The sequence below is a fragment of the Colossoma macropomum genome, unplaced genomic scaffold (genome assembly GCF_904425465.1).
Source record: "Colossoma macropomum unplaced genomic scaffold, Colossoma_macropomum, whole genome shotgun sequence".
NCBI classification, from domain to species: Eukaryota; Metazoa; Chordata; class Actinopteri; order Characiformes; family Serrasalmidae; genus Colossoma; species Colossoma macropomum.
Genome location: NW_023494794.1, coordinates 23,034,021 through 23,087,642, shown reverse-complemented (window position 1 = coordinate 23,087,642; position 53,622 = coordinate 23,034,021). Strand labels below are relative to the sequence as shown.

Sequence of the window (53,622 nt, the reverse complement as noted above, 5' to 3'; positions counted from 1 at the left end):
AATAAAGTGGCCAGTGTGTGACAATATGCTAATTATTTGTTAATAGAAAATTTCTCTGATAAAATATAAATATTGTAAATCAAAAGCTCTAATCCATGGTAATTTATTCCTGATGCCTGAAAATAACAGAAAGAATCATCTACACTGCATCAGTTTGCATGGAATTAAAAAAAATCAGTATTTAATTCCTGCTCTGAGCTCTATGCAGTGACGTGCTGTGAATGGACACCTAGCTTTATTTTTTTGCAAATGCAGTTGATTGTTTTTCTTGTCGGTTTGCAGTGGTTTACCATATTAAAGACTGATTAGGCTTATTTAGACGAAAAAAGCGTCACACACGTAAATATTAGTGATAGTATTAGTGACATCACTAGTTTGGGAATAAAACCAAAGGCCACACCCATTTTCTCCCCTTGTGATATCAGCACTCAAGCCTTTTCCGCTTTTGGGCCAAATACAGTTTCAATATGTGCTTTTAATGATATTTTAGAAGAGAAAACTGTCAGAATCATTTTTAAAATATACTCTTATACATTAGCACATTAGCACAGAGCTGATCACTAAACCTGAACTTCAGCCACACTGATAAAACGCAGGGGTGAAAAATGCTCTCAGGATTGTCCACTTCAGCCTGTCTGCTGCAGATCCTCTGTGAATGGAATGATAGAGAGGAGGTGAAGTGAAGCGGATGGACAGATGAGTGGCCCCTGGGGGCTTCAGGGCAGACTGTTTCAGAAGGAGAAAGAAGGGAAACTCAGCTGGACGGCAGCACAAATGATACTGCTTCTGTCTCCAACATCGGGCCAATGAAAAGATGGCCTAAACACTTGCATCAGACAGGACATTAGAGATTCATGCTTTGCATGTTCTAACTCCCAGCTTACAACTCAGTGGTCGTTTTATTAGAAACACCTACTTTGTGCTTCCACTCACTGGCCACTTTATCAGAAACACCTACCTTGTGCTTCCACTCACTGGCCACTTTATTGGAAACACCTACCTTGTACTTCCACTCACTGGCCACTGTATTAGAAACATCAACATTGTGCTTCCACTCACTGGCCGCTTTTTCGGAAACACCTACCTTGTGCTTCCACTCACTGGCCACTTTATCAGAAACACCTACCTTGTGCTTCCACTCACTGGCCACTTTATTAGAAACATCAACATTGTGCTTCCACTCACTGGCCGCTTTATCGGAAACACCTACCTTGTACTTCCACTCACTGGCCACTTTATTAGAAACATCAACATTGTGCTTCCACTCACTGGCCACTTTATCGGAAACACCTACCTTGTGCTTCCACTCACTGGCCACTTTATTAGAAACATCTACCTTGTACTTCCACTCACTGGCCACTTTATTAGAAACATCAACCTTGTGCTTCCACTCACTGGCCACTTTTTCGGAAACACCTACCTTGTGCTTCCACTCACTGGCCACTTTATTAGAAACATCTACCTTGTGCTTCCACTCACTGGCCACTTTATTAGAAACATCTACCTTGTGCTTCCGCGCACTGGCCACTTTATTAGAAACACCTACCTTGTGCTTCCACTCACTGGCCACTTTATTAGAAACATCTACCTTGTGCTTCCACTCACTGGCCACTTTATTAGAAACATCTACCTTGTGCTTCCACGCACTGGCCACTTTGTTAGAAACATCAACATTGTACTTCCACTCACTGGCCACTTTATCGGAAACACCTACCTTGTACTTCCACTCACTGGCCACTTTATTGGAAACATCTACCTTGTGCTTCCATGCACTGGCCAATTTATTAGAAACACCTCCCTTGCTCATCCATTCACTGGTCACTTTATTAGAAACACCTACCTTGTGCTTCCACTCACTGGCCACTTTATTAGAAACATCAACCTTGTGCTTCCACTCACTGGCCGCTTTATTAGAAACACCTACCTTGTGCTTCCACTCACTGGCCACTTTATTAGAAACACACCTACACTGCAGCAAAGTGGAATTAGAAGAGGGATGTTTCTGATAAAGTTGTTAGACAAGCTGACTTTGTGTTCGTTTTCAGCCACAGTTTGGAATGTTTTTGTCTGGACCATAAAGCACGCATGTAAACATCTGCTGAGGCTGTTCCAGAGTGTGCTTTAGCCTGAGAGGCTGCAGCTGAACTTTGGCGCCACCTAGTGGAACACTCAGGCTAACACATCTAAATGCAGGGTAAGGAACAAAGCACTGTGAAGGCTTGATCTTCTTTATTAAAAGCTTTTTTCTGTCAAAAACTCGCGATGAACTGTAGTCCACTGTTCAGCTTCTTTGTTTGATGTGTCTGTCTCCTTTTCTTAGCGAGGTTCTTCTTGACAGCTACACATCCTTTCAGAGCCATAGCGCTGAGTCGTCTTCTCACAGCGGAAGGATGGACAGAAACACCTGTGGATGTTTTCAGATCTGAAGCAGCTTGATTTTCTCCTCTCTCTCAAAGATGAAAGCTTTAAGTGCTGTTTATTTGATGGGGACAATACCAGGTCTTCCAGGTGGTTGTTGGTATCATCTACTCATCTCAGTTCCAAAAAGCTGGGACAGTATGTGAAATGCTAATAAAAGCAGAAAGCAGTGAAATGGTGAATTCTACTTGACCTGTATTCAAAAATGTACCAAAATCTGATATTTGATGTTTTAGCTTATGACCTTTCTTTCTTTCTTTCTTTCTTTATTTCTTTAATAAATATGTGTTCATTCCATATTTGATGCCTGCCTTAAACTTTATGTGTGCCACATTTGCAATGGGAGACAGGTGGGTCAGTCTAGCACCAACACTCTCTGATTACACAGCCATGCAAAATGTGGCTTTGCATTATCATGTCGAAATAAGGAGTGAGGTCATCTAGAAGGAATCTAAAAGCACATGTTGCTCCGGAATGTACAAATATTCTTCAATGTTAACGGTGCCTTCACAAATGAGCAAGTTACCCAATATTTATCCCCCATAACAGGACAGATGCTGGATTTTGAACTTTATGCTGGTAACACTCTAGAGCTGCATCGCAATTCAGGGGCTGCATCCTTCGAAGGCTCCATTTGGGTTTAAACTGAGTCGAATAGCTAAAGATACAAATGTTAAAAAAAGCCAATGTTGTCTGAAGCAAAACTTAGGCTAACGTTTCGTTTCATTTTGGGAAACAAGCAGCAGGCGGAGAGAAGAGAACTTTAAAATCAAAGTTTTTGACTCCGTCTTTAAAGAACTTTAAAATAACTTGACAGGAGCAGCGTTTCATGACGCACCTGTAAGAGCGGGAACAGCTGTGCTGTGACGCAAACAGGAAATCCGTCGTAGAAGTAGACTGTCTTATTTCAGTTCAGGCTTCACGTGTCTACACAGCCTTCGAAGGACACGGTCTACGAAGGATGCAGCCCTTGAATTGGGACACAGCTTAGATGGTCCTTTTCGTCTTTGGCCCAGAGAACACAAGGTCCATTATTTCCCAAAACAGTCTGAATGTTGACTCTTTAGACCACAGTACATGTTTCCACTCTGCGTCAGTTCATTTCACATGAGTTGGAGCCCACAGCAACAGGCAGCGTTTCTGGATGTTGTTGATGTATGACTGCCACTGTGTATAGTACAGTCTTAGCTCGTGTTTGTGGAAGCAGTGACGGACGGCGTTTACTGACAACAGTTTGCTAAAGTTTTCCTAAGCCCATGAGGTGATATCCTTTACAGAAACATGCCGGTTTTAATGCAGTTTTTAATTCCCTGAATCTGAAGAGATTATGCCCCACAGTCCAAAAACATGCAGTCAGGCCAATTGGACGTGCTGAATTGCCCCTAGGTGTGAGTGTGTGTGTGTGTGAATGTGTCTGTCTGTCTGTCCGTCTGCCCTGTGATGGACTGGCGACCTGTCCAGGGTGTATCCTGCCTTCCGCCCAATGACAGCTGGGATAGGCTCCAGCACCCCACCGCAACCCAGAAGGATAAGCGGTTTAGATGATGTGTGTGAAGAGATTATGCACTGTAGAGAGTGAAATACCTAAAGTCCTTCCAAATGCTCATCGAGGAACGTTGTTTTTAATCTGTTGGATAATCCACTGACATATTTTCATTTCATTGCCTGCGTACTTGTACTCTGAGCAGTGACAATAAAATTGAATCTTAGTCTTAAATGTGGTTTGTATATAAATTTTCCAAATTAATACTTAAAGGGGAGTTCCACCAATTTTTCAAAATGTCTGCCTAATTTGATCTTTGAGATGTACCATTCAGAGTCATTCAGAGTGGATTAGTGTCAAATAGATGATTGTAGAGACTCAGATTTCTTTACAGTGATGGTTGCAATGTATCCAGCAAAAGTATAGCCATTTTATTTACTACCCAAAACCACCAGTGAACCTATGTGTGTTTTCAGAGTGTTTTATGTGTGATGTTGATGATGTAAAATAGCGGAAAATCTGAAAAAATATATTTTCTTTAGGAACTATTTTGCCTCACAGGCCCTGCATCCCTACTGAAAAAACCTTCCTGATGGTTTTGTAATGTGTTTTGGCTTTTTTTGAATGGGTTCATATCACAATGTAAAGGATCCTAATGGTTTAACAGGTGACTAATGGCTGACTCTAAATGCATTTAATGGTTTCCTAATGGGATTTAAAGGTGTTCTACAAGAAACTAGTGGTCTCTGTAGGACACTAGTAAGCCAATTCCCATTAGAAAGCAAAATCTTTTGGTCCTTTTTCAGCAGGGATGTACCCCTACACCATGAACAGATTTTTAAAAATGCATTTTTAGGCTTAAATCTCATCTCAAAACCAACCATAATAAAAAAAAAAAAACATCTCAGGCAGTGGGCAGTGTATTTGTAACAAAGCTTTTAAAGGTGGACGTCTGGTTCCTATCACCACCACTGGGAACAACTCTGACCTGATAAGTTTCTCTAAAACATCGACTCACATCAGGCCTGTCCAGGGTGTATCCTGCCTTCCACCCAATGACTGCTGGGTTAGGCTACAACCTAATAAAATAATAATAATTATTATTATTATTATTATTATTAATACTTAAAGGGGAATTCCACCAAATTTTCAAAATTTCTGCCTAATTTGATCTTGAGATGTACACAGAGTCATTCAGAGTGGATTAGTGTGAAATAGTTGATTGTAGAGACTCAGATGTATTATAATTATAATAATAATAATAATTATTATTATTATTATTATTATTGTTGTTGTTGTTGTTATTAAACCCACTTCAGAGGTCATTTCACTCTTGTGTCTGTAATATTTGAACTCGGCTCTAGAGGTCGCTGTTTGACACACACGTCATATCCGACAGCAGGCCGTGTGGCAACGCAAGTAAACGGCAAAACAGATTTAAAAAAAACACAGAATCGGCCGGAGAATCTTCTTCCATCCTTTCAGATTTCACAAGCAGGTGGACAAATTTCGGAACATCTGACACGCACGAAAGGTAACCAGTCTAATCGGTGAGTTATTACGCCCGTTCGTGTGAAAAATCCGCTTTTATTTTTAATCTGAAGCTCCGCTGCCCCCCCTTCGGCTTCACCGTCGCTTTGTTCTGGCGCTGCAGCCATTTTTAATCTCCTCTTCTTTATGCACCTCAAAAACCGAGAGGCAGGAAAAATAACAGACCTCTTTCTAGTGCCTGGGCCTATTTTACACTTCTAACGTCCACATTATCGGCAGGTAGAACTGAACAACGTAAATCTATGTGTTTTTACCCGCGACTAAAGAAGGTCCCGTCCCGTTTTTTTGAATTCCTGCTAGCTGTGCTCAGCTTTAACGTTACAGGCTCGCGTTACTTGGTTAAAACCGACCGTTACTTGTTGTCATTTCACTTTTTAACTAACTTTAACATCCTCGTCTGTTATTTATTCTTTTCCAGGAGTCTTACTTGGATATAAATCGTGCTTAATTGCCTCAACAAATGGAAAAAATGGCCAAGCTTTGCTAAGGTTAGCGACGCGCTAGCCCTCTTGTCCGAATTCTCCCGTTCCTCCTTAAATGGTGCAGCAGTTGCATTCTGGTGCTTGAGGTGCCTGAACGTAACCGCTGCACCGTTTAAGGTGGAACGGGAAAATTCAAACAAGAAAGCTGGCGAATAGGAAACCAACTTCGGCTTCGTAGCGATGTTTACATATAATGCTAGTTAGCTTTTTAGCGACCGAACCGTGAAAATTGAGAGCAGACACACTTTCGCGGCGGATTCCCGTGAGTAAACACCTTAATGTGATGTTTTGCTGTGGAATTCGTGAATTATTTGCGAAATTTATCTTTATTATCGAGTAATATCGTTCAGATTTGAACGCTAGGGTTTAGCGTCGTAGCATTAGCATATCAGCTAACAACTATCCCGGTTTTCTGAGAGATTTCCCTAGAAATTCAGGCTGTTTAACCCTTTAAGACTTTTTTTCCAGGAGTGTTTTATAGATTGAGTTACGTTAAATGTTGATTTAATGTTCACTTCATGTTTTTTAAACACAAAATCGTCAAGTGTAGGCTTCTCAATTCGAGTCTCTTGTATTGGGGATGCACTGAAATAGGTGTTTTGGGCTGATATCAGTTATTTATATCCAATATTTTTCGTCAGACACGTTTAGAAAATGTATACTAAAAACAAATGCAGCTTTGGAATGACTTGATTCAAATGTGCCTTCGTTTTCACAAAGAAATGACTGGCTGTGTTTCGGTTTTTCAAGCCCAGTGTTGATGTAATATGTTTTATTTGCGTGGAAATGATACACATTTAAATTATGTAGATTCAAAACACTGTTTTTCAGTGTAGAAACAGACTAACGTAAGATCTGCTTGGATGATTGTGAAGAGAGATTTATTTGCATAGCGTGTAGTAAAATGCAGAAGTAGTGCATGTATCAGTGCATCCCTACACGAAGACGGTTCTTCGAGGGTTCTTTAGGAAATTGAATAGTTATGTTTATTTTAAATGGTTCTTTGCATTAGTAGAGAATGTGTTGCATGTTCTTCTATATGGGATCTTCTTGAAAATCATTCCATGTAGCACCAAAAGAGGTTCTGCTATTGTTAATGATGTCAAGCTTGATACAATAGTAGAACCCTTTTGGGTGCTATATAGAACAATGGAACCATATTTAATCAGTACGAAGCACCATTTAAGCATGAAATAAATAGAGCCGTTGCCTTTATTAAAGAACACTGGAAGAACCATCTGTTTTAAGGGGATAGGCTATAGATTTGATCTGTTACTGTGCAACTTTAGTATTATTATTATTTTTGGATGTTCTCATTATGACTGTGGTGCTCAGTGAGGGCAGTGACGTGATCCATCACAGCGAACATGTAGGTGTCTGAACACAGAAACCAAATCCATGTTCTCTAGTAAGAAGACCCCAACCAGCTCTCTGGGATGGGACCATGACTGTGGGGGGAAAGGGGCTCCACAACAGGGACATTTTAAAGGAAAGAGTTTTTAGTAAGATTTATACATCGAGTGTGTTGTTCGGTTGTAGCAGCGTCAATCTGTCCCTCACAGTTAGCTTCACAGATGGCGAGATCTTCGTGTTATTCAGCGTAGTGATGGATTATACCAGCAATACTTGCATAACAGTATATGTGTCGCAGCCTGATGGTGATTTTCAGTTTTATTTAATTAATTTATTTATTGTGTATTCTTATTTGATACACTTTACACAGTGGTAAGTTTCCTTTAATGACACCTGGTTTCTGGTTAACCTTTACTGTGCTCGTCATAATAGGAGAAGACAGTCCAATCGAAACAAGCAAAGCCAGGTTTGTAAGAGATTCCTTTAGCATAGAGTCACAGCACTCAAAGAAGGGGTTTATTGTTAATTTTAACTCTGATGCACTTGTGGACATCTGCTTCTCCAGCGATTCTTCTGAAATGAAGGGCATTAATAGTGAGTTTATCCCCCTTTGCTGCAGTAACAGCCTCTACTCTTCTGGGAAGGCTTTACTGTAGATTTTGGAACATTGCTGTGAGGATTCGGTTGAGCATTAGTGAGGTCAGGTACTGATATTGGATGATAAGGGGCCGGATTCACGAAATCTTGAAGAAAAAACTTGCAGAGGTTCTTAAGACAAACGCTAAGACGTTCATAAGAATGTTCTTAAATGCAGTTCTGTAAAAGAAACTTAAGTTCTCAAATATTCTCTTCAGAAAATCTTAATTAGTTTCTGTTGTTTTCTTATCGCAAAACCTTCTGTCTCCAAAATGGTAACTTTACAGGAGAAGGAAAAAACATACTTTACTTTTAATGTTAGTCAATGGAACCGGACATTTTTCCAAGTCATTTTGGGCTGTTTATTTTGGTTCCTTCATCATGAAATTTACACACAATTTAAAGAACAGTCACTTTCAGATTGTCAAAAACAGAAAAATGACAAAAATGGAGGTAAGAGGTTTTGTTCAGACAGCAGCGATATGGACTTTATGTTGCATTTTACAGCTTTCAGCAAACAACATGAGAGATTGTGAATTAGTTTTAACAGTTTTTTTAGTTTAGTTTAATCTGCTCAGAAAATGGAGGAAAAACGTCAAACAAAGCATTTAAAAAATTAGCAACCAAGAACTAGAGGTGATGGTGGAAAAACAGCCAACAGGAAACAAATCCTGTGATTGTGAGTTGATGGCGGAAAATAAGGGACGAGGAGCAGCAGAGGCAGCGTCCGATAATTGATTTAGGTCAACTCTTACAAACTAAGACAAGTTTAAGGCTGTTCTAAGCTTAAAAACACATTTAAGAACGTAATGTTTTCAAGAATAGCACTTGTTCTTATTATTATTCTTAAGAAAGGAGATAAGAAAAAACCTGAGAAGTTCTTAAGAAGTTGTTTGAAGAATAACAACTTTTTTCAAAAGAATGAAGTAAAAAAAAACACATTTAAGAAGGTTTTCTTTCTTAAGACACTTTCGTGAATCCGGCCCCAGTTCTGGATCGCTTAGACTGACTCAGACTCGTCCCAGAAGTTCAGGATTGAGCTCCATCACTCCAGAGAACACGGTTCCACTGCTCCACAGCCCAAAGCTGGGGGGCTTTATACCCCTCTAGTCCACGCTTGGCGTTGGGCATTGTGACCTTAAGCTCGTGCAGCTGCTCCAGAGCATCTCGTTTTATTAGCAGTAGGGTTTTACCTGTGCTGTTGTGTATGTGCTCTAGTGCTTGTTTTTTGTAGTGTCCCAGGTCTCTGCGCTACAGCAGGGTCTTGCAGTATATTGTGTTAGTCTTTATGACAGTTCTGTGTAATGGTTAGTTCTGGCCACACAGTCTGACTGAAAATTAAAGTTATCCCTTGTCCAGGGCTGCTCCGATATGTTGAACTGTGGGCCTATATACAATATTTTTCTTGTGCATATCTGCCGATACAGATACATAAGCAATAATAACATTATGGCGAAATGAAACATTTATGTATGTAGGATTACAAATGAAATGAATAAAATGCAGATATTTTTAACACAGTAACCCACTGTTGCCTAAAAACTGAACATCGGTTTGCAGTGAGTCTAATCTAATCATCTGTCCGACGCTGATATATTTTTAAACATGTATCTGCTACATGATTTCAGCAAATATCTGCTACACCATTTCATTCCCAGTTTTCTCATTGCATCACTATGGCAGAGGACTGTTTTGTGATAATGACTAAGAAACAATATGATGTAGCCCTGATCGTGAATGCTGGATTATTATCATTATTTTTCTTTCCGTCAGTGGACGGACCGATGTTTGTTTCTATTCTCTCTCTCTCTCTCTCTCTCTCTCTCTCTCTCTCTCTCTCTCTCTCTCTCTCTGTGTTAGAAAAGTCATTTGTGACTAATCTGAGCGCCGATTATGTAGTTGGGGTCCTTCTGAGCTCAGATTTTGAACTCCTGTAATTGCGCGCCACGCAGATTTCTGCACGAAATTATGTCGCTTTTATTAGACTGTTTGAAGTGCTGTGAGGCTGAAGAGGTTGTGACTCCTTTGTTCATTTAACTCTCTTTTCTGGTCTCATGAGGGCTGAACGACATGGAAGGGGAGAAGTCATATTGTGGTATTGATGATTCTTCCTGTAATTGGGAAGTCAAAAATTTAACCCTGATAAACTACCTGAGTGGAGATAATAAGAAGACCGGTATAAAAAAAGGGTTATTTAAAGGTTAAATTAGGGCAGTAGTTAAGTAATCAGGCTGTGTGATGTTAAAGGTGTAAAGATTTTATTGCAATATCAAAAAGTTAAAATTTGCTTCTATAAAAAGTAAAAGAAAAAAGGCCAGCGTCCTTCAGTGTCTTATGAGCATCTCTTGTTTACTGTGCTTCATAGAAATCACTATCAGGGATAAAAACTAGGCTTGTGGGTGCAGCCTGTTGGAGTAAAGTGGGTGGGGCTGATGATATGGACACACCCACCCTCAAATGATTGGGCTTTTTTATCCAAAGAACATACATTTTAGGGCTTTATTTTGTTAGAGGCTGATACGGCAGATGCTAATATGATTGTAAATTTTCCACAAAATTAAAAATTCAGGACGTGAGAATTGTAGGCCGACATCAGATATTTTTCATATACATGTCAGATGATGCTGGTAAATGTAGAAATTAGCATTACAGAGAAAAATAAGAGTTTTGCATGGTTACAAAATTCAGTAAAATGAATGTAACCCAGACATTTTAGTACAGTAACTCCGCATTGCCTACATATTCTGTTATTTCTGAGCATGATAACGTCATCAAACGTCTGTCTGAAACTGATATGATTCCAGTATTGTTGTGCATCCTTTTTAAAAATGACACCAATGCTGAAAATGCTACACCTCTACATGTGGGCAAAATACCATATTGTTATTATATTGCTTTGTTACATTATCTTGACAACAGCTTATCTGAATCATGTGAATGATTTCATTCAAAGCCAGAGACCATTTACGATTGGTCCGGAAACATTTGTTGATTAGTTAGAGGCTAATTTGCAAATTTCATACTTTTGCGACATCACCGCTGCTGATGTTGCGATAACAATTCTTAAACGATAAATTATGCAGCCCCAATATTTACAGTACATTCATGCTTTTTTTCACCCCTCTCCAGTAGCAGTGGATCTTAAAAATGGAAAAAATCATGCTACAGTAGCATAAGGATGTTTTTATGATTATAGTGAGCTAATGGAACAACCTGATTTTAGGATTAACTATTTGGGTACTGTACTATTGCTCAATAATAACATACAAAACAGTTGCGTAAGTCACAGGGAACAAAGTGTAAGATATTAAATGTTTGTATGATATTAAAATTGTTATTAGTCATCCTTCAAAGTTGTAATGGAAACAAAAGATAGAAATTTAGAATCATGGGTTTAAAAAGGCTCATCAGATCTGAGAAATATGTGGATGCGTTCTGATATTCTAATGAGCCCGCCGCATTGGACGACCGGCGGACAGATGAGCTAGTTTGATAGATCAGTTATGCTTTCCAGGTTGGCTTTCGTTTGGTTGTAAGCTTCCCCTCTAAGTTTCTCCCACTTGAACACGGAGAGACCCTGGAGGTGGAGGGGGCACAGTTTTGGTAAAGCTCTGTAAAGCTAGGTTGATGACAGTAAAATTGTCCCCATCATCCTTGTGATTGGTGAGGATTCGGCTTACGTCGGCTCTACCCAAGATTAGGGCCGCCCACATCAATAGAGGAGAAATTTGGCAAAATACATCAGCCGTTTAGTGGACATAAGGAAGTTATTCACAGGTTGTACTTTGTACATGTAAATCGCCAAATCTCCAAAATGAGAACTTTGCAAGAGAAAGAAGAAACATACTCTACTTTTAATGTAAGTTAATGGAAACCGACTTTTGTCCAAGTAATTTTGGGCCGTTTCTGTTGGTCTATTCGTCATGAAATTTACACACAATGTGAAGGACCACAGGAACGTTCAAATTATGTCAAAAAATTTAAAAACAACAAAAAAGGAGATATGAGGTTTTGCTCCAACAGCAGCGAATTGTAGTGGGACTTTTTTGTTAAATTAAGCAAACCTTTCGTTTTTTTTCATTTGTACATCATGCTCATATTTTCATTTGGGTTGCCAGGGCAGGTCCTTGACTCTGCGTTAGAGCTTGAAGCAGTTAAGAGCAGAAGAGAGTGGAGCTATATTTAACGATTTGCTCTTTTTATACTGGTTATTTTTCTGTGATGAAAAACTCTGAGTGACACTGAGCTGAACGTAGGACACGGTGGACCTCTCTGAGGCAGCCGAGGACTTTTCAGGGCTGTACTGAATGTGAATTCGAGCTCGTGCTGTTGGGTTTTGCCAGGAGGAAAATATTCAGCTCAAGCTGATCATGGATATTTGGGTTAAAGCCAGGCATGTAAAAGATTACCTCTGTTCTGATTTAAAAGATTTCAAACTGATTAAGAAAATAATGGTAATATTGAAGAGAAATTTATCAGTTTTTCAGAATTTCAAAATAATTAGTTTGAAATGTAAACAGAGTGATTCGGAGTGGTTTGGTGTGAAATGGTTGATTTTAGAGACTCGGATTCCTTTACAGTGGTGGTGATAGGAACCAGGGGGTTGCCATGACTACAACACAAATATAGACGTTTTATTTACTATCCAAAACCACCAGTGAACCTATGTATGTCACCCGAGTTTTAGATGGAACGTAAATGGTGGAAAACTTGAAAGGTTTTCTCTGGGGACTAATTTGCCTCACAGCACCCTGCATGTATCTCGCCACTATGAATGTGTTTTAAAAGTACGTTTAAGGTCAAATTTTTTTTTTTTTTTTTTTTAGGGGTATTACTCTGTAGACGTCTGGTTCCCGTCACCACCACTGTAAACAATTCTAATTCTAGCTGCTCTAGAATGCAATATGTCCCCTTCTGTGTCTGTACTGGGTATATTTATGCATTTGAGATGATGGAGGCTTGAGATGTATTTATTTATTTGTATCCACAGAAACAGAAGGTACAGAGGAAGAGGCGCAAAGAAAAATTTCCTTACTCGATGACATTACATCGCAATGTCCGATCGTTTGGGGCAAATAACCAAGTCCAAGGATGGGAAAAGCAAGTATTCCTCGCTCAGCCTATTTGACAAGTACAAGGGAAAGTCAATAGAAACTCAGAAAACCACAGGTAAGATTATAATAACTGACTTTTTACTTTAAGAAATGTTTTGTTTTAAAAAAAAAAATTCTATGATGTGCAACGCAAGTTGAGCTATGTGATGACATGATCTATAATGTCATGTCTATATTGTCATGTCATGGTGTTTTATGTGTGAGGACCACAGTCCTTAGTATTGTAGTATTATATAGTGATTTGAAAGGGCCCATATCATGGAAAACTATATTCTCCCTGCTATTTTGAAACGGCTTTCGCAGAGCAAATAAACATTGGTTCGTTTTGAAACATTAACATTGACTCCCCAGCCCATATAATCGAAAATAAGCTGCAAAAATATCTAGTGATGTCACTAAAACCATTTTCTTTACATATTTCAGTTTGTAGCATTTTATCTAAATGACCATGTAAAAATGAGTTTTAACTATTTTTATTTAATAGGCCTTCGCAAAGGCTACATGCACCTTGAGTGGGCTGGGAATTGTATTATCAGATTGCAAGAAAAATGTTGGATATGGACTTATTGTGTGTAATGGCAGTGATGCAGTGTTGTATGTATTCTAATCATGAAGTAAATGCATTTGTTTGTAATGTATCTAAGTGGGATAAAATATAAAAGCACTGTTAAAAGGCTTATTTTGTTAATTTATCCTCTTCCTTTCTTTCCCTCTCGATCAGTTGTTCCACGACATGGCTTGCAGAGTCTCGGTAAAGTGGCCACTGCCCGGCGCATGCCCCCACCCGCTCACCTGCCGAGCCTGAAATCCGAAAATAAAGGAAACGATCCAAACGTGATTATTGTGCCCAAAGACGGAACAGGATGGGCGAACAAGCAGGAACAATCCGATCAAAAGAGGTAGGGTAAAGCTGTGTGGACTAACTCGTTGCCTGGTGCTAAAATTCAAGCCGCAGCACAATCATTTGTGTGACTGTAGTGAGCATGATGGAAAAACGGCAGGAGATTTGGGCCCAAATGCTGTTGCTGTATGTATACTTGCAAAGAGTAATTAAATAATAAGGTCAAATAAATTCAGGGTCACTAAACTGGCCTACATCCCAACTTTCCAAGATTTCCAAGACTTATTAGTGTTCATTAAAGAGGAATTTTCAAAATGTCTGCATAATTTGGTAAGCAATCATTCAGAGTGGTTTGGTGATCAGAAACAGGGGTCGCCATGTCTACAACACAGAAACGGATGTCTAATGTTGATGGTGGTAAAATAGTGAAAAATCTAAAAGGTTTATTTGGGGACTATTTTGCTGTACAATGCCCTGCACGTATCTCTCCACTATGAGTGGATTTAAAAATTTTGTTGTACTCAAAGCTATCGTTAAGACGACGTGTCGGGCATCATGTATTTTCTGTGCGGGAGCTTTCAGAGGAGGACCTCTGGTTCCTATCACCACCACAGTGAACAATTCTGACTCAGTAAATTTCACACCAAACCACTCTGAATGAACATGTTTACATCTTAACCATTTAATTATGCAAATTTGAAATTAGGTGGAATTCTCCTTAGGGTTTTTTTGCTTTTTGGCCAAAAACCGATAGTGCTGCTTCAGTTCATGCTTAGGTCTATATTAGCCAAAGCTGTCTTTTAAAAAGCAGTTCCTTCTCTGAATAGAGATGTGGAGGGATATAGAGATATTTAAAGATGGAGTGAGTCTCCACAGAGCCGTGGGTTGTGTCCTGGGTGTGTGTTTCGGCCTTGGTTAGGAACTAAGGTGCGTCAGCAGGTGATTCTTTCCTTTCTCAAGACAAAGGAGAGAGGGGGAGTGCTAGTGAAAGGAAAGTGTGTGTGTTTACGTGAATGAGTGAAGAAGTGAGATGTTCTTTTCTGAAGGTCTGTCTGTGTGGGTGGAGAACATTATGCTGCTGTAACTCAGTAGGCGATGATTGGAGAGAGTTGGTGGAGGATGAATATTTGCTGTAAAAAGACTTGTTGTTTTAACTTGAAGTCAACCTGTCATCAAATTTTACCTGGCTAGTTCATGTCCTGGTAATATTAAGCACAGTTCTTTGTTTAAATGATTAAATAGAAGTTGAAATCTTCAGGTATGAGTTTTATAACCGTGTTGCCACAAATAAGCACAGATAATGTGATGTACTAACAGTGCCTACTACACTTTTAGTCCGTTTAGCTGAATGTATGTGTCGGGGATCTTTGTCACGTTTCAAATGCAAATGCAGCAGACCCTCCATCACCTCCCGCTGTCTAGTCCACGTCATCTGAAGCAGTCCGCTTTATTTTCGAGGCAGCAGGTGTGAAGGAACGGACGTTTTTTTTGGTGCTGGCATTAATGTAACATGGACACCGGAGCTCTTCTGTTTCCTCTTGTACCGCCTGTTCTTTAGTAAAGGCAGTGGTTCTATATAGAACACTCAGTGATCCACTTACATGCTTAAATGGTTCTTGGCATGGTGAGATGATTCCTCAGATTGACGGAGAACGTGTTGTATATGGTTCTCTATAGAACCTTTTTGAAAATGGTTGTATGTAACACCACAGAAGGTTCTGCTATTGTTAAGATGTCAAGCTTGTAACGTAGAAAGTAGAAAAACCCTTTTTGGTGCTTTGTTGAAAGGCTTCTGTTTAGAGCCATATACAGCACGTTTCTTCAATCTGAAGAACCATTTGGTCATGCAAGTGGTTCTATGAGTGTTCATGGTTCCATATAGAGCCGCTGTCTTTAGTAAAGAACTTCTGAAGAGCCATCTTTTTAAAGAGTGTACTGAAGCCTAAGTGACTGTCGTAATTTCGAAACTCCAGCTGTGTCTGATGGTAAAGGGGGGGGCAGATGTTTGTGATCGACATATAAAAAAAAAACAAAAAACTAACAACTTGAGAAATTTTGTAAAGCTAAATTTGCCTTCTTTTTTTTTAATTTCTGATCCACCTTAAATGGTACAGCAGCTACATTTGGATGTAAACATGGCCAAAGATTTTTGCTGATCCGGTTTGATATAATTCGATTACATAATAAGACTGAGGTGTTTATATTCTCACTCTACTCAGCAGCCTGATGGAAAGTCTGTTTACATGCTCACTACAAGTAATCCAATTCAAAATTACATGCATGTGTAGAGAACCACTTAGTGTAGACGTTACCATGACAGTGAGCATCTCCTGAGTCCAATCAGAGTGAAACCAGCAGCAGTGTGTTTGTGAGTTTTCAGCTGGCGCACTTGTTTTTAATTACTTCAAAACGATTTTTACAATGGTCAAATTCAGGAAAACGTACTTCACATGTACTGATTAAAAGAAGGACGAGAGGAAGACGTCGTGTTCTGAGACACATAAGCTGGACACCTGTCCCACCGCCGTCTTTTAGAGATTAAACTTCGTCTCATCTGCAGACCAGTTTCTGCTCCCACCATGTGGAACGTTATAAACTTGCGCTAATGCGAACGCTAACGCACATGCGCAGAACGTACTTAAATTTTCCGATTAGGAATCTAATCAGGTACAGGTGTTTACTTGGTTATTCTTCTTCTATTTAACAGATTATTTATATGACTGCCCACCTCATTTAATTAAATAGAAATTGTATTTGAATTGTCTCAATCGGACTAGTCTATTCTGATTGAGGTATTTACATGGACGAATTCTATTCTGGTTGAGCTATTAGTCTAATTATTAACGCGTTATCAGGCGGCTTGTAAACGTGGCTATTGAGGCGCCTGTACAGGTGGATTGAAGGTGGAACAAAGTTTGAGCTAAAAGCTGCCAAATAAGAAGCCAGCAATTCATATTTGAGTCAACATTTAAGTGTTTTTGCCAGGCCTGTGCAGCTAGTGTTAGAAAGCAATATTGACAGGTTTATTGATGCATCGTTCAGTTTTGTTTTTACTGTTTGGCAAAATAAAAAATATTTCAGATTTGCTCTGTTTGTCGAAAATGGTTGTATAAAATTGAAGACATCTTGTAGTAATACAGAAATGTTAACATAAAAAAAGGGTTAACTTAAGCTTCTAAAATAGATATACCGAAACATTCAGAAGTTTTAGTTACTTAAAACATGGCTAGAATGGAAATCAACGGGCAGCTAATCCAGCACCAAAACAAATACACTTATTTGAGCAAATTATCAAATAAGTGTATTTTATTTTATTTTATTTTATTAACAAATCATGCATAGTAAAGTGGGTGATGCAGCAAAAAATAATTTCACAGTACTTGGATATATTCACCAGATGTGATGTCATAACATCTAATTTTCTGAGATTTGGCAAGTCGGAAAAGAAGCTAAAAAGCAGTCAGCAGTGCCACGTTTAAAAATACCTTCAAAAACTATGAATATAACAATGTCGTCCACAGTGTGCTCAGAACATTTGTCACGATAAGTATATAGTCATGTTTCCCAGTCCTAATGCAAACCTGTTTCAAAGAATATTTTGAAGGAAAAATGTTATTTCCCTGTTTTGATGTCATCATTTTTAAAGGAGCTCTTGGTTAAAATGATGAGTCAGCGCGTTTTGTCTCCTTGTGTGATCAGCGCAGCAGACAGGCTAAACACGTCTTTCTTTACTCTTTTCTTTTTCAGTTCCATTGCATCGACAGCACAGCTGCAGGAGTCGCAGCCACAGCTGCCTTTGCAGAAATCTGTCTCCAATCTTCAGAAGCCAACACCGGCAGCCAGCCAGGAGGTAAGAAGGAGCATGTGACATTTCAGTATACGGGCCGTTTTTATGGCTTTTTAACTGTGTATTATTAAAAAAAAAAAAAGTGTAGACAGCAAATTAATTTATGTATATAATGTAGTGAGACAGAAAAAGAGAGCTTTGCAACTTGTGGTATAAAGTATCAAAACAACTTGATTGCATAAATTTAGGTATTTTTTTGTCCCAAGTGTAATTTACTGTAAAAGTAATTAAATATGACTTACAGTATTTGTTTATGTACTTTGTTGGCACAAAACCTTGTGTCCATTAGGCTTTTGAAAATATCAGCTGCTCTTTATTTTGTGATGAAATTTCCTGATGAGTACACCAACAGAAATGCTCCACATTTCAAACGTTATTACTAGTTTCTGTTTGAAGTTAGAACTTTTGTCCTTTTCCTGTAAAGTTACAATTTTGGAGATACAGGGTTTTGTTGCAGCAGCACTCATACCTTATTTTGGCTATAAATAAAACTTGAAGCCTACATTCACTTTTGTTAGGAGTGTAAATACACTGTGATGCAGCAGTCTGAAAGTGCTGAGTCATTCTGCATCAATTTTGGCGAAGATAATTGATTATTATGGTAATCACATGGGGGCGGGGGGGTGACCAAATGTCTAAAAAGCTTGGTTTGTTGTTTTTATTGTTATTAGTGTAAATAGTTCCTTCCATTAAGTTTGTTAAATCAGTTCTAAAAAGTTCTTAATTATGCCAAAATAAATTAAATTGTGGTGGAGTGACATTTCATGATGCAGTTTGTACTAACACAGTTTATGTCAGCAATAAATGTTGCATTTGTACCTGTAGTATTCATTCTTTTCTTTTTTTTTTTCTTTGTTTTTAAACTATTACAGAGCACAAGCACAGGTGGACCAAAGCAATGGGCACAACTAAATGGAAAGGCAGTAGATCAAGATGGTAACATTTTTTTATCCTGTTCACGTTTTTTTTCATTATCCTGTTCACAACACGTACATCAGATATAGAAAAACTGCACACAAACCCAAAGGTCATTGTCATGTTCGGTTGTGATGACCTATGCTGTGTGTGCGTAAAGCAAAACGTCAGAACCTTGTCGCCTTTTATAGGCTGCGTCTGTGCCAATAGAAGTGAATTCAAGGTCCTACATTCAGCGCAGTTCGTTCTGCACTGGAGTCCCTGAGAGTTGTTTTTATTAGGTGTCTGCTGTGTTGATAAGTTGAAAAGCAGTAGTTAGGAGAGAACGTTCTAGAGACGAACGCGACACCTCCTCCAAATTTGGCTTTGTTTTGGATTTAATTATAACGAGAGCGTCATTAGTGGTGATAGAAACCAGGGGTCGCTGTGTGTACGACACTAATCTAAAACCACCAGTGAGCCTACTCGTGTCTTGAGGTTTTATGAGGAATATTAGTAGGCAGTAAACTCTTCAAATGACTGGTTCCATTTGCTGCCACTGTAAATAATTCTGAGTCTAGAACTCTGTATGTAGATTAAATAATCTTAGTCAGTCTTTATATAGTTTGTCATACATAAAAATGCAACCCATTATACAGTGAAACAGCATATGGCAAAAAAAAAATGAATACAATGAGAGCTTAATAGAAGTGGAAAGCTAGTCATACAAAAAAAGTTGAAATACAGATATATACATATTAAAAAGAACGGGTGCTTAGAAAATGCTAAACTAATACTTGTAATAGATGCCTGATGAGTACTAATAAGTAATTAATAAATATGTGGTTAAGTGCACACATCTCACCATCCTTTACCTGTTTTGCAGGTTTAAGGGCCTCAAGCCGACTGCAGCCCTTCTCTCACGAGGAATTTCCGACGCTGAAAGCAGCAGGAGAACAGGACAAGGCTGGCAAGGAAAGAAGCGCCTTCGATCTGTCGTATGGGCCAGGACCAAGCCTCCGCCCTCAGAGTAAGTGTTTCTATTCCACCTGCCTGTCAATTTCAGTGCCCATATCATGGAAAACCAAATTTCCTTCGCTTTTTTTGTTTTTGAGAATAAAATCCCCAAAAAAATGCAGAATGTGCATGAAATCTTAAATCTGCTGTTGGGGGGAAAAAGCGAATGGGGAAAAAATCAGTGTTTACAAATAAAATGTAAGTGATTTGTCCTCCTCTTCCAGTAGTTATTAATTTTTTTTTCTTTCCTTTCATAGACGTAACGAGTTGGAGGGAGGGGGGCGGGCGGAATCTACAGCCCCTCTCTCTGTCCCCCGCCCTCTCCTCCGAGACAGAGGGCAAGGCCAGCGGCCCGACTGAAACCGCAGCACCTCTTCCTCCTCCACCTCCTCCTCCCTCCTCATCCTCCGCCCCCTCCTCCCTGTCCTCGTCTGCCAATGCCGCCCCCACTGCCACAGCTCCATCTCCCGATCTGAAGGAGCCGTCGCTGCGACCGGCTCAGCCACTGCGCAGAGCAGCGCCCTCTGCCCTGCAGTACCAGCTCCACCACACCACCACCACCTACCATGACATGCTGCCTGCCTTTGTAAGTACAGTACAGGGAGGAAATGGCTAAAAAACAAGAATTAAGATCTGTTACAATTCACACAGAATTACCAAGAAGGCCCAAGTGTGCACAGAAAGTTATACATTGCAGAGAAGAGTTAAAGATAGGATTTTTAGGAGGTTTTTAGTTTTTTTGCGAGTGAAAAGTGAACAGAGATGTTGATAAGTCAGTTCATGTCAGAGTCAAGACATGTATTTAGTGGGGAATTTTGGTATTTTCCTAATTAGCTGCAGCTGTTGCATTATAAAACTCAACACCTGTCAAATCACAAGCCTTTCATTACAGAAAAACCTTTAGTCTGATCAACTGAAGCACTACATGTAGTCAATGTGGTGTTTAAAGGAAAGAGGCAAAACAACTTGAACCAGCTGGTTAGTCTACAGTTTGAAGAGCAAACATGCAAGCTAGCTCTCATAATCGCTAATCCAGCTGGTTATAGTAGGTATGAAAGGAATGTGGTTTGTAATTTACTAAAACTTCAGTTATATTGGCTGATGAATAAAGTTATAATAGCTATTGACTTGGCTAGCACACTTGCTATCCCAGCTTTACTTTGTAGCCAACTGTTTAAGTTGTTTTATTCATTTACTGCCTAATGTTGGCTATCCTGATTTAAGCAGTTTTTTTGTTTGTTTTTCTGAGGCTGAAATGCGAGTTCTTAGTCGTTAGAATGTTTCTGTGATGATTTCGTTTCACAGTTGCGTTTTCATGAGTTTTTGCCTAGGGTTTTTTTTTTTTGGTGTTTGTGGTGGTGTTGTTGGTGGTGTTTATTTGTTGACTTTTATTTGTCTGATTTTATTCAGATGTGCCCTAAAGAGACTCGAGATGGCCCTGGCTCCACTGAGCACGGCTCTGCCGCTGTGATCGCCCCCATGCGCTTTGACGCCAGGCCCACCTTTAGACCAGCTTTCACTGCTCCTGAGCCTGTCAAGTAAGTACCAAACTCTGAGCTACTGATGTGTCACCTTAGTGAGGTGCACTGGCTTCAAACTACGATTTCATTATTTGTTACGTAATTTCGAATTTCGAATTGTCTTCATCTATCAGTGTTCGCTCACTACAGTAACCGGTTATCTGAATACATCGGAGTTGTGTAATACACTTTCACAGTAGACTAAATGGGGTTTTTAACGCATTCTGTAAAGCTTGCGACAGTAGCTACAAAAGATCACGACAGGTACTAAAAGGCTGGAATAAAGCAAAAATGAGTTCTGCAAGGACTGGATTGATGAGATGCAGCTCATCAACTACTGGTATTTCATTTGCTAATTCAGGTGTTGTAGTGCAGAGTGGGGGGAAAAAAGGTACGCTGTTATTGATCCCCACTAATTTTTGCGTGATTTCGTAGAACAGGGGTGCCCAAATCTGATCCTGTATATCTATCACCCTGTAGAGTTCAGCTCCAACACACTTGGCCTGAATATTAAGATGCTCCTGAAGGCTTTAATTTCCAGGAGCATGTGTGCTAGATTTGGGTTAAAGCTGATCTCTCCAGGACAGGAATTGAGCATCTTTGCTGTAAAAGAACCACTCTTGATTGCCTAAAGAACCCCACTATGGGTGGTTCTTTAGAAAAACATTTTTGTAAATGAGATGTATGAACGTAGTGTAAAGGTTCTCTAAGGCCCAATCCCATTCTTGTTTTTACCCCTTGAAATCTTCCCCTACGAAATGGGACCCTCAAATAAAGAACGTTACTTTTTTAACAGGCTGCTAGCGGTGCTTCATAGAAGCAGAGTTATTTATTATCACCCACTCCCAGTTCTTCACTGATAAGAAGCTGAAGTCAGCTGTCCGCCAGCTTCCTGTTCAAATTTTCCCGTTCCGCCTTAAGTGTGGAACATTTAGCTAGCTACCAAGACATCAGCATACTACTAGCGATATGCACTGAATGGCATTAAACTAATATAATACAGTGGTGCTGTAATTTTTAACAGAGAAAATTCTCACATTTGTGGGTTTCTTTGGTGACTTACTCAGCCATCTTGCCAGTTTTTCTTTGTTTCCCATAACACACTGTTTGGAGTGTGACTCTTAAAAAACCTTTGAGGGCCATGTAGCCCAAACACTTCGCCCTACCCCTCTATCTCCAAAAAAATTGGGACACCCTACCCCTAGTTGTGAACGCTCAAAACGAAGCGGTAGGGGAGCTTCTGCGTTGACTAGAGTTTTACACATACAGAGAACCATGGGTACAGCGTGATCGATCAACAGTCAATCAGCAGTCTGTCTGTAGGCTAACAAGAATATTTTGAAAGGATCTTATATACATGCAAAACTGTGGGGGAGGAAGGAGGAAGAAAAGGAGTTGGTGTAGAAGGAGAATATGAAATGAGATGAGGGGGTGATATCACCTTAAGGTTGTGAGACAAAGGATCATCTCAGTACAAACATAGGAGTGAGTTGACAAGGTTAGAGTTGACCTTTCACCCTCATCCCTTTCTGCATAGGTCGGGTGACAGTTATTACTTTTCTACAACAAAAGGCAATTTGCTAAAACTCTACAGTAAACATGGTTAAGACCCTTGAGAAAATAACATATAAGGGAAAAACAACATATGTTGAATATTTTCTCTCAGGGTTGAACTGGATTAGGCCTAAATTCTTTAAAGCTTTTTCACACATTAATGGGACGAAAGTGGTTCTTCTGTTGCATCACTGAAAGAACCCATTGTGGTACTTATCATAGTTCATAATCAGAAATCTCTCTGTGGAATGTAGCTTATTTTATTTTTGTGTGTTTTTAGTGGAGACGTGCGAAGGGAGAACCGTTTCACCCGAGTGCCCCCTCGTCCCTCACCTCGACCTATCCGTCGCCCTGGAGACAGGGCACCCCGTCCCGCCATCATCAACCCTGATGACCTGAAAGACCTGGATGACCTGGACAACGACTGTGAGGACGGATGGGCAGGTACGTTAACCAGGGACCAGGCTTGGGCAATTTGATGATGTCAATGCCAGTATGATCCTGACCGATGTTACTGTTCTGTTGAGGCCGTGATAATTAACTATACATATAACTGCATGTCATGTTTAACGGTGTAAAAAGTCATGAGCAGCCAGGTTGGTATGTGTTGTTTTTTTTTGTTTGTTTTTTTTGTTTGTTTGTTTTTTTTAATTCATTAATTTATTTATTTTTAAGTGCTGAATTCTTAGTGGAGGTGCCATTTCCTTGGGTTTTCCTAGTCGGGGGTTGAAAATTCATAATTATAAGCTCTAGTCGTAGTCGATCACAGCTGTTTAGCGCCACCATGTGGCCAAATGATAAATCTTTAAAGCCAAGCCAGGCCTATTTAATATGTTGTGTTTTTTTTTATTTTTTTTTTTGTTTTTTTGTTTTTTTTTACACTTTTTAAATATTACCTCATCTGTTGGGATACTTAAAGTAGCTCTGTAATATTGAAAACATCGCCCATCCCTCCAGTGACAGGCGCAAAAATTCAGATTGCTCAGCTTAAGTAGAACTCAATGTATGTGGTGTGTGTGTGTGTGTGTGTGTGTGTATATATATATATATATATATATATATATATATCCCCTGCTCCAGTTTCTATTTTTACTTGTGCACAATAGCCACTCATGCTTGATCAAATCAGAATCAAATAGTCTGGCAAAGAAGACAGTCAATGTAGCTGAATAGAAAGGCCTTCACAAACAAAATCTGGGCCAAAACATGGGTAATGTTGGTGACTGAACATTTAAATGTGGATTGATCGTGTTTACCTGATCCGTAATGAGGTTAGCATCAGTGCAAATGCGGATCTAGTACATTGGATCACGGTACCCCTACGGAAGTCCAAAAATGTTTGAATAATTAAATTGATTATTATTTTCTAGGTCTCCATGAGGAGGTGGATTACAGCGAGAAGCTCAAATTTAGTGACGATGAAGAGGATCATTGCCCTAGTGAGAAGAATAAGATTTGGTGCGTATATAAAATGACAGGCTAAGGCTGCATGTGGCAGACAAAATAAGATTATATTGCCATACTTTGCAATATTTTAAAAGCTCACTGGCGAATCCATGATTTTTCAGGGTTAAATATTGGCCCATGTTATTTTGACCCAAAGTAATTTATTTGTTGGATTTAATAAATATCATGATTCACCTACAGAAGCTCATTGGTAACATTGGTCAGAATGCTCACAGCATGCTGTGATTGGTTAGAAGGTCTTTTGCGTATTGCAGTTATACAAGCTAATGTCACCATAATAATTAACAAAGAACATGCTGCACAGCCGTAAAGTAGACATTACAGTAAAACGAAACTCTTCAACCCTAAAAGTTAAATGGGATGTTTGCTGTAGGGGAGAGTGGGAGCCTCACCGTGAGCGTCAGTGCTCCATGAGTTCAGGAGAAGGCCAGTATCCACAGGAGCCAGAGGAAGATTCCTACCAGCACCCGCAAGATCTTCTGCCTTCCAGGAAGACCAACGGCAGATACATCTCAGCAGACTCGCAGGTAATAAGAGCTAAAGCTAGGCGTTCATGAGAGCTGTCTGAATACACAATTACCGCATTTAAAGTGCATTGACATTTAGATGACTTGTTGGGGAGGGGGGGTTAACACAGTTTTCTCTGTGATTCTATTATTTTTAATTAGCACGATTCAAAGTTACATTTAGCTGTTGGGTGAGGTGTGGAATGTTACCGTGGTTAATTAGCATAATCTTGTACTGAAAATATGGGAGAAAACTAAACTAAGTACATAAGTAAGGACATTTTGATTGAAATAAACAAAGCTTGTCCATTTTTTTTTTTAATATATTTCTTTTTATTTTAACAAAACCACTTGATACAGTTTTGTCATTTTGTTTTTAGGATTTTATTTATTTATTTATTTTTTTGCCATATACACTGAATACACACATGTGACTGGAGAAATTACCCAGTAGCAGCATGTAGACAGTCACACGAATCCAGCAAGCTGTATGTGTGATTTCAGTGAAACACTAAAAAAGTAAATGTATTCATTATTTGGAAATAACCTGAATTTTACTTTGACCAAAAAAGTGTGAACTTATTGTCTTATTATTGCTATTATTGATTGTAATTGTTTAATCTTCTATAATCAATCAATCAATCCAGTTGAATTGCCTTCTTCTAATTGATGCACTGGTGTTTCATAGAACATCTGAAAAGCAAATTATATTTGCTCTTTGTATTTAGGTAATTCATTGTTTTTTTTAAAGTGTCATTCTTTTCATTTCTTCGTTAGCCCCAGCAGAAGACCAGTGAGTCTGCGGAGGATCAAGACGATAATCAGCGCCCGGCTCCTCCTCGGGGAAAGTTCGTCTCTGCAGATCTGTCTGAGGCGGTGGAGAGGGCGCGGCGTCGGCGCGAGGAGGAAGAGCGCCGCGCTCGTGAGGAGAGACTGGCCGCCTGTGCAGAAAAACTCAAAAAGCTGGACGAGAAGTTCGGCAAAACTGACAAACCTGCTCGCTGTGTGGAGACACAGAGGGAGCCACACGGTGTGGAAAGTAAGGAGCTATCACAGTCTCCAGGCAGAGATTTGGCAAAACATCACCAGGACAGCTGGCAGTATGGCACTAAAGGTAAACACAAGTTTAGTAATGGTTTTCATGAAGAGCACCCCTTCAGCACCCCTCAACGATCGTCAGTTAACTTTGTTAGTCTTGACAGTTTGACGATGGTATCAGTCTTGACCAGCGATATCATTTGTTTCCAGGGTAGAGATGCACTATATCAAACTCATCTTTTCAGCAGATAGGTTATAACAAAAATAACTGTCATACAGATGATTAGATTTGCTTAATATTTGAGGCCATTACTTGATGTATTTATTGTACTCAGGAAGAGCAAAATGTTTAAGTGAACACTAAGTTACTGCGCTAAAATGTCCATATTTTATTTTCTGCATTCTTTACTCTGCATAAATATAACATTTCCAGCTAAATTTAGTCCTGATTTCTATATTTTATAAATGTTTTGCAACACCAGAAGTTGTGCACATAGAAAAATACGTCTGCGTCGGCCCAAAATTCCCATTCCAACTTTGCTGTCTAAATGCACTCTTATATTAAACGCTGATCATTCCAGTCACTCAGTCATGCATGACTTTTTTCATTTCATTATGATTGTTTTTTTTTTGTTTGTTTTGTCTTTTTCATTTTGTCTTCCGCTGTCGTTATGTATAATGTTGCGTCAATGTTTAAAACCTCTGTATTGGCTGCCCACCCCCCATGCCCCTAACATTGCTTTTCTCTTTTAGAAGTGTCGGAGCAGCCCTCTGATCAGTCGTCCAGCCAGGATTACAGAGATAACGGTTTCAGCTACCGGAACGAGGATGACTGTCCAGAGCCCACTTCTCCCGTCCCAGATTACGGCCGGCACCAAAAGGCCGTCCCGCCACGCTTCCAAAAGCAGCATCAGCAGCAGGTGAGCAACAGCTGAACCCTTCAAAGGCCGCAAGCCCTGACGTCTCTAGTCCTGTAATTCTCCAGGATCAGTGTTGGGACTGCAGAGGGCAGCTTTAGCAGAGTTCAAAGAGAGCATGTGGCTTCTGTTGTAATGCTGGCAGAAGGGGGAGCTTTGATCGGGCCTGAAATTGTGGTCTCAAATGTAGCCTGACAAAATTTGGACTTAACCTGATCACCACCAACTGGAGACTTAAAAACCTCCACATCCTTAATGATGGCACCGGTTACCATGTAGCAGCTATAGCAACAAAAATAAGTACATGAATGGCCTACTTACCCAATGTTAAAGGGAAATTCCACTATTTTTTCTTTATTTCTTCATAGTGCATTGATTGAGGAACTAATTCAGAGTGGTTTGGTGTGAAATGGTTTATTGTAGAGACTTGAATATCACAACCGCTGGTTCCCATCACCACCGCTGTAAACTACAACATAAAATAGCCATTTTATTTACTATCCAAAACCACCAGTGAACCCACACCTATATTCTGAATATGTGTGATTTAAATGTAATGTTGATAATGGTTAAAAAAAAAATAATAATTGACTGTCTTGCCTCACAACACCGTGAATAGGCTTTAAAAATGTTTTAGGCAAAAATCTGTAAGCAGTGTTTTAGGCGTCAAGCAGCACATTCATAACTATTTCTTAAACTTTTCAGACGTCTGGTTCCTGTCACCACCACTGTGATCAGTTCCAACTCATCTCTAGAACAGAGCACTTTGCATCAATCCACTGAGTAATTTCAGAATGGCCACAATGACAAAAGTAACCGTGCCTACATCTGTTGTAATCATGCCTACTTGCCTCCTACAGTGGTGTTGCGGTAGCCCCCAGAGTGGGATTTTCCTGTTTAGTGACTATGAAGGACGCCTTGTGATAGTGTTCTTGAAAGGTCGAGTCAAAGTTGATTTTATATAGCACTTTTTACAGCAGGCGTTGTCACAAAGCAGCTTTACAGAAAAATCCTGCTCTGAGACCCTGAAAACTCCCTAAGAGCATAAGTAAAAAAAATCCTTGAGAGGAACCAAGACTCAGAAGGGGAACTCGGCCTCCTCTGGTCGACACCAGATAGCAAACAATAACGCAAGAGCAAAATGAACAAAGAATAAAGTTTTAACATTAGTCTAAAATATTCAAATACAGAAAAGGGGAAAAACAGGTGAAAGGTAGGTGGAATGATGTTTTTGGAAAAACAAAGTGCTTTGGGGTGAATATATGAGGGGGGTCTTTATTAGCCTCTACATCAGTGACTTTGCTATTGTTTAGTATATCTTTGTTGCTTTTGGTGGGGGGATTTGCGATGGCTGTTTGTGTTTGCAGAATTCATGCTGGGTTTTGTAGAGAGATGTAACTGATTGATAAGTACAAAAACGATATAAATTCATATATTCTGTAACTGATGAATCTGTGGGCTGTACAGAATAATGCATAAAAAGACAAATACTGCTAGGGTTTTTTTTTTCTTCTTTGAAACGTGCATTTAATTAGCATTAAGTATTTAAAGTATTTAAGTATTTAATTAGTATTTAAAGCAGATAGAAAGAAAAAGTGAAGGTAAAAAAACTAAAGCAGCCAGATAAATGCAGGCACCTAAATGTGAAATCTGAACATGGTGCAATGTCAGTGGATATTAGAGAAATTGTCAGAACCTGGCTTGAGAGGTTTATGGTCAAATTAGCAAATATTTCTAGCTCTAGTAGTACCTAGTGCTGCTTGACATAGATGGAGTACTAGTATTATTATTATTATTGTATTGCTGCATATTGTCAAACCTAGAAATGGATTATAACCACAGAGATGAATGATTAATGTTAAGTGGTTAAAGATTTGCATTATTTTGACCAGAGTAATTTTATTTTTCTGGTCTGCACGAATTTAATCATTCATCAGAAACATCCACAGAAACGTATATGCAACTGTGATTTGGTCAAGATTCTCACAGCACACAGTAAAAGCGTTGTGGTTTGTTAGTTCATTTGTGTACTACAGTCTTGGTATCGATATTGCAAAAGGCAGTAGCAATAACGAGAGATCACGCAGCTGTTGTGTTTCTGTGGATACTCTAAAGTCATTTCTGCTGTCTTCTCTTTCTGTAAAGTCATACTTGATTTAAATGTCTCCTTATTTGATGCGAATATTGTGTATGATGGTTCTGCGCCGTTGTTTTCAGGAGCAAGTGTACAAGATGCAGCAGTGGCAGCAGTCGGGTCATCCACCCCAGTCTGGCTCAGGCCACCCACAGCGAGGATATTATCCTGCACATGTTCTGGGCTTTGATCCACGCTGGATGATGATGCCTACCTACATGGACCCCCGTATGACCCAAGGCCGCTCCCCAGTCGATTATTACCCTCCCAGTGTCCACTCCTCTGGTGAGTTAATTATTCTTACTTTTTCATTTCGTTTCTGTGTTTAGTTTCGCTGCCTGTTTTACTGTTCAGTGTTTTTATTTTAAGTCATTTTGTGTCTGTAATAGTGGTGATGTAGTATCACTATACTTAAATTTTTGCAATACCTGATACCACTATATTTTGACAGACAAATGTGCTCATCCTGCAACATTTAAAACCGCTATTTCAAACACAATGATTATTATTTAACAACTACAAATACATTGATTATTAATTTCAGTTAAATAGGACTTATTATGCTCTTTTTATTGGAGCTAACAGTCGATCACTGATCTTTAAAGGTTGACTATATCCACAGTATGCTCAGAAATGCATATTGTGATCACCGTGATGATGATAATAATAATAATAATAATAATAATAATAATAATAATAATAATAATAATAATGGAGGGGGGAAAAAAACTTTAACCCAGCTTATGCCAAGAGTATTTCGGCTTATTTTCTCCTGTTTGCTGCTGTTTTCAGTCACACTACAGTGCTTTATTTTTCCAGTGGTTTACTTATATTCCTGTTTGCAGTTTCATGTTTGGTAACTGAAATAAAATGCCATATAAATAGATGCTTATAATGTTTTTATTGGTAATTGTACTAGAAAAAATTACAGTAGTAATATCAGTGACTGTAATCATTGATCTGAGGTTGTCTTGGCAGTAAAGGTAGTAATACTACCAAAGAGCCAAAAAATCTGAAGATCATATGCTTTTGTTTCTGAAATGTTGCCTTTAGTGGACGTTTATATTTACAGTAAATGGCTTGTTCCTGTAGTGCTATTAAAAACAAAGTGCATTTGCTCAGAGCTACAGCGCCATCTGCTGTACAACTTAATGTGTCTGCTGTGAAAGGGCTCTAGGTTTTCCTCCTCACTATTGATTGTCTGTGGACCATGTGCAGGAATGATGAAGCCAGTCATGCAGCAGGATCGCCTCAACAGTCCTGGCTCTGCCTCTGATGAGGGAAGCCATCCCAGCTTACACCAGGAGAGGAGAGCGCCCTCCACTGAGCCTTACCCTGTCTGGAGCCAAGACGGCTACCCTCCAGCTCGCAGTTTCACCCCACCCTACCAGAGGCAGCATGACAACACTGACAGGAGTCACGCCGATGACAGGTTGGCTATTATTTATTTATTTATTTTCCCCCTTTCTTTCTTTTCAAAAAACACTGTTAAATTTTTTAAATATTCACGATGCAACCCATATATGAAAACTACACTGCCCCCTCTTTTGTATTTATTAATTTCTGTGATGTCATGAAAACCAACTCATTAACATTAAGTTATTATTTTTACTGGAAAACAGCAATTTTAATTACTGTAATAAATAATTTGGGAGGTATTTGATTTTTAAACATTGATGTTTTTTTGTCCCCCTTATGGCCAAAATTTTGTGCCTTTTTTTGTTTTTTTTTGTTTGTTTGTTTGTTTTTGCCATAAGTATCATTTTTGAGCATTTCAGTGGCCGAGATTTTAGTGTGTTCCTAATTAAAATATATGGTCTGTCTGTTTTTACATTGTAAATAGTTACACTATAACTGAACTTCAACAACATGAACATTGTGAAACTGTAAATTTACACCATAAGTTTTGAAAGGTCAAGTAATTATATCAAGGCTATTATAATATCATAATCCGCCCCCCCCTTTTTTGCAGGAGTGACAGGTCATGCTCTCAGCAGGACTCCTATGAGGAGCGAGCAAACGATCGAGTCGACAGCCCTGCTGAAGACCTCCCCCATCAGGCATATCGCCAGGGCCGCGGTTCTGACATGTCTTTAGGGTCGCAGCGAGACGCCAGCCTTGAAGAAACCCATCAGCCTTCAGCTCATGGCCGCTTGCACCCAGGAGAGAGTGACTACTCTAAAGCAGAGCACCAGAAAGAGCCCTCCACTACTAGACCCCAGAGAGAGAACCTAGATTCCCGAGATGATGCTTGTGAGGGTAAGGAGAAGAGCTACGACTCAGATTTCTGGAAGAAGGACGGTTCTCTGAAGAAAGACATCAGTTGTGGACAGGCTCAGTGGTCTGAGCCTGGCTCCAGCAGTAGCAGCAGCGTTAGCCAGCCGTCTGAGTCTAGTGGAAGAACCTTTAGGAGAACAGGGCCCATCAAGAAGCCAGTGCTAAAAGCTTTAAAGGTTGAAGACAAGGAGAATGAGAAGCCCAAAACGGAACCTGAAGAGAAGCCTGTTCCATATAGACTTGAAAAGGAAGTCCTTACTAACGTGTATGATTTGAAAAAGGACAACCAGCCCCTAACCAGTAGGCATCCAGCTTCAGCCCCAGCTCCTTTGACTTCTTCTCTTGAGGAGAAGCAGCCACCTCCACCTAAAATAGAAAAGATAATCAACCCAATTGAAGATTCCAATAAAGAAAACAACTGGGACAGTACTAAATCCCAGACTAAAGAAAACTCTGAAAATAGAGAGCCCCCAGCTGCTCCACGTCGGAACAACTGGATTTTCATAGATGAAGAGCAGGCGTTCGCTGGAGCCAGAGGAGGTGGACGTGGCCGTGGGCGAAGTTTCAGAGAGTTCAGCTCGCGCAGTGGCACCCGTGGAGGACGTACAGATAACTCTAGAGGCGCCTACAACTCTGGGAACAACCACCGGGCTACCAGGGGACGGGGCACACGGGAATTTGTCAAAACCGAAGATCTGCAACGAGGCAAACCACGCAGAAGGAACGTAAGTGAAACGCTGAGTGAAGCTTCAGAATACGAGGAGCTGCCTAAACGTCGTCGCCAGAAGGGGGCTGAAAACGGAGAAGCCGCTTATTCTGCAAGTGGTGACACCAAAAGGGCGGACAGGGACTCGTGGAGATCCAATAAGGTATATAACAATGATCAGAGCAGTGGCGAAGCAAGGGAGAAGTCCAAAACAAGAGGTTACGGTCGATCCCTTCCTCCACGCCTCAACGCCGGTTACAACCGCGGGTTCGGGTCGAGGGAGATTTCTACGTGGAGGGGAAGAGGAAACCAGTTTGGAGGCGGTTCCTCTCAAGAGAATGGATACAACTTCGGGAATGACTCCTACTCGAGAAAACCAGCAGAAGGAGATCCACTCAAGTACCCACCAAAGTTTTCCGCCTCCTTTGTGGAGAACGGTGTAGAAGACAGAGAAGGTGACTATTATCTAGATAATGATAACCCCGACAACCGGCCATTGAGGAGAAGACGTCCTCCACGCCAGGACAAGCCTCCGCGCTTTAGAAGACTGCGTCAAGAGAGAGAGCCTGGAGGCCAGTGGAACAGCGAAGAGTATGTTAACGGAGATTTCACCAACCCCTGGCCCAGTCGTTCGAAAGGTGGAGAGGACCACTGGCCAGGTCAGTATTCTGGAAACAGACAACAGGAATTCAGCCATCAAGGTGAAGACTGGGAGACTGGGTCGGAAAACAGTGATTTTAACGACTGGAGAGAAAAACGTGGTGCCCAGCACGGTGATGCGGCAGCTGATTCAGGTCACAGTGAGCCAGGCTCTGAAAAAAGAGAGCTCTCCAAGAGAAGTTTCTCAAGCCAGCGCCCACTAGTGGAGCGGCAGAACCGCAAGAGCGACATCTCCGTTTTGGAAAGCAGCAAGATGAACCGTTCCACGGACACTCCTTCGAGCGGCAGCTCATCTAACCGAAATGATGGCTGGCAGAATGGAGTGTCGCCCAACTGCAGAAGGTAAGAGCAAATGCTGCAGTAGAAACGAAACAAAAATTTAAGTTTTGATTTTTGGGAAGTATCCTAATAAAGTGGACATTTATGGTATGAGATTGCATGTGGATTTTGCTATATTGTGGTTGCTATAATAATTATTATTATTGTTAAAAAATACCACAATATTGAATTTTAGTTCATTTCACCCACTTCAGCTCTCTGCTTATCTCTCAGCACAGATGTAGAAGTACATAAAATGAGCAAAAGAGCTTGTCTTATTACATTGACCCTGTAGTCAAAGTGCCATGGTTTTATTTGTGCAGGAGTCCAGAGGACGCAGCTCCAGGCTTGAACGCAGGGTCTGTTTACGGTGTGGAACAGCCAGAGGAGAACCTCCCCACCAGCGCTACTGAGTCTTCAGGGAAGAAAATGGAGAAGGAGCTGAAAACCAGAGCCATCAAAGGAGACATGGGGGAGTCCCTTTCTCAATACGACCTGAACAGTTACCCAAGTAAGACCAAAATAACATCCATCAGGAAAGTGCCACTTCAATGAAAATTAATTAATTGATCAATTTCTTGTTGCTATTTGAAACATTGTTAAAGCTAAACATACCCAGTGGATTACCACATGGCTGCTTTATGATAACTCAAAAGAAAGGTGTCCCCAAACTGTGTACTGGGAGAGCTGGCTTGTGCTACCCTTGAAAATTTAATATCTCACTGTGACTTCTTTCTGATGCAGTTGAAAGCGATTCAGGGGCTTCTATTCCGAGTCCCGAGGGATTCCAAGATGCCCTCTCCAAAAAGCAGAGGCGTCCACAGGAGGAGGACCGAAGGAGAAAGGAGCAAAATGCACAGGTAGGTTACAACCATCCTTCAACAAGACCTAAATGTTCTCAGCCCTCGCAAGTTCTTTTAGGACCAGTTCCCTCAACCTCCATCCTCAGCTTAACCTTAAAATAGGTTACGTCCATGTTTGTTTAATTACCATATACTGATAGCACAGAAGTCCGTGGCTGTGTTTTTCTTGGAATTTTTGAGATTTTACAGGATATTCAATGTGTGCTCCTGTAGGTTGCAGTGAAAAACAGGCCAATCACTTCAAAAATGCCTCCCCGTTTTGCTAAGAAGCAGGGCAGCATGTCCATCGAACAGCCGGAGGAGACGCTCTCAGCCAGTAACCTGGGCACTGAGATATGGGAGACCAACAGCTCAGGTAAGACCGATCCTGACTTGTGGGAAATGAAGGACTTGAATATAGACGTTTTGTAATTTTGTTTTTTAAATAGATGTGGAAGTAAAACTTTTTTTTTTTTCTTACCTCAAAGCCCTCACAGTTCAGTCATCTGGTGGAGACTCTTGGACGAAGCAAGTGTCATACACTGGGAGTGAACCAAATTCAGAGGTAGGGCTTTTATTTGTCTATTTGAATGCAACATTCATGATAATAGTATCATAGTATGAAGGACTATTTCAGTTTAACAATTTCAGCACAGTACTGGCAGGGGCAGAAAATAAGCCCTACACGGTGTTGAAATCCGTATCACCAATACACCCCTGGCTCTCTTGAGCGTTTCTGTTCCTCGTCTTTTATGGAAACCACTGTCAGTGATCAGTGCAGCCAGTCAGGGTAAAGTGTGGGGGGGGACGCTTTTACTGTCACTGGGCATTTTTCTGAAACGTGAAAATCTATGTAGCAGGAGTCTTTTGCATAATGCCAACCGACCCCTACCAGTTTTCATTTTTAGCAGTTAGCATTTTTGTAGTATTTTGAAATACTCTTTTTAAACCTTCCACCTCCAGGATTCGGACGCAGGGCCGGAGCAGAGCAAAGAGCACAAACCTGGCCCCATCGGAAATGAGCGTTCGCTGAAGAACCGAAAGGGTTCTGAAGGGGTGGAGCGTCTGGAGGGCCCCATCACCCCAGTAAATGGAGTGGACATCCACGTGGACAACGTCATCCCTGTTCCCCCTATCGAATTTGGAGTCAGTGCAAAGGACTCTGACTTCAGCCTCCCTCCTGGCTCTGCGCCAGTAGCTGTCTCAAACCCAGTCACCAAGCTACAGGATGCTCTTGCTGGCAATGTAGGTTTTAAATATTTGAGTGTGTGTGTGATGTAACAGTGTAAGACTGATACCAGTCTCATATTTCATACCTGCCTAATTAGCCACAAGAATAATTTATTTTATATTTTTAATAAAGCTTTAAAACTGGAGCTGTATTTGAGTGTAACACATTGTTTTGTTTTTTTTTTTCCCCCCTTTCTTTCTTAAGGCCGGCCTTGCTCAGGGCATTCCGATGCTGCGCAGAGATCACCTGCAGCCCGCCATCAACCTCAACCCCATATCCTTCCCCACCACGGACCTCACTCTCAAGGTGACACACACTCACACAGCCTTTACACCTTTACACACATTGGATTTACACCTGAGGAAAACAGAAAAAATAACAAATGCTATAGCTTAGGTTATAGAACCGTAATATTTATAGATATTCTATAACTGCATCAGATTTCATTAAAGGGCCCATATCATGAAAAACTTCACCTTTAGCAGTAAGAGTGAGCTGTGGTATTTAAACATTGTTAAAGCTTCAAAACGTACTGTTCACTCCCCAGTTCATACAGTCCATGTATGGAAACTATGCTGGAGCCAAATTCATTGTCATGTTAACGTATATCTGCCTGTTCAGCCCATAGCTAGTTAGCTCACAATACAGAGCAGCCAATCAGAGCAGAGCTCATTTAAATATTTGACTCACTCCTCAGTCCATACAGTACCATTTTATGAAAACTAAACTGCAAAAACAGTGATTTTGTGATGCCTCTAAAACCTACCCGCTCCTGCCCATTCTCACTGAAGTTAATGAGTGTTTCAGTCTGGACTGTTGTTGTTTTTTGTGTTAATGAATGAGGTGCAACACTGGGCAGCCAATGAGAGCAGTGCTCATTGACATCAGCCTTAAAAGCACAGCAATGAAAACATCGTTTTAAGCCTGCAATATACAGGTTGGAAAATTGTGTGGGGTTCTTGTTTTTGTTAAAAAGTATGCCTGCAGTACAGTGCTTTCAGTGCTCATGAGGTGAAATGTTTGTTTTGTGTTTGTTTGTTTTTTGAAGGGGCAAAAATATTATGAAATATTTTTGCAATATTACTGCAATATTATGAAAGAATGTTATTTAATGACCATGGTTGGTAAACACTGTCATCAGATGTCTTGACTGCTGTTTGCTTATGTGTTTTTATGTCTTCTCAGATGGAGTCTGCACGTAAAGCCTGGGAAAACTCTCAGTCCCTCCCAGAGCAGGGCTCTCCCGGCGGTGCAGGTTCAGGCTCTCAGCCCCCCTGCAGCGCTGGCTCCTCCAGCGGGGTCAGCTACAGTTCCTTTGGAGGTGTCTCCATGCCCCCCATGCCTGTGGCTTCTGTTGCCCCCTCTGTCTCCATGCAAGGTGACCTTCTCTCTATATTAGTAATTTTAGCAGTTGTGCTCTAAACTAAATGATTTGGAGCTCATCGTAAAGTTCTCAGTCAGTGGCTTTTGTTCAGATGTATTGGAATTCAACCTTTATTGGCATTTTTATGTTAACTTATTGTCATAGCATACAAATTTATCAGTCTGTTATTAGGACAACACAACCACCCAAGTTACTTGTTCATTCACTCAGTGATGTTATTTTAAACATTTAAATATGCATATTTATATCTACCATAAATTTAACTATGTAGTAAGCATTTTACTTCTAACCAGCACAAGTGCCATGTTGTCAACTTATGAGTTGGGGCTGTTCCCCACATGTTGATGAATCTGTTGTAGCATTCCTGTTAGACTAATTTCATTTATTTCCTTTGTTGTTTATGTATGTATTTATTTATTTGTTTGTTTATGTATTTTTTACCAGTGAAGCATAGTTGAAGCTGTAGCTGTTTTAAAAGTTAAGTTTTGACTGCGTAGCCTGACGCTCTGCGTTAGTTTAGTTTAAGCTTCATTCTGTTTCTCATGTTCAGCCCAATTATGGGGAACATACAATGCCATTTTAAAGGAGAAGCAGGCAGCATGTTATGCTTAAAAAGATGCAAGGTACAAGAGAAAGAGATGTGAGAGAAAACAGAAGACTGAGACGAGCGATAAACATTTTCAAAATTTTAAAATTTTCAGTTTGTGTTAATTGTAGACCCGAGTTTGGTACAGCTTGGGTATTTGAAAATGGCCAAAACTAGCTTTTACTGCTTTGGTGACTAGAGATGCCTCTGATATTGTCTTGGCAGCGGAGTAGTTGACCAGTTTTTAACCTAACAAAACCTCCACAGGGTGCAGGAGAGCTTTTCAGTTGAGGTGCATGCTACTCCCTGGATGACAATGGGGGGGGAAGATGCACTTTGTAGTGCTTGGTAGGGCATCACCTGAAAATCCCTTTATTTGAAAATGGGGCTTGACATTTTGGACTTATAAGCGATGTCCCAGACCAAGAAAATCTTGTAATGTGTAAAAGTTCAAACGCTTTTGGCCAACTGTCAGTTTGGGTATATACAGTCTGAAATATTTTACCCTTCTCTCTCTGTAGGTAATCATATTACCCCTCTGTACCTCGACGGCCACGTCTTTCCAAGTCAACCTCGGTTGGTGCCGCCGACTATGACTCAGCAGCAGAGCTACCAACAGGTACGAGTCTAGCTAGCCCACAATGCTCCTGTCTTTAATGGTGGTGAATAACTTTGACTTGAACACAGACTACAGTACAGTTTCGTTGCAAAGTTTGTTGTTCTTGATGGACAAATCTGAACTTGTTCATTTAGTTTTCATGTTACTGATGGCTTGAATTGAGTCTGTTAGAGCAGGAAAGTCACTGAACTCTGTGACGCCACATGCCTGGAAACCCTTCTTACTGTTCTTTATTTGATTGATCACTAATTTGTGATGAGAAATGGTTACCAGGAAGCAAAAAGCTAAATATTTTTCAAAAACCACTTAGAGCAAAAACTTGATTTTAAATTTGCTATGGAAATGCCGTGGTCACTGATCTGGTAGTATTTTAAGACCTTATTTCTGCACAGTGAACCATAACAAACTTATTAACCATTTTTATTTTGATCTGACTGTTTACCAAATGGACAGGGTGTAGAGCAACTGTTTCTGTTCAGATTGCACCAAATGGTTTTGTTTCCAATCCCTGGTTCTATGCAAATTCACCAAAATAAAATTATTACTGGATAACCACGTTCTCAGATATTTTTTGTAATGTTTTTCTTTTTCTGTTGCGTGCATGTGATCAGGCTGCAGCAGCTCAGCAGATTCCCATCTCCCTGCACACATCTCTGCAGGCTCAGGCCCAGCTGGGGCTCAGGGGGGGTCTGCCTGTTTCTCAGTCGCAGGAGATGTTCAACTCCATCCCTCCTTTCAGGTATAATTTACATTTTAATTGCTTTATTTAAATATTTAAATTATTTTATTTTATTTCTCTTTGACATTGCTTGAATTTGTTGGAGCAGCACTTTGCCCAACACAAATATGCTATATAAATAATAATGACTTGATTTGATATGAGACAGAATAGTTCAGTAACTCTCTGCCTACCCCTGACATCCAGGTCCCAAGTGTACATGCACCCCAACCTGTCCCAGCCCAGTCCGATGGTGTTGTCGGGTGGAGCTCCTCTAAAAGGACCATACTCAGCCTTTCCGGGAATACAGCCTTCAGAGATGGTGAAGCCTCAGTCAGGTTCCCACTACCAGCCTATCAACGGCAGCCAGCCACTGGTCTACGACGGCCCCATGAACCAGGCTCCAGGCATGGGCACCTCCCAACTAATGGACTCCCAGCTCATCCAGGTGACCATAGTACACCTGTTTCCCCTTCTAGTGTTAGTGATGTTATTGCCACAATAAAATTCAGACAGTTTCCCCCACTTATCCCAAATGTAGTTGATCAGCCAAGACCTGTTTAGTGTCTGAAGTTTGCTTCTTCAGTTGTAGCACTGGAGCTACGAGGCTAATGTTGCGAACAAGTGGAAACTTGTACCCAACCAGTTAGCATGCCAAGTCATTACATACTCTCCTGCAATCGCGTTGAGTTGTTAAGTCATCTCTGATAGACTTGATTTTTTTTAATGGTTTCTGACACTGTATGACTCAGGCCTTTGGAATTACTGCTCTTACTGGTTTTAGGTACATACAGTCATATGCAAATGTTTGAACATCCCCAGTCAAATTGTTTTTAGTGGATATTCAAATTGATAATAAGGTAAAGGGGAATTCCACCAATTTTTCTGAATTTTTGCCTAATTCCTTCATTGCAATACAAAGTTGTTCAGAAGGGTTCAACATTAAATGGTCTGTTGTAGAAAGAAATTCTGGTTTCTTTACAGCAGTGGTGATGGGAAATGGGTCGCCATGTATACAACACAAATAGCCATTTTATTGACTATCCAAAAGCACTGGTGAACCTACACCTGTCTTAATTTTGGATTTTTACCCAATTTTCTCCCCAATTTAGTCGTGTCCAATTCCACCCGCTAGTTAGGACTCCCCCAATCACACGATACTGTCAACGCTAGGAGGGCGAAGGCTAACACAGGCTTCCTCCGAGACCTGTGAAACCAGCCACCGCTTCTTTTCGAACTGCCGCTCACGCAACGTCATTGGACAGCCGAACGCGCTCGGAGGAAAGCACCAACCGCTAGATCTGTTACGTCAGCTAACAGACGCCTGCGCTGACTAGCATCGTGTTAAGTGATGGGGGGAGAGGGAGGCCATCCTACCAACCCAGAGAGAGCGAGGCCAATTGTGCTCTCTCGGACTCCCGGCTACGGATGGCTGTAGCATCACCAGGGATCGAACTCGCAATCTTCTGATGATAGGGCCAACGCTTAGACGGTTGTGCCACTCGGGACCCCCAGCCTACACCTGTCTTGAGTTTTATATGGAATGTTGATGATGGTGAAACAGTGGAAAATCTGAAAAAATGTTTTCTTTGAGGGCCATTTTGCCTCACAATACCCTGCTTGTACTCGTCCACCATGAATGGATTCAAATAAATGGATTAACAAGATGTTTTAGGCCAACACTTCAGGCGTCAGGCAGCGTATTCATTACCATTTGGTCTAATAACTTAGTGATGGAGCTTTTAAAGACAAACTCTTCAGATGTCTGGTTCCTATCACTACCACTGTGTACAATTCTGATTTGGTAAGCTTCTCTAGAATCGAGCATTTCAGTAGAAACCACCCTGAATGACTTCGCTTACATCTGAGCCATTTAATTATGTAGAAACTTTAAAAAATTGAGTTCCCCTTTAACACCTCTATAGAGAACACACTTAAATATGGTTTTCTGCTGCTAATAGCGCACCATTTCTGTTTGTTCTGTGTGTTAAAGTGCTGATGTGTTTTATATATGATCAAGGCGCCCAAACTTTTCCTCAGAAAAGAATTTACAATTAATAATGTATAAACCTGTGTTTGTGTGTAGGTGACCATGCCCCTGCCTGGTTCTCAGCTGCGTTATGGTTCAGCCCAGCAGCACCTGATCCTGCCCCAGTCCATCCAGCTCCAGCAAGGCCAGAACCTTTCTGTAAACGCTCCGCGCCGCATGATGCCTCCAGGCTCACAGCCACCCGTCATGCCAGCCAGCAGAGAGGTGAGCTGGGCGTATTTCAGCTTTTAGAAATTACCCATATTTACACCTGTATGGTTTAGAGTGGATTAAAAGAGTTGTTGTCTTTTGATGTTTGGTTTATTGGTTACTGCTCAACCCCCCCACAGCCTTCGCAGATGGAGATGAAAGGGTTCCAGTTTTCCGACAAGGCCAGCCACTCACCCGGAATACCTGCCGGCTCCTACAGGTGAGCAGCAACAGTTTACATGTGAATCTTATCAGAGCAGAATTTGAGATGTTACAGATTTGATGCCTTGTTTTGGTGTCGGCCCAGTGCAAACAGAAAATACTTAAAAACCTGTAACAAATCTTACTTTTGGCTCAGTCATATAATAACAGAATTGATATGTAGCCTAATGTTTCTACAAGAGCTATGAGTAGTTAGCTAATCAGCGAAGCATGTGTGGGAGTTGTTGGCTGTGTGAATATTATTCACCCTTGCAGAGGAACATATTAAGTGAAGTGAGTCTTTGTTAAAAGTGGCTCCCTTTTTTAATAGAAGAAAATCCAATGGCTGTCAGCGGGTATTGTGCTATTGTTATGCGTAATGGATTGTCTGTTTTCTCTGTTTAGGCCTGGCTCTGCTAGTCCCAGTGGAAAACCCTCTGGTCCTGGCGCCCCCCCTGCTGTAGGCCCCCTCCCTGGACATTATACTCAACAGGTATTCACACCACAGCATTTGTATTGTTTATTAATCAAAGCGTACAGTGATTGTGATCCAGTAATTAATATACATTGGTCAAGTCCTGTAAACGCTTTGTAACTTAAGTGCAAGCAGGTACAAAATATGCACCCAGGATCTTTACTCACACTTCTTATATGTAGGTATGTATATGTTTAAACAGTGAAGGGTTGCCCAGTCTAATCCGCAGAGGGCCGGTATGGCTGCAGGTTTTCACTCCAACAAAGCAGGAGGTCACCTGATGAAATGTTTGAAGACTAAGACCAACTGATTTAACAAGTAGAAGATGAGATTGGACACCCCAGAGTTAAGCCGGGGTTACGCTACACGACTTTCACCCTGGTTTTCGCCCCGATTCTCAGTCTACCCGACTGTGTGCTTGTTGACTCTAGTCTGCAGATTTTTGGGTCAGTCGAAGTTGAAAGTTGGAGAGAGAGTCGAGTCGTGTGTGAGGGGCACAAACTCCTGATTGCATTTCAGACCAGTCAGAGTATCAAGGCATGAGCACAATCGAGTTTATGTACATTTAAAACTAAAATACCACACATCACATTTTTAAATCCATAAAACTAAACCCATAAAATTGAACTGAAAAACCAAAATTTAAAATTTAAAATGAAATAAATAACTAATGAAAATGTCAACTATAATAATCTATTTGTGTGTATATGTAATTTTCTTTTACTAAACAGTTAATGTTCTGTACTGTTTGTATGTGTATACGCAGGTTTGCATGTATATAAACTAACAAAATATAACACAGCGCAACAGTAATTTTCTCCTCCCCCTTCCAGGTGCCCCCTCCCCAAGGCAGCATGGTAATGCACATCCGCCCCCCCACCACTGGCCCCTTCCCCAACCCCATCCAGCGGCCTGTAATGCAGGTAAACAAGACCGTCATCATCCGCTCCCCTCCCTACCCCAGCCCAGGCCGCGAGCCGCCCCACTCCACCCCCCCTTCCAACCCCGAGACCGCACCCAAAGGGGCTGAGGAGGGCACGAAGGTGAGCCACCCACTGTAAATATAGGTAATTTTCATTTAATCCACTTCTCTTTCTGTTCTTCTTTTACCTTTTGCTTTTACTTTTTGTTGCTGGAGTAAAAACATTCTAAGCTTGAAATAAATGTAAGCTTTATTCTTTTGAGGGAGTCTTGTTAAAACACAACACGACGGCTGCAGGATATGTCTGAAATACCAAATTGTAGTTGTATGTTGATTGTTGTGTACATACCAGGGTTGCAATATGCTCTCAAAACAGGTGGTTGATGTGACGAGATTGGTTGACATGATTTTGACCAAAATAATTAATCAAGACTAACAGAAACTCATCTGGAGCTGTGATTGGTCAGGATGCTCACAGCACACTGTGACTGGTTAGAGGGTTTCTTTGCATATTGCAGCCTTCGTCGATGTCTGTGCTGCAAGAACTAATATAAGAATAATGTTTAACAAAGGATATATTGTGCAGCCTGAACTGCAGCTGTTTTGTTAGAAGCATCTCTGTACATTTGGCTGAATTTTCATGTCTTATTTTTTAAGTTTGGTATTATTAAGATTAGTGCTCTTAATTTTTTGAAGGACAAAATTAAGTTTTTTAACTTGGAAAAAGAAACATTGGCTATTTCACTGCAACCTACATTTAAAATAAATGTCATTTGTTTCAGGATCATTATAATTAACATATTGTTCTTTTGAAGGTCAGAAAATGCATTCGTACAAATGCAAATGCTTTAAAACCATGATATTAAGCATCTGTGAACACTTCCTTAAATGTTAAATACATTTTTTCTCTTCCTTTTCCATCATGGAGATTAATTAATCTTAGCCTTCTTGTTCTTTTAAAGGAGAATATTGTAAGATTAAAAAAAAAAAATCAAATGTTCTATTTTTGTTCATACATTTCAACATCATTTAAATGAGCATTGCTGTTCTTTTAAAGGTCAAAAAGCAATTTTTAACAATCTTTTAAAAATTGTGTGTGTATATGTGTGTGTGTGTATGTATGTATGTGTGTGTGTGTGTGTGTGTGTGTGTGTGTGTATATATATATATATATATATATATATATATATATATATATATATATATATATATATATATATATATAAATATAAAATATATTTTAAGCATGTTCACATCCTAAAATTATTATAACATCACTTTTTGTTTTTGTCTGTCTTCATGTAGGCAAAGGCTCTCCGTGAGGCTCGGGCAGGTGTAGGTGACCTGAAGGCTCCGTCGGCTGTGATTTCCAACAAGCTGCAAGAGCCGCTGCCCCCAGGTCAGGTCAAACCGGCCCGAACCGGAGCCATCAAGCCTCAGTCCGTTAAAGTGGAGGAGAGCAAGGCCTAATGCTGGACCTCACGTCTGACTCCATCCTGCTGTCGTTGAAACCGCTCTGCTCAAACTTCGCCCGTCTCCAGGCAACTTTTAAGGACCTCTCTCCATTATCCTGTTTTTGTTTGGCTTATTTTTTGTTTTATTTCTTTCTTTTTTTTTTCTTCCCCTTCACATACATTCATCTCACCACTCTACCAGGACAACAAACTGAAACCACAGGAGCACCAAAATCGGACACTTACTGTTTAAACACAGCATATAGAGATATATAAATATATCTATATATATAAATGTATACTATATTATATATACATAGACACGATAGCTTGGGACTTTTCTAAGCAGACACTCTCTTCAAGAACATCTTTATTTATTAACATTTATTTTCCATTTCAAGAGAAGAATAATGGGTAAAAACAATGTCAGATTTCATGTTTTCTCTCCATCAAAGTTTGAAAAGAGAACATCTGAAAAAAAAGGATGCATCATCACCTTCAGCTTATGCATTTCCCCACCCATTGCCAAACTGTGCCCACCTGGTTGGACTGTAGTTTTGATTGACATGACTGAGAATCAACGAACATGTCGGAAGCTTAAACTGTAAGCCTCTTTAAACAAAAAAAAGCAAGAAAAAAAAACTGCAGTGTGGCACCATTTTGTCATTTTTACTGGGTACCATGGAATTTTTAACTTTTTTTTTCTTTTTTTTAATAAATATATAAATCATAATCGACGCCTATTTGCTCTATTATTAAAGGGCACCTTTTACTCAATAAAACAAAAACTTTAAACCCCAATTTGAAGACATTTTCCTGGTTTTTCGCCAAATGGTTTGCGCAGTATTACTTGAATGAGGAACTTAAAGGGCCCATATCATGGAAAACCAAATTTTCTTCATTGTTTTTTTTTCGTTTTTACCTCCCAAGACTTAATACATTATGTAATATGTGAACATTGTTTGTTTTCAGAAAGCATTGTTTATCCCCAGTGGACACGAAGCTGCATTTTGACTTGTGATGACTTTTTGTGATCACAAAAACCAATGCATTTACACACATTTGCCTATTCAGCCTAGAGCAGCTTAGCCATGCCCACTCACACTGAACTCAGCCCTGCCCACTCACACTGAACTCATAAGAAATGTTTCAGCCTTGGATGCTTCCTGAATGAAGCAGCCAATCAGAGCAGGGCTCATTTGCATATATCAGTCTGAAAGGCACAACAAAAACAGCCTGTTTGATTCTAAGGGGTAAAGAGGTCATGACCATTTTAGCACAAATGTGATCTGAAAGGGGGGGGCGGTGTAGGATATGGGCCCTTTAACTCGTAGAAAGACCATGAAAACCTCTGATTTGTTAAAGGCTTGTTTTCAGAGCCAGTCGAGGGCGAGTAACGGTGATAGTCTGAAGGCTGTATGTGTCTGTGAAACGCTGTGGGTCGTGTACTCCTGGTGAACCGAGCTGTGGGTGGCCGCTAACTTGTTGGAGCGTGTGATCACTTTATTTTAAGTGGCTTTTTTGTGCTATCCCTATAGCTAATGCTAACGCTAATCAGACACGTTACCATATAGAGATATAGCTCCTCTCTGTCGCTTTGTTTGTTTGTATTGAGTCAAATGCAGCTGTATTTTTTTTTTTCTTTTTTCTTTTTTTTTGGACAGGACCTCCACCAGGGCTGACACTGCTGTTTAAAAGATGGAGTCACTTGCATTAATAAGTTTTATTAAACTCTAGTTTATATATGGTGGATTTGACTGTTGTGATCCAGACACTAAAATGCAATCCAGTAGTTTATTCACAGTGTAAAGACAATAAGAATCGGACATGGTAAAAAAAAAATGTATTAAATAATAAACTGTTTATCGTCAGTTGTGAAAAGCTGTTTTATCGACGAGATTCAGTCACTATATGGGGCGTTTTTTGTTCCTTTTAAGTTACTGTCAGTGCTGTAGAGCTTTCTCAGTTACTGTGGGATCATCCACCCAAATTTCTTAATTTTCACAGCTTCTGAAAATTGAGGCCTGAAAAATAATCATTTGTCATTTTACGTGTGATTCCAAACTTTTGAGCGGTGGTGTACGTCTCCAGTAAAAGCTCCCCTGTGGATGTGTGGATTATTATTTTTTTTTTCCCTACTTCTTCCCTCCAAATCCTTCCTTTTAAAGCATTTCTCTGGATCACCTCCTTTTCCCTTCCTTTCATCTTTCCTTTAAAGCACTTCTCTCCTTCTCTGGATGTGGGATCTCCTCTGTGGTTCTTTTCCTCCCCCTTCCCCTCTCCTTCCTCCTCGGTTCAGTTTTTCATGTTTTGGTTGGTGCTGAATTCTGTTTTGGGCAAAACTTTTTTCACCCGTCTGCAGTGTGTAGAGAGACGGTGCAGAGAACAGACATACAGCTCTTCTAATTTAAGGGGTTTAAATGTAACTTTTAATCAAAAATCAGCATCGTTAGCCTGGCTGTCTTAAATGAATCGACTGCAGACTCTTACTGTTGCGTCAAAGTTGAAGCACCCCCTATCAAATTTAGTGTCTTTGTTGATTTAAGTGAGAGTAAGTGAACACCTCCTTTCCAGAAAACACACTTCTGCACGTTTTAATGCACAATTACTGGTTATTTTTAACATTTCTTAAAATATATCGGAAAGAATAAAACATGCCATAAATTACTTACCGTAAGCTGCATTTTATGATTTTTGTTTCAATATGTTAAATTTAGCCAATAAACAGTAATTGTGCATTAAAATGTGCAGAAACATGTAGAGAGCCGGTTAATTTTTTTGTACTTATTAACCTTAAGCCAGCAAAGTGTAATTTGACCAGGGGTGTTCAAACTTACTGCATACGTCTGTTTTGTGTTAGTCTTGGCTGATCGACTACATTTTGAGCCAAGAGTGGGTAAAATTTTATATTTCAGCAAACTTTGTTTATTTACTTCCAGAATGTATTTGAACTCCTTAACACACTTATTAGAAGTTCAAATAATTAGTTCTAATTTAATTAAATGATTTAAGGCAACCAGGTTACCTTTTTTGCCCCCCTTTTCTTTATTTTTTTTATTTATTTTTTTTTTTAAGCTGGAGAAACTCTACAGAGGAGACTCTCATTTCATGTTACAGTTGGAAATGTGAGAAGGACATCATCTCATCCCGCAGTCCTGTCCGGACAAAAGAAAAGACCTGACCTGTTACCGTCGCCGGTGAACGAAACGCGAACTTTCTTTGCTCCATACGCCACAGCTGTACAAAACTATAGCCATCCGTGAGTGTGCTTGCCTTCGGGGGGGGGGAGTGAAAAGATGGTCCAGGATGCTGTTCGCTGATGTGCTTTTGTTGAAGAAACCGCTTAAAGGACATTCCCTAAGTGGACCGCTGTCCCCTGGACTGATTTTGGGTTGGTTTTTTCTTTTCTTTTGGACGTTAATTTGGTAGGTGTACATTCAGCACTGCTTTGGACACTTGAACTTCAGATGATAGTATTGTTCTTCACAGTAATAACTGTACAGGCACACATTATTGCCCTTTCGCTTTTCTTTGTAGACTTGTATTTAAAGAGTTGGGGTTGGGGGGGGCAACAACGATGGATATTTTACTGTTGAAGTTTTTCTTTTACGTATTTAATTTTGTGTCCGGGTCGGCGCGCCCTCGACCGCTGACCCTTCGGCCTATTTATCCCTTACTGTTGTTTATCCTTTCAGAGATGTGATCTTTATTTGCTCTTTTTTTTTCTTGTTAAATGATCTCATTGAGAGAAAAAATAAATAAAGCAGAATGCTTTTTCCAGAGGACGTCTTCATTTCCAGTTCATTAAGAGACAAACAACAAAACGCACCTCCCGTTCCGGTTACTTATTACTTTTTAAAGGGCCAAATCGCGAAGTCTCCTTATCACATTGGTAACACTTCAGCTGGATGGTCCACTGTAGATGCTCAATCTTTAACTAACATTCAGCTAGACATCTATTAAATGCAGCTGAACTTGAAGTTGTGTGTGAAAGATTCTAATAAATCGAAACCCAACCTGAAGGCAAAACCTACACCTACTTCTAGACCTGACCATAACCTTAATGTTGTTGATAATCAGCTGGGCTTCACCAGAGAGTTTGTTAATAATATAAGTATCTGTTGATCATCTATAGGGGACCATCCAAATAAAGTGTGACTGACATTTGTGGTTTCGTTTCCCAACCTCTCCTTGTTCCTTAGAAGCCATGTGTCAAACACAAGGCCTGCAGGCCAAGCAGGCCTGTGACACTGTACTTTTTGGCCCACAAAATATTTAAATTCTCTATTATTATTTGCCCGTTTCATCCTGAAATGCACTACAGTCCCCAACATGCACTGCAACACAGTGTGCGTTCTGACCCTCTTCCCCAACAACAACCTAGGGGCCAGCGGTTACTCAAAAAGAAAAGATGCCTGGTGTCTAGTTCAAGCAAATAGGCAGTTGTAAAAAAAACTACTAAAAAAATTATTCAAAATTATTTTGAATGTTTTCAATGACTGTTTTGCTGTTGCAGTTTTGGCATATTTTGAATAAACAGTGGCCCTTTTGGGTCATGGCACACACACACATTCTCTGTACCGCTTATCCTTCTGGGTTGGGGGGGGGCGGTGCTGGAGGCTATGCCAGCTGTCATTGGGCGGAAGGCTCATGGCAGTGAAGTAAAAATAAAATAACACCGCTGGCCCTCAGATCTGCTGAGATTTTTTAACATGGCCCTTTTAGTGGTTGGGTTTGACACCCCTGCCTTATAAGTAAGTAGGCTGTTTTCTCACTGTACCTTTAAGACATATGTAAATGAGCTCTGTTCTCATTAGTTGTCTTGTTGAGCCTCATTTATAACCCAGTCTGGGCTGAAACACTCCTTATAACTTCAGTGTGAATGGGCGGGGCTAAACTGCGGTAGGCTAAGATTTAAAAAGAGGTTTTTGCTCTTTTATATTTATGAACTGTGGGCTGGAAGTGAACAGTGCGTTTAGAAACTTCAGTGTTCAAATACTACATCAAAAAGTGAGGTTTGTCATGATTTGGCCCCTTTAAATGAACATTTAGATTATTTATTTAGGTATTAAGTTGTTTTAAATGTTTTTTAGGTCTAAAACTGAGCCAACTTAATTACAAGTTCCAGTATTGGATATAGGATATTGGATATGATAAAACTGGGGCGGGGGGGGGGTCCAAAAAAGAAGTATGGTACTGGAGTTTATTACATATGTAAATGAGCTCTGTTCTGATTGGCTGACCTGTATTGCACTCATTCAAAACGCAGTCCTGGTTGAGTTGGTTCAATGTGAGTGGGCGGGGCTAAACGGCTATAGGCCTAATAGGTGGGTGTATGTAAATGTGTTGGTTTTTGTGTTTTTCAAAACTGGCTGTTCTTGCAGATCATATTTTATATGCAGACCAGTGAGTGAACAGTGTTTTTTGAAGCTCCTTAAAATGTTTGGGCATCATTCACCGACTGTTATTAAGAACAAATTTCTTCGTAAAACCCACTTACGCAGTTTTTACAACGATTCCGACATTGACCAGTGTTTTCTTATTTGGGATTTGTCCTCAAGAGCACAAAGGTGAGAACAGTTCTGCGCTTTAAGAACACGTCATGAATCTGACGTAGACTTTTTCTTAGGACCTTCCTTAAGAACACGTTTAAGAACAAACTCAGGAAGATACTGGAGAAGAAGCCCAGTGTTTTCCATGATACGGGCCTCCAGATGCCTGTTTATCTGTTTTTAAACCCTAGTTTTTCCCCTGTTTGTGCGTACAGTGTTACTGTATACACTCTGTGTGGATGTGAGAACTGTACACTCTTTTAAAAGATGGTTCTTTAAAGGTTCTTTAAAGACAAATTGTTCTAAATAGAACCATGAACACTCAAAGAACCATTTGCATTCTTAAACCATTCTTTTCAGTGCTTCAAATGGTTCCTCAGATTGATGGAGAGCATGCTTCATATGGTTCTATATAGCATCAAAAGGGGTTCTGCTATTGTTACGATGTCAAGCTTGTAACAATATCGGAGCCCTTTTTGGAGCTATACAGAACCATACAACGTCCTATACTCCATCCATCTAAAGAAACATTTAAACATGCAAAGGGTTCTTTGAGTGTTCATGGTTCTATATGGAACCATTGTCTTTACATAAAATCTTTTTAAGGGGTAAAAGCAAAAACCCCCCTTAAGAGTTTTTAATCTGTGCACAGCAAATACAGCACATAGAAGAATGCATGGCTTGAAATAATGCAGAGTCATTCAGAGTGGTTTGCTGTGTGACTCCATGACCTAATAAGGTGTGGGAGCAAGATCTTAATGCGTGGCCACAACTAGGTAAGGCATGGGAATGAAATAATTAAGGCTTGACCATAGCTTAATAAGGCATGATCTCATTCCCACGCCTTACTAAGTCGTCGCCATGACTTAGTAAGGTGTGGGAATGAGATAATTAAGTCTTGGCCATGCATTAATACGTATTATAGGGCTTCATAGTCTGAAGAGGCCAGAGGTAGTTATAATTTTTTGGATTGTTTTCTTGAGATCTCTAGATATCAACTTTTTTTTTTTAATTTTTAAAAAAAAAAATTTTTTTTTAATTTAGATAATTAAGTCATGGCAACGAGATCCTAATGCGTGGCCACGACTTAGTAAGGCATGATCTTGTTCCCACACGTTACTAAGTCATGGCCATGACTTATCTCATTCCCCACCGTACTAAGTTGTGGCCCTGCATTAAGATCTCATTCCCACACATTAATACGGCTTGGCCATGCATTAGTTTTATTTATATAGGATGTCAGCAGCAGGGCTCTGTAGTCTGAAGCCAGAGGTAGTTATAATTCTCTGGATTTTTATCTTGAGATCTCTAGATAACAACTTTTTTAGGTGACATCCTGTATAAATAAAAATAGTGCGTGCCCACAACTTAGTAAGGCAGGGGAACAAGATAATTAAGCCATGGCCACGACTTAGTAAGGCGTGGGAACGAGATCCTAACGTGTGGCCATGACTTAGTAAGGCGTGATCTTGTTCCCATGCGTTACTAAGTCGTGGCCACAACTTACTTATCTCATTCTCCCGCCTTACTAAGTCGGGATCTCGTTCCCACGCATTAATAAGCCGTGGCCACGCATTATTTTTATTTATATGGGATGTCACCAGCAGGGCTCCTCAGTACAGAGAGGCCAGAGGTAGTTATAATTTTCTGGATTGTTATCTTGAGATCTTTAGATAACAACTTTTATCTTGAGATTGCAAGATAATTAAGTCATGGTCTCAAGATAACTTTTATCTTGATATCACAAGACAATTAAGTCGTAATTTCACGATAACTTTTATCTTGAGATCACAAGATAACACCCTTTATGCTGAGATTACAAGATCATTAAGTCATGTTATCTCAAGATAACAATCCAGAAAAGTATAACTACCTCTGGCCTCTCCAGACTTCCGTAGATAAACGAGGCCCACAGTCCATAAAGAAAAGCTCCACAAGCTCCCGCAGTGACGTCAGCATACCCAACATTTCTGCCAGTTTTTTGCGCCGGAGGCAACAGAATCCAAACAGGGGGCATTTTCCGCTTTCTGCCTGTTTTACCCGCTCAAAGGTGAGTCGCTCATGCGTTATTTGTGCGTTTGGCGTCAAGGAAGCAGCAATCCGGTCGATTTGGTGGTGAAAAGTGCGGTTTTAGTCGCTGTTTTTGAGCCGGTTGTGCTTCAGTTCTCGCCACGTCTCGGCGCTCCGACACGAACCTGCGGACTCGAGTGTCCAGAAAAGATCCTCCAGTTAGAGATCTGACCACAAACAGCTCACTGAGAGCCACAGCGCGGTCATTTCATCTAAAAGACTGACCTCTCTGCGCTTCCCAAAGCGCTGAAGTCAACTTCTTATTCGAAGTTTCCGGTCCACCTTAAATAGTGCAGCAGCAACGGTATAACTGCCGGACCACTTAAGGTGGAACGGAAGGTTGGAATAGGAAGCGCTTGTTGCCGTCTAAGTGGTCAAGCTGTGATGCTAAAGCCGAAAGAACAGGTCAGATCACTGGTCAGTCTAACCTGAATCACAGAACAGTCACATCCAGACTCCACTGTGGCTTTAACAGCTTTTACTCTGCACTGCGATGTTCTCACTCCTTTTAAAGGCTGCACTCCTAAAGATGGTTCTTTAAGGGTTCTTTAGTAAAAGGAGTTGTTCTGTTTAGAACAATGAGTTCTATATAATGCTTAAATGGTTCTTTGCATTGTGAAATGGTCCTATACAGCACCAGAAAGATTCTTCTGTTGTTACAGCTTGACATGAAAACAGTAGCAGAACACTTTTGGAGCTGTATAGAACCATTTTCAGAAAGGTTCTCTTTAGAACCAGATAGAACACATTCTCTATAAATCTAAAGAACCACTTAACCAAACAATGTTTTTTTTACTCTATTTGCACTGCAATGTTCTCACTCCTTTTGAAGGCTACACTCTTAAAGATGGTTCTTTAAGGGTTCTTTAGTTAAATGAGTTGTTCTATTTAGAACAATGAGTCCTATATAATGCTTAAATGGTTCTTTGCATTGTGAAAATTTTCTATACAGCACCAAAAATGTTCTTTGTTATAGCTTGACATCAAAACAGTAGCAGAACCCTTTTGGAGCTGTATAGAACCATTTTCAGAAAGGTTCTGTTTAGAACCAGATAGGACACATTCTCTGTAAATCTAAAGAACCACTTAACCAAACAATGTTTTTTTACTCTATTTGCACTGCAATGTTCTCACTCCTTTTGAAGGCTACACTCTTAAAGATGGTTCTTTAAGGGTTCTTTAGTTAAGGGAGTTGTTCTATTTAGAACAATGAGTCCTTTATAATGCTTAAATGGTTCTGTGCATTGTGAAAATTTTCTATACAGCACCAAAAATGTTCTTTTGCAGCTTGACATCAAAACAGTAGCAGAACCCTTTTGCAGCTGTATAGAACCATTTTCAGAAAGGTTCTGTATAGAACCATATACAACACATTCTCTATCTAAAGAACCATTTAACCATGCGAAGAACTATTTAAATGGTTATATTTACTATAGCATGCAAATGGTCCTAAATAGAACCATTCCCCTTACTAAAGGTTCTGTTTAGAACCATAAACAACACATTCCTTGTAGGGCTGAAATCATTAATCATTTTTATATCGAAATTGCAGTCAAATCAAGAGCTGCAATTTTCTTTAATTGTACCCTACACTCTTAAAATGTAGTTCTCCAAGGTTCTTAAAAAATGGTTCTTTAGTAAAGACAGTCATTCTATATAGAACCATGAATTCTCAGACACATTTGCATGCATAATAAGTTCTTTGCATGGTGAAATAGTTCTTCAGGTTAGAGAATGTGTTGTGTGTGGTTCTGTATAGCATCAAAAAGGCTTCTGGTATTGTTACTTTGCTGCTTGTTGATGTCAAGCTTATAACAATAGAACAACATTTTGGTCCTGTAGAGAACTCTTTTTCAAAAAGGTTCTATATAGAACCATATACAACACGTTCTCCAACAGTCTGAAGAACGATTTCACTGCGCACAGAACTTTTTATGCATGCAAATGGGTTGCTGAGTCCTTATGGTTGTACATAGAACCATTGTCTTTACTGAAGAACCCTTGAAGAACCATCTTTATTAAGTGTGTGCATCAGCAAAAATGTTACTTTAAGTTTTAAGAGGGGAAACGGAACCTAATAAGAGTCTGTGAAGTTAGACCAATCAGAGGCAACCAAACCTCTGTGTGTTGTGACATCACAAGCACAACTTACTGGCAGTTTGACACACTATGTTGAGGGGTTGAGACTCAAGCCAAAAAAGGGTGGATGTTCTGGTCTTCATGGCCAAAATAAATCAGCCCTGGATCTCAGTTTAACATAAAATATCGTAATTTAAATCGCAGTCGCAATGTTAGTTGGAAAAATCGCAATTAGATATTTTCCACAAATCGTTCAGCCCTAATTCCGTGTCAATCTGAAAAACCATTTCACCATGCTAAGAAACGTTTAAGCAGGCACATGGTTCTAATAATGGTTCTAGACAGCCTTGTTTTAAGTGCCTTTTGATTTTTTTCTCTCCCTGTTTTTTTACGCAGCACTTTGGCTGCTGTTTAAATGTATGAAATGTATATAATAAAGTTTATTATGATGTTCAGCCACAGATTCAGGATCTCTGTGGAGTCTGATTTGAAGACTAGCTGAGGCTCATTGTAGATC

General features: G+C 40.1%; 1 protein-coding gene and 1 non-coding gene across 7 annotated transcripts; both read left to right on the top strand.

The window, feature by feature from the left end:
* The first annotated feature begins 5,285 nt into the window (after positions 1–5,285).
* On the top strand, positions 5,286–45,662 carry prrc2b (proline-rich coiled-coil 2B). Of its 6 annotated transcripts, none has more exons than XM_036580648.1 (31): positions 5,286–5,451; positions 12,914–13,092; positions 13,759–13,936; positions 17,626–17,728; positions 18,598–18,661; positions 19,506–19,649; positions 19,894–20,222; positions 21,047–21,174; positions 22,991–23,154; positions 24,081–24,168; positions 24,551–24,704; positions 25,461–25,797; positions 26,475–26,641; positions 28,856–29,057; positions 29,991–30,204; positions 30,745–32,757; positions 33,057–33,244; positions 33,478–33,593; positions 33,810–33,951; positions 34,064–34,140; positions 34,539–34,820; positions 35,011–35,112; positions 35,992–36,184; positions 37,298–37,395; positions 38,007–38,134; positions 38,321–38,561; positions 40,200–40,367; positions 40,493–40,572; positions 40,959–41,046; positions 41,862–41,951; positions 43,256–45,662. In XM_036580648.1, the coding sequence occupies exons 2-31, from the start codon at positions 12,978–12,980 to the stop codon at positions 43,418–43,420; spliced, it is 6,558 nt and encodes a 2,185-aa protein (XP_036436541.1). In that variant the 5' UTR covers positions 5,286–5,451; positions 12,914–12,977; the 3' UTR covers positions 43,421–45,662. The 6 variants fall into 6 exon arrangements, with proteins under 6 accessions (XP_036436541.1, XP_036436536.1, XP_036436542.1 ...); XM_036580643.1 differs by having other exon boundaries at positions 41,862–42,071; XM_036580649.1 differs by having other exon boundaries at positions 41,862–42,095.
* On the top strand, positions 18,734–18,874 carry LOC118815142. Its single transcript, XR_005007788.1, has one exon. It is a non-coding gene; the product is annotated as a small nucleolar RNA SNORA68 (small nucleolar RNA).
* Positions 45,663–53,622: the final 7,960 nt, after the last annotated feature.

Coding starts and splice junctions, on each gene's coding strand:
- prrc2b (XM_036580643.1), top strand. CDS start 12,978: ATGTCCGATCGTTTGGGGCAAATAACCAAGTCCAAGGATGGGAAAAGC. Junction 24,169..24,550: donor AGTGAGAAGAATAAGATTTG/GTGCGTATATAA, acceptor TGTTTGCTGTAG/GGGAGAGTGGGAGCCTCACC. Junction 36,185..37,297: donor CCCCTCTGTCTCCATGCAAG/GTGACCTTCTCT, acceptor CTCTCTCTGTAG/GTAATCATATTACCCCTCTG.